The 72089-nt window shown below is 39.7% G+C and overlaps 4 protein-coding genes and 1 pseudogene across 8 annotated transcripts in view; 1 reads left to right on the forward strand and 4 right to left on the reverse strand.

Annotated features, from left to right (window-relative positions):
* Nucleotides 1–17541: 17541 nt before the first annotated feature.
* LOC137193229 (uncharacterized) lies at nucleotides 17542–19125 on the reverse strand. The gene has a single exon (XM_067604519.1). The coding sequence runs from the start codon at nucleotides 18849–18851 to the stop codon at nucleotides 17967–17969; it is 885 nt and encodes a 294-aa protein (XP_067460620.1). The 5' UTR covers nucleotides 18852–19125; the 3' UTR covers nucleotides 17542–17966.
* A 203-nt stretch (nucleotides 19126–19328) lies between these two features.
* Nucleotides 19329–24340, reverse strand: LOC137193230 (ubiquitin carboxyl-terminal hydrolase 46-like). 3 transcript variants are annotated; one of them, XM_067604522.1, is made up of 17 exons: nucleotides 24253–24340; nucleotides 23984–24042; nucleotides 23245–23317; nucleotides 23065–23114; nucleotides 22860–22941; nucleotides 22668–22747; nucleotides 22354–22557; nucleotides 21986–22063; nucleotides 21660–21791; nucleotides 21441–21564; nucleotides 21194–21345; nucleotides 20767–20866; nucleotides 20600–20676; nucleotides 20345–20453; nucleotides 20185–20245; nucleotides 19825–19982; nucleotides 19329–19663 (listed from the first exon to the last, which is right to left on the reverse strand). In XM_067604522.1, the coding sequence occupies exons 1-17, from the start codon at nucleotides 24280–24282 to the stop codon at nucleotides 19658–19660; spliced, it is 1575 nt and encodes a 524-aa protein (XP_067460623.1). In that variant the 5' UTR covers nucleotides 24283–24340; the 3' UTR covers nucleotides 19329–19657. The 3 variants fall into 3 exon arrangements, with proteins under 3 accessions (XP_067460623.1, XP_067460621.1, XP_067460622.1); XM_067604520.1 differs by having other exon boundaries at nucleotides 23065–23135; XM_067604521.1 differs by having other exon boundaries at nucleotides 19331–19663; nucleotides 23065–23117.
* A 1848-nt stretch (nucleotides 24341–26188) lies between these two features.
* Nucleotides 26189–47387, forward strand: LOC137192066 (uncharacterized; annotated as a pseudogene).
* Nucleotides 47022–52166, reverse strand: LOC137193231 (ubiquitin carboxyl-terminal hydrolase 46-like). 3 transcript variants are annotated; one of them, XM_067604526.1, is made up of 17 exons: nucleotides 52079–52166; nucleotides 51810–51868; nucleotides 51031–51103; nucleotides 50851–50900; nucleotides 50646–50727; nucleotides 50454–50533; nucleotides 50140–50343; nucleotides 49772–49849; nucleotides 49446–49577; nucleotides 49227–49350; nucleotides 48980–49131; nucleotides 48553–48652; nucleotides 48443–48462; nucleotides 48154–48232; nucleotides 47994–48054; nucleotides 47634–47791; nucleotides 47022–47472 (listed from the first exon to the last, which is right to left on the reverse strand). In XM_067604526.1, exons 1-17 carry the CDS (start codon nucleotides 52106–52108, stop codon nucleotides 47467–47469), a joined length of 1488 nt encoding a protein of 495 aa, XP_067460627.1. In that variant the 5' UTR covers nucleotides 52109–52166; the 3' UTR covers nucleotides 47022–47466. The 3 variants fall into 3 exon arrangements, with proteins under 3 accessions (XP_067460627.1, XP_067460626.1, XP_067460625.1); XM_067604525.1 differs by having other exon boundaries at nucleotides 50851–50903; XM_067604524.1 differs by having other exon boundaries at nucleotides 50851–50921.
* Nucleotides 52167–71307: 19141 nt separating this feature from the next.
* The window catches only part of LOC137193233 (ubiquitin carboxyl-terminal hydrolase 37-like), a 3280-nt gene continuing 2498 nt past the window's right edge, over nucleotides 71308–72089 (reverse strand). The window contains exons 10-11 of the mRNA XM_067604528.1: nucleotides 71920–72077; nucleotides 71308–71758 (exon numbers count right to left, since the gene is read on the reverse strand). Of these exons, the coding sequence (XP_067460629.1) occupies nucleotides 71753–71758; nucleotides 71920–72077 (164 nt within the window). The 3' untranslated portion in view covers nucleotides 71308–71752. The remainder of the gene's footprint in view (nucleotides 71759–71919; nucleotides 72078–72089) is intronic.

Here is a 72089-nt window from a genome sequence, read left to right on the forward strand (position 1 = left end):
CCCCTGCTTCTCACTGTTAGCAGAGACTGCAGTCTGTTCTGTAGTTCATACATTTCACTGATAAACCTGAGAATTACACTGATCCAACCTGTTAAAGGGGATGTATTATGTACATTTCCAGGTCTATATTTATATTCTGGGTGCTCTGGAATATCTTTGCATGATTGACAGTTTTTTCTGATTGGCCACCTTCTGGTCGGCTACGTAAACAAACGGTAGAAGTAGGACTTCACTTCTTTTTCTTGTTCTTTACTCGAAATGGAAACTACTCAAATACACCTGTACATGTTTGAGCCCGGACCCGATCTGAAATGTACAAGTGGATAACATGAACAACCATGGAACAACCTTAGCAACAAGGGCTACAGAACAGACAGCTGTTTGTGGGCATGCATAACAATTGACGTCAGTCCAAGGAGGAAGTAGAGGTAGATTTGCAAACAAAGTATTCGGAGCAGGCTGAAGCCCTAGCTTTTGACTTTCACGGTGCATTTTTACATATGTTCACCTCAAGTTTTGGAACTTTGATGATGTTTAACATCCGACATCATAGCAGTATAAAAATAACAGAAAATCAGAAAAAGAATGACATGTCCCCTTTAATAAGCTCAAAATAAAGACAAACATCCTGGCATAGAGACAAAAATCACTGTGGTGTAGTGATGATGGACGCTATTGATCAGCAGTACAATGCACAATGGCAAGGGAGGAGCTTTGCACAGCTGATTAAAGTCTATGAGTAATCAGGTCAGTCTATGACTGACTATTGTCAGTCGTATTGCCAGTTGACTACTTCCTAAAGATATTAAGGGCCCTACTGGCTTTATATTCTTCAAGGAGATCAGAAATGTATTTTGTCCCGTGACTGTTATAATAACGATTTATAAACTAGCAGCACCAGTGTTAAGATTTAAGAACTGGCTCAGTTCTCCTGGTTGTTGTTAGAACTCTGGCAGCATTGTTGTGAATGTGCTGAAGTTGTTTGATGGTCTTTTTTGGAAGACCAGACAAGACCACTACAAGAGTCCACCCTGCTGGGGATGAAGGCTGAGTTTCTCTAAATCTTGTCTTGACATGAGACCTTAATTCTTGCTATTTGCTTAGCGAGAGAGCTAAGTAAATCTGAGTGTCATCTGCATAGCTGTGATAAACAGTATTATTGTCTTGTATGATTTGACCTAGAGGAAGCACATACAGGTTGAATAGTTAAAGCCCCAGAATCAAACCCTAGGTGAGCCACTACAATTTGTGATCCCCAGTGGCAATAACATAGCCCCTATATACAGTATAGGAGTATGCATGCACGTCCAATTGAAGCAGGCAGGTGCTGGGCTAAAAGTGATTCGTTCCTTACTATTATGATTATGATTATTTTTATTATCATTATTGTTATCTTATTCTGTTTATTCATTATGTCATTATTTATTTATTTGTATGTGTTTTGTTTTGTTTTTTTTAGAGAGAGAGGTGTGGGTAAGCTGCATGCAGGTGTGTGTACGCAGATATGTATGTATGTATGTAGTGTATGTGGAGGCATGTATCCTCACCTGCAGTTATTATTATGACCCTTTGCGGGTACTTCCCTTTGGAGCTGTCATCATGTTGCTGCATGTTGCTTTCTGTTTCCTTGCAGACATGGTGTCTGGTTTTATTTCCCTTGTACACTGCTGCATTGCTGAATATAAGTCTACATTTCATTGTTTTGGAAATAAAAAATTTGATCACAAAAAAATAATGTTTTTATGCTTTACACATCTGCCTTAGAAAAAAAATGTCTATATTCGATAATAATAATGACTGGGAGCACCTGGGCTCTCCTCAGCCACCATAAGATGTCCCTCCTTGTTCTGTCTTGTTTTGTAAAATAGTTTTGTAAATAAAGTTTTGTAAATAAAATTGAATTCAGATACACAGTGCCAGTCAAGTTTGGACACAAAGGGAATGGGAAAGTGTGTCCAAATATTTGACTGGTACAACACATACGTATTTACATTATCATTTTAATAAAGTCCCCCAAGGGCTTCCATACCAGGTTTCTTCATGTCCCATGTAAACATAGTGGGATACTTACTAAGCTGTTTTTTTAGTTAAGCGTGGTATTTACTACAACTACAAATGTAAATGCTACAGTTCATCAGATTAGCATAAAGAATGATCTGATGCAATCAGCTAAAGCAATGAAGCACAAACAGTCATTTTTGCTGTTGAACACTTTTGGAGCTGCAAGTGTGCATTCTTCCCACATACTGTGTTCCCGAGGCACATGTGAGTAAAATATCCTGATGTTTTCAGCTCAACAAAAAGATCAGTGCTTGAAAACTCCTTTTAAACAGATAATATAACTTTACTTGACTTACTAGACTTAATAACTATAACGATATGCCTCGGTCATATCACACTGGACCGCATCTATTGAATAGCTGTTGAGATACAGTATATCAGGCTCAATCAAAGCAGGGAACAGACTCACATTGCCATCCATTCAGCTACACTGTTTTTTTTATCTGAATGTTATTTTCTGGCAGTGTGGAGAAGGCTCTGAAACATCATTCAGACCAAAACTCAACATTAGAAATGAGGACAGAGTTATCTGAACTGCATTTTTAACCATGCTAAAAGTGTAGCTCTGTGGATAGCAATGTACAGACTGGTGGTCTAACACTTTACATAGGTAGTGAAATATCTCAATTATTAGATGCATTGTTGTTTTTTACAGACATGGCCCCCAGAGGTTGAAACCTCATGACTCACGTGATGCCCTGACTTTTCATCTGGCATCAACATTTCAAAACATCCACTTGTCCAACACTTTGATCCATGACAGCATACTTCTAAAATGAATGACTCAATTTAGCCTCAGCTGTGCAGCGTTTTTGCGGCATTGACTCTTTTCATACATTTTAGCTGTTTTTAAATATTTAAAATAAATGCCTGTAAATTCCCAGGTTCATTTTTGAACAATAAAAACATATAAAACTGACCAGTCTTGTTAGTTTTATTTTGAGTATATGTATGCTCACAATAGCCAGATAAACTATATATGATAAAATACAACTTTTATTGTCAGTTTACACTGAAATTCACTTTGCATCCTTAGGTAGTTCCATTTTAGGGATTTACACACAGATTAAACATAAAGTTACACATATGACACTTTTCATAAGTGTACAAATACATTTAACAGTCATGACAATCATACATATCACATCATATTTAGTTATTAACTCTGTTATTGGTGACACCTCCACCTCTTCTCCTGAACCGGATGTTGAGCTCTCTCACAGATTTCTTGCTCATTTTATTGGCAAGGTGGAGACATCAGATCCCAAATCCAGCCTGCCTCCCACATTCTCTCCATTCAACATTATAATCCTGCCACTTTTACCAAATTTCAGCCAATGGTAGAGTTAGGACGTATAGTTTCCCACATGAACTCTTCCTCCTGCACCTTAGTCACCATCCCCACCAAGCTGCTCAAGGAGGTATTCCCCACTGTTAGTCCTGTTATCTTGCACATTTTTAATAATTCCCTGACCTCCGTTCTTTTAAGTTTTAAGCATGCCATTGTCCACCCTCCCACCTTTAAGCAACTACAGGCCCATCTCTAAACTGTCTTTTTTATCTAAGGTTCTGAGAGAGTAATTTCTTCTCAATTTATTTCTTTTATGAATAGCAATAGTGTTTTTAACTGCTTCCAGTCCAGTTTTACAGCATTTCACAGTACCGAGACAATTCTTGTTAAGGTAACTAATGACCTAGTTCTAGCTGCAGACAGAGGTGACTGCTCGATTTTAGTCCTTTTAGACTTAAATACCGCATTTCACACTGTCAACCACAGTATCCTCCTAAACCACCTAGAGAACTGGGTGGGCATCAAGGGCCCGGCTCTTACTTTATGACAATCATACTTCCTCAATAGAACTTTTTCTGTCGCTCTGGGTAACTCCACCTCCACGATAGCGCAGTTGAATTGTGAGGTCCCTCAAGGCTCAGTTCTTGGCCTCCTTCTGTTCTCCGTATACATGCTGCCCCTTGGCCAGCTTATTCAGAATCATGATGTGCTTTATCATTTTTATGCTGATGACACACAGTTATACTTAGCATTAAAACCCTCGGATCCTAGTCAAACTTAAATCTTGCCTCTCTGACATTAAATCCTGGATGTCCCAAAATTTTCTTAAATTTAATGACGACAAGTAAGAGGTCATTCTGTTCGGTCCCCCAAATTCCGTCAGCTCTATTGGAGTAAACCTTGCCAATCTGTCAAAGAACATTACACAGGCTGCTAGGAATCTGGAGGTAATATTTGACTCCAACCTCTGTTTTGAGAACCAAGTCAAAAATGTCAAGTTGTGTTTCTACCAGTTGAAGATCATCTCTAAAATTAGGTCATTTTTATCTTTTGCCAATCTTCAAAAAATTATACATGCTTTTATATATTCTTGGCTCAACTACCGCAACGCACTTAATTCAGGTATCAGCCAGGGCTCCCTTCACCATCTCCAGCTGGTCCAAAATTCTGATGTTTGTCTCATTACTGGGACAAAAAGGTATGAGCACATCACCCCTGTTCTTGCCTCCCTACACTGGCTCCCAGTTAGCTTTCATATTATATATATATATATATATATATATATATATATTAAACGGCCTTCCTCCCAGTTACATATCTGCATTATTGAACTGGTATGTGCCCCCTCGACCCTTAAGATCCGCAGATGGAGCCCTGTTGGTAACTCCCAGGTCACAGCTGGTGACAAAGGGTGATCGGGCTTTTGCTGTCAGAGCCCCCACTCTCTGGAACTCCTTGCCCACTGAACTCAGACACACTAGGTCTCTAGCTTCTTTTGAAACTCTTCTTAAAACTTTTTTCTTTGTGAAAGCTTTTAGAAATGTTTGATATGTTTTATTTACTGTTTTTACACCTATTAATTGATGTTATTTTTAATGTATTTTTTATAATTATTTTACTCCTGTGCATTCAGTTGTCCTATTATTACTATTATTGTGCATCTTCCATTGTTTCTCTGTACTTCTGCCTTTACCTCTGTGCTCCTGTTTGCTTTATTTTTATTCGCCTTGTTGGTTTTATTTTCTTTTGTAAAGCACTTTTTAACATTGTTAAGAAAAGTGCTACATAAATAAAGTTTATTAGAAGTTTATAAAACGCGAGATACTGTTAGCAAGTCTAAGCATGCTCTTGTTGTGAGCTATTTGAAAGGAGTGTGCCACAGGTTGGCCAATAATCTTCACTCAAATTTGGATTTGATGATATAGTTTAGTTTTAAGTTTCACAGATAGGCTGCTGAACCAGGCCATACACCAGTACAGCATGACGCTCTGTATAACTGATTATAAAACAAAAATAATCTGGCTACTGGCTCCATAGATCTGAGTCTATGAAGAAAGTAAATGCCTGCTTTATCTTCTTACAAATAAATTCTATATGTGGAGTCCATGATAGGGTGGCATCTATCATAACGCCTAAGTATTTCTATGAAGAGACTTGTTTAATTTCTACATTGTTGTCACTGGAGGCAGCTGACAATCAGGAAGGCTGAGAATAATTTCCTCTGTCTTTCTCTGCTTTTATTCTACAGTTTCCCTGAGTGAGCTTGTATATTATGTGGGTTTGCTTTTCTGTTTAGTCAGACATGCTGCTCTTAATCTTAACACCTCCCACGTCTCTGCAACAAAGCCAGCCGTACCAGATTAGTCGCCATCAGCTGCTGCTGGGAGAGAGGAAGTGGGAGTCCAGACGTGATACATGTTGACACTTGAAAAGATATGTCCAACATCAGTGTTGAAAGAAGCATGTCAAGCCTTTATTTCAGTAAAAGTAGTAATACAAAGATGGAAATAGTATTAAAAGTCAAGTCAAAGTCAAGTCAAATTTATTTATATAGCACATTTCATACAACAGGCGTAAACTCAATGTGCTTAAAAGTATTAAAAGTATTTGTCCTGGTAAACTGTCCTTTGAGTGATAAGATATTTAAACATGTTATTTTCTGCTGTTTTCTGCCTTTTTTCTGCCTACTAGAAGTAAAGAGACAACATGAAATGAAGGGGAGGGAGATGTGGCTGGATGAAAACCAGGGAAGTTGGGGTTCATGGTCAGCACCTTGATGTCTATGCCACCAGGATGCAATTAAGTCATTTAATTACTGATATGTTGACATGTAGGCAACATTTTACTTCTGAAGTCTGACCTATACATTAATTTGAAAAATGTGTAACAAAAAATATTTTTGATAAGGATCCCTTCCATTTTGTTATTACAAAATAGTGACCAAGATATATATTGAGTGTGACATTTTACAGTTTAAAAATGAACTTGTCAGTGCTCTCTGGTGCACTCTGTTTTTGTTCTCCAGCTGTAAGATAAATGTAGTGGAGTAATACGTTTAGCTCATTCATGTTTCCCAGAGGATGAAGCCTACTGACTTTGATGATTGCCTGATCTAACAGAAGTTGGATGGATTCATGGCATTCATGGTTCCCAGGCGATGAATCTTAATGACTTTACCTCTAGAGCCACTGTGAGGTTGATATTTGTGCTTTTGAGTCTCGACAATTATTGGATAGACTGCCATCATCATCTGACTTTTCATTCTGGTGCCACCACTGATGACATTCCCATCGGCCTCAGCTGTACTTTGTGTTTAGTGGTTAGCAAATGTTAGCATGCTAACACGCTAAACTAAGATGTGAACCATGGTAAACATTATACCTGCTAAATATCAGCATGTTAGCGTTGTCATTGTGAGCATGTAAGAGTGCATTTGTGCTTTACCATATGTCTAGGTAAAAGTGTGATAGACTTAGTTTGTATAATAAGGTGTTTCTGTTCATTTGTCCAGCCCCTGTCAGTAAATGCTGTGAAAGTGGTTTAACAAAGGGCCCGAAATCATTCATGAAATAGATCCAGTTTATTGTGTGCTCAGAGATGAAGCTGTGATCCAAGCACAGACTCTTTCCCTGCCGCAGACAAACACATTAAAAAATGAAATATTGGTCAAGTTTCTTATTTGAATTTTAAATGCAACAGTATATCCCTGACAAATCAGCACCCTACTTAAACTGGACCCCCTGCCTTCCTGCTAAATTGGCTTTCACTGTTACTTTTTTAAAACATAAAAAGATTCATTTATCTCAACATTTTCTGTCTCAGTGACATTTTCATCTGTGGAATAACATGGCAGCAGGTACTTAATGAAATGTCTTGTGTGCAATCAAAATAATCCTCTTGCTGGAGGATCAAAGTTGTGCCTCGTACAGCAGCGGTGGAAATCGTAGAACAAAAGGCTCAAGCAGACTTCAAAGCTGAATGTGTGTGTGTGTGTGTGTGTGTTCATGTGACCTGCTTCTACTGGTTCTTTTGGTCTGAAACAGCTCACTAAGAGTAATAACACTGTCAAAGTTTTCACTCAGGAACCACTCAGAGGCCACTGTGCATGCATGAGGACACGGCTTTGTTGACACCACTCTGCTAGCTTATTGTGCAGTGTATCACAGCGTCTTGACTTTGTACTAAACTTCTTTGAGAAATTTACAATGTCTGGGTCAGAGTCTGATCACTACACTGAGCGTGAAAGAAAATGTGATTGTTTACTGTAAAGAGAACTGTGACTCTTTGGAGCCGTTTCTAACCAAACTAAAGTAACCTTGCCCTTCTGAGACAAGGAACATGTCATCAAGTGCAGCAGTGTGACTCAGTGACGTGTTTTTAATTGTTGTTGGACAACAACGGAGGTCTATGGCACAGAAGAATAAGATATATCAGGCTTTGGATACACACAATACTTGTAAGTAGAATGAGATCATTGTTGGTTTGGCTCTGCACATGAAATTTGTTAAGAATAAGAAAAATACAGAAAATCAGCTTTATCCATTAACATGGAGTCATATGGACAAATGTCTGCCTCAAATTTCAAATGGCAATTTCACCTCACAGTGATGACAAAACTTCAGGAAGTTCTATTTTAGAAAAAGAAAAGACACTGCATGGTCAAACGACAGTATAGTTCTTTGAGTACAATTCATTCACTGTATTCTCTCATATAATGAGAAGGGCCTTCATTTACCCTTATTGTCACCCAAATTTTAGTATGAAGCCTCCTTGTTTTCTGATCTGCTTAGCCAAGTTACCCTGGTTACCCGATGCTCATGTAGTGTTGCTGCTGTCATTATTATTAAAATATGCGCTGTTATCTCCATATTTAAACAATATTGCATCTCCTCCGTCCTCCTCCCCCCTCTGTGACAGTCGGCTAGAGGGCTACGTATGTAGTAATAGAGCTGGAGTTACATCCAGGTAACTATTATTTATACTTAACTGGCATGCACATTATATAACAGGCACCAGGAGTTTAAATGGTAAATGGACTGTACTTGTATAGCGCCTTTCTAGTCTTTCAACCACTCAAAGCACTTTTACACCATGAGTCACATTCAACCATTCATATGCTGAATGGGTACCGGGGCTACCATGCAAAGTCCCAACCTGCCCATCAGAGTGAACTAACCATTCACACACATTCATACACTGAATACGGAATAATAATGCTGGAACACTTGCAAAGAAGGCTAAGATGAACTGGCACAGGGAGCAGGGATCACACAGACTAAATACACAAGGGGAGTGAGGGTAATGAGACACAGGTGGATGACATTAGGGGATGATGACGAAGACAGGAGCGGGAAACACACAAGGGCAGGAAGTGGATCTGAAACGAGAGGAGAGTTAAGTACCAAAATAAAACAGGAAATGCAGAACTAAATGGAAAACAAAAAAAAAAAAAACATAACCTAATGACAAGATGAGCCATGACATACATCTTAATTAGTGAGCTTTACAGGTGCTGGTAAATGGATTTTGTTAACTTTGGACAAAGCCAGGCAAGCTATTTTCCCCGTTTCCAGTTTTTGTGCTAAGCTAAGCTAATTAGCTGCTGGCTATAACTAATTTTTTTAGATTTCGCTTTGCATTTTTGCCTTTATTTTAAAGTGCAGAGAGGAAACATGGGAGAGAGGGGTGTGACATGCAACAAAGGTTCGAAGCCAGAATCAAACCACGGATGTTACAGTTGTGTGGTATGCACAGTAAGCTACTGAGGCGCCCTAGCACCTTCATAATAACAGACAGATATGAGTGGTGTCAGTGTCACTAACTCTCAGCAAGAGAGCAAAAAGAGTATTTCCCAAAATGTTCAACTACTCCTTTAAAAAAAAATCCATAATTCTCAGGATTGGGTCAGTAAATTTGAGTGAAATGTAAATTTATCTCATAAAGTACATGTAAAAAATGTAGATGAAACCAAAACGGTAACAGCTTTCATCATAAATCTCTATGTATGTTAATGTCTGTCGTCTTCATTTGAGGAATTAATTTCATCAAACAGTCTTTTTGAATTCATTAGTAATGTTATACATGTTATACAAGTTTCATGTGCATTCATCAAACCCTTGAACTAAAGATGGATGCTCCTTCAAGGGCAGGTTTAGGTTGTTTTTTTTTTTACATTTACATGAACAGAGTTGGGATCATCATGCGTCAGTTTTCATAAGCACAAACAGAGTCAACAGCATTTCAATCTGTAATCTTCTGCTAAGCTACAAGAACACCCACTCAAGTAATCAACCAGCCATTGTAACCAAAATCCTTGACTCTGTTACACAACAGAACCTCTAATCAGGGCAAACTGGGTGAGCACAGGGTGACTGCAAGGCTGCACATGCCACGAGAATAGGTTATTATTAAAAGAACCAAATAAAGTCCATACCCACGCTGTAGTCCACACATGGCTGTAATGCTTAAACACCAGGAAACAAAAATGTGAATGAATGAAAAAAGGATAACTTTTTTAGATGCTTACTACTAGTGGGGCAAACGAATTTGTACTTTGTCAGCCACAGTTGTAGTTAGGTGCTTCAAGTTAGCATGTTACGCTCACTGAAGCTCACCTCACTGTGGGAAAAAAGACACAGAGGTGGTTGTTACAATTCTTCCATTACAGACTAAAGAGCGCAGCATTCTGATCCACCACAGAGAGCCATGCTCACTTTATCCAAACCAGTGGTTTACAAGGGAGGTATGTGTCTGAATTAACACCATTTTAAGATATATGATCATTGTGTTGATAAGCAAATAAATGAAATATTCCAATTTTAAAATGTGAAATTAGGAATGTTGTAATGTCTACTGTCTGCCTGAAGGCCTGTTCCATGTTGCTGCCTATAAATTTGATGGTAAACATATTATGTATGAGGTAAATGTATTAAGATAACTTTCTATTGTTGTTAGGACAGAGTATGATTGGCTTCACAGTTCACTTCAGAGTTTATTTTCTAGTGACTTCTATTCACAGTTTCACAGTGACCCCAAACCCTCCATCCACCTCATCTCAACCTGTCTCTGGTGCTGAAAGGACCACAAGTGCTCTGTCTGCCTCATCTATAACTCTTTCTGCTGCTGAAGAGGTGTCCAGCTCCTCATTTACCTCCATCGAATCTGACTGCTGCTGTTTTTGAAATGATTTCTTGTTGATGTTATAAGCATAATTGTATTTATTCTTCCCTTTACTTATTTAACTTACTTGTTATTTTCTTTATGAAATTCAAGTCCAATTGAAAAGCAAGTGGTTTTGCAGTGCTGGGGAGTGATGGGTGTTCGGGGCAGCAGCAGGTGGGGGATCCAATCTAAAATCTCACCACCAACAAAGTCAGGGCCGGCCCTGCCTTGTGGACGGCCCTCATCCTTGCAGATTTCCCAGGCCTGCACCAGTTTAGTGCAGTGACGTCTGGACATTTGGATTCAGCCACATGAATGAATGGAGCGCCATCTTTGGATTTCTGAATCCAGTTCTCCTTAATAAATCCATAGTTGGCATCCCCACTGTGTCACCGGACTACCTCCTTTCAAATGAATGAGGTGTTGAGTTTTTCACACAGGCTGTCTGAACAAAGCTGAAGACCTGTTTAAATAAAAACAGTGTATTGTGTGATTGGCTGTAATCACCATGCAAAATAAGGGAGCAGGTACACAGTTTGTGTCTTACCTACAAAGATGAGCAGCAGATGTTTGTGAACTCATTGTTTGTTTTAACTGATTTCACCATTCACACTAAATGTATAAGCAGTGATGATTTCCTGTCTGTTTCTAGCTTCTCTACTGTGTGTGTTATTTCATGTTTCTTGGCATCTATTGTCAGTTTGTCTCCATGTGTTGCTGTACCTCATGGGACTGTACGACTATGACTACCATTACTGGTTCAGCCTTAGCAGGTAGTGTACAGTGGGTTTATCAGAGCGTGTTTGCTGAAAACAGCTGCCTGCTGCTGCTAGAAATGAGGTCAATGAGAGCGCTGAGTAATTTTGCCCTAAAACCAAATCTATGAGGATACAAAGCTCAGATGGTGAGAATATGAGTGACCAGTTGTACTTTACATGTAGACAAAAGAAAACCCCTTTTATTCATTGATTTATTTATTATTTACAACTCATTTTAAGACAGAGTGAACAAAGTGACAGATAAGGAGAGAAAGATACGAGAGCTTTAAGACTTTCATGCTTGTCATGAAAATTGAACAGTAAATGTTATTGAAACCTCTCTCTCTCTCTGAGTCACCTCATCCCTCTTTTTCTCTTCCTCCATCCCCATCTTTGTCCTCATTATCCTCCTTTTTCAGTCACCTCTCCCAACCTCTGTCTGTCTGTCTGTCTGTCCTCTCTCCCCTTCTACAGTATATCCCTCTAAATCTCTACCTTTCTGCTTCCTGCTTTGATCTCATCTGTTCCGACTTATTCCCACTTTCCTCTACACACGCTGTCTTTGCTTTCTAAGCACATTATGCACTTTGTTTCCCTCAGTAGTAGGTGAGCAAGATTAAGCTGAGTTAGTTCCTTGCTCTCCTCTCTTCATGCTCTTCCTGCTGTCAGACTTCATTTCCTCCATGTGTTCTGCAGAATGTACTGTACATCCATCTTTTCCTGTCTTCTTTGTAAACCCACTTACACTATGTTTTATTATGAGTTCATTTTTGCCTCTCTCTTATTAATATTTTTGATTATAAATAGCACCTTTACTTCTGCCCACCAGTCTGATTCTTCAACATCCTCTTTACAGTTTTCCAGTAGTAGATAACATCTTCTGTCCTTCACATTGGGTAAACGGCACCACATGCCTTCTAATCATGATGTTTGAATCTTTGTCCTCCAGCAAACTCGCCTCCTCTCCTCCCTCAGTGTCAATGCTGTTTGGAGTATTGCTTCTCGTGTGAGGAAGTTTTTTTCCAGATGGCAAAACACTTTTGATTGGAATGTCTTTATTGACTGATCAGCTGATCTGACGGGACAGTAAAAGGAACAGCTGGGCTGGACTGTCCTGAGAAAACAGCTTTACTGCAATATTAGAATTGTGTTTTATTATTTACCAACACAAACATCCTCCACATCACTGCAAAAACACAAGCAGAAACAAACAAACAATATAGACAATAGGGCTGTAGTCTGCTGGTCGACTGGTCGATTAGTTGGTCGATATGCTCTCGTCTGACTAAATTCTCATTGGTCGAATAATCTCCGTGTTATTTTCATAAGGAGAAAAGTGCTACATCAATAGCTTTCCAGGATTAATCCATTATGTCCTGCGGCGGGAGGAACAGACTAACAAATTACCTGTGAAAACGGGGGTGTTTTGAATACACCCCCGTTTTCACAAGTTTGAACTCGCCCAACCTAATGGAGACTTCTGGGTCTGACTGTACTCAACATTTACTGAACGTTTACTGAATCTGTGTTTCTCCATAATGACACAATGAGAACCCCCGCCAGGCCAAAAAAGTATTTTTTAATATTTGATATCCGAATGAATATCCATTCATCTGGAAATCAATAGCGTTTGGGAGTCTGTGCAGCTCTGTTCCGGTACGTGAGTCAACCTCTGTCGTTGCCTGGGAAACTACTGGTAGCGTAACGCCGTTGAGGAATACGTCATTGCGTAGTGTATTTGCGTAGCGAGTGGGAAAGAGCGAGGGGCAGAGAAGTGACGGTGGATGCAAGCGGAGCAGAGGAAAAGGTTAGTAGTAAGTTGTCAGTCTGGCAGTAAATGTACAGTACAGACTACAGTGTGTCAGTTAATAAATGCTAAAAAGTCACGTCTGTTGTCTCCCAGAATGCTGGAAAAGTCAAGGAGGTTAGCTCCAAAGTTAGCAACAATGGGTTAGCCTAGCCTGAAGACACAAAACAGAGAAATACAGAACAGAGAAATGTGTGGCTGCCGAGTTTACTGTGTCCTAATAGACAAAGCGCTTCCATAATCTGACCGTAGACTTTCAGGAACTGCCTGATACTGAATATCTTTGAACAGTGTCCCACTGTAGATTTCCAGTCTTGAATTGTTGGAGCCAGATTTGATTTCCAAAATAATATTGTATGATTATAATACTGTAGATGAATCATATAAGCTGTGAAGCTCTTACATCATCATATTTACTCATAAAATAAAAATATTATGTGTGTAGAATTTGAGTCATAAATGAATCATTAAAACACTGTAACATTCTTTATGATTTCTTCATAAACCAAAAAGCTTTTTCTAACTTTCCATTCCAAGTGCATCTTGGTTCATTGAGGAAACGTATACAGCTACAGTCCTGCTGTTGTTATTACTGCCATAATATCAGCTGAGCCTGGACAGGACATCCCTTATACTTTACCTGTGCTCTCTCACAAACTAATGAGGCTTTATAGCTGATTTCTCCCTCACGTCCATTCTGTTCTGTTGGTAATAAACAGATTTTAATCAGTCTCATTCTATAGGCCTGACAGCTGTAGATCCATAATCAGTATCAGAGTAGCAGTTATCAGGTGTTTTCCTTTTAAAACTATTACTTATTTTACACGTTTGACAGTTGAGACGATGCACCTGGTGAGTAACTGTTGTCTCCTCAAAATGAGGCTGGAGTGAGTGAGGACGTCTGCTTTGGTGAATTAAACTCCTCCATCCTCACATGTGATGCATCAATCACAATCATAATTCAGTATAAATATGAATTGAATTGATTTGACATGATGGTTAGTTGTCTGTCTCCTCTACAAGAGTCTAACACTTTGTGGACAGGAAGGAAAAAATGTCAACAAATATAAACCAGCAATTACATTTCCTTCAAAACATATTAGGCAAAACAATTCAACAGTATGAACATCTATTTAAGATCTGTCTTCTCTTTCTTTGTTTCTATACTTATTGAACGTAACACTCAGTGTTTGCTGTTGTGGACAATGATGAGACTTCTTCAATCTTTATTTATATAGCGCCATATCACAACAGAAGTCATCTCAAGGCACTTTTCACATAGAGCAGGTCAAGACCGTACTCTTTAATTTACAGAGACCCAACAGTTCCCCCATGAGCAGCACTTGGCGACAGCGGTAAGGAAAAACTCCCCTTTAACGGGTAGAAACCTCAAGCAGACCCCGGCTCTTGGTGGGCGGCCATCTGCTTTGACCGGTTGGGTTGAGAGAGAGAAAGAGAGAGGGAAAGGGGGAGGGGGGACAGAAGAAAAACAATGACAACAACAAACAACAACAAGCACAAGCAGCAACAGCCAGGGAAGGATGCCATCAGGACTGTGAAGGACCGCGAAGGTTCGGCCCGGGAGTCAGGTTTTTCTGTGAGATGAGAAAGCACAAAAAACTCCGGGGAAGAAGAAAAGTTAGTGACATGCATTGATGTTACATGAATGCATACAGATGGAGAGGAGGAGGAGGAGAGAGGAGCTCAGTGCATCATGGGAAGTCCCCCAGTAGTCTAGGCCTATAGCAGCATAACTAAGGGCTGATCCAAGGCGAGCCTGGTCGGCCCTAACTATAAGCTTTATCAAAAAGGAAAGTTTTAAGCCTACTCTTAAACATAGAGAGGGTGTCTGCGCCCCGGACTGAATCCGGTAGATGGTTCCATAGAAGAGGAGCCTGATAGCTGAAGGCTCTGCCTCCCATTCTACTTTTAAAGACTGTAGGGACCACCAGTAAGCCTGCATACTGGGAGTGCAGTGTTCTAGTGGGATAATACGGTATTATGAGCTCTTCAAGATATGATGGTGCCTGACCATTAAGGGCTTTGTAAGTTAGGAGAAGGATTTTAAATTCTATTCTAGATTTTACAGGAAGCCAATGTAGTGAAGCTAAAATGGGAGAAATGTGATCTCTTTTTCTAGTTTTAGTCAATACACGTGCAGCTGCGTTCTGGACCAGCTGGAGAGTCTTTAGAGACTTGTTAGGGCAGCCTGATAATAAGGAATTGCAATAATCCAGCCTAGAAGTAACAAATGCGTGAACTAGTTTTTCTGCATCTTTTAGGGACAGGATGTGCCTGATTTTTGTGATATTACGTAAGTGAAAAAAGGCAGTCCTTGAAATTTGATTTATGTGGGAGTTAAAGGACATATCCTGATCAAAGATAACTCCCAGATTCCTTACGGTGGTGCTGGAGGCCAGGGTAATGCCATCCAGAGCAGCTTTATCATTAGATAATTTGTTTCTAAGGTGTTTAGGGCCAAGCACAATAACTTCAGTTTTATCTGAATTTAGTAGTAGAAAATTGCAGGTCATCCAGGTCTTTATGTCGTTAAGGCATGTTTGGAGTTTGTTTAACTGATTGGGTTCATCTGGCTTCATTGATAAATATAATTGGGTATCGTCTGCGTAACAATGAAAATTTATGGAGTGTTTCCTAATAATATTACCTAAAGGAAGCATATATAAGGTGAATAGAATTGGTCCAAGTACAGAACCTTGTGGAACTCCGTGTCTAACTTTTGCCTTCACGGAGGATTCATCATTCACATGTACAAACTGAAATCGGTCTGATAAATAGGACTTAAACCAGGTTAATGCAGTTCCTTTAATGCCAATTAAATGTTCCAGTCTCTGCAAAAGGATTTGATGGTCAATTGTGTCAAATGCAGCACTAAGATCTAACAGGACAAGTATAGAGACAAATCCTTTGTCCGATGCAGTTAGGAGGTCATTTGTGACTTTCACCAGTGCTGTCTCTGTGCTATTATGCGCTCTAAATCCTGACTGAAAATCCTCAAATAAACTATTGTTATGTAGAAAGTCACATAACTGATTAGAGACTGCTTTCTCAAGGATCTTGGATAGAAATGGAAGGTTAGATATAGGTCTATAATTGGCTAAAACACCTGAATCAAGAGTAGGCTTTTTAAGAAGAGGTTTAATTACAGCTACTTTAAAGGACTGTGGTACATAGCCTGTTACTAAAGACAGATTGATCATATCTAGTAAAGAAGTGCTCACTAAGGGTAAGGCTTCCTTAAGCAGCCTAGTTGGGATGGGATCTAAGAGACAGGTTGATGGTTTAGCTGAACAAATCATTGAAGTTAGTTCAGACAAGTCTACTGGAGAAAAACAGTCCAAATATATTTCAGGATTTACTGCCGTTACCAAGGTTCCTGTGTTTGGGGAGAGAACGGTGCCTGTTGAGGGCAGGAGATGGTTAATTTTGTCTCTAATAGTTAGAATTTTATCATTAAAGAAGCTCATAAAGTCGTTACTACTGAGAGCTATAGGAATACATGGATCAGTAGAGTTATGACTCTTTGTCAGCCTGGCCAAAGTGCTGAAAAGGAACCTAGGGCAGTTTTTATTCTCTTCTATTAATGCTGAGTAATAGGCGGCTCTGGCATTACAGAGGGCCTTCCTATATGTTTTAAGACTATCTTGCCAGACTAAGCGAGAATCTTCTACTTTGGTGGAACGCCAAATCCTTTCCAATTTTCGCGATGTTTGCTTTAATTTGCGGGTTTGGGAGTTATACCATGGAGCTAACCTCTTACGTTTTATTATCTTCTTTTTAAGGGGGCGATGGAGTCGAGTGTTTGTCTTAGTGAGCCTGCAGCACTATCAATAAGATTATCAATTTGGGAGGGACTAAAGTTAACATAAGAGTCCTCTGTAGTATTGAGACATGGCAGTGAATTCAGTATTGACGGAATTGCTTCCTTAAATTTATCTACAACACTATCAGATAGACATCTAGTGAGGACATTTTTATCTAATGGTTTGTAATCCAGTAATAGGAATTCAAAAGTTATTAAAAAATGATCTGATAAAATAGGATTTTGTGGAAAAATTATTAAATGTTCAATTTCAATCCCATAAGTTAGAACAAGGTCTAGGGTGTGGTTAAGACGGTGAGTGGGATTATTTACACACTGAGAGAAGCCAATTGAGTCTAATAATGAGAGAAATGCAGTGCTGAGACTGTCACTATCAACGTCCACATGAATATTAAAATCACCTACTATAATTACTTTATCTGTACTAAGGACTAAATACGACAAAAACTCTGAGAATTCAGATAGGAATTCAGAGTACGGGCCAGGAGGACGGTACACTATAACAAAAAGAACTGGCTGTAAAGTTTTCCAGGTTGGCTGGGAGAGACTAAGAACAAGGCTTTCGAATGAGTTATAATTAAATTTAGGTCTAGGGTTGATGATTAGGCTTGAGTTGAAAATGGCTGCAACTCCTCCTCCTCGGCCAGTGTCTCGAGGAATATGAGTATTAATATGACTGGGGGGAGTGGATTCATTAAGGCTGACATATTCTTCATGACACAGCCAGGTTTCAGTGAGACAAAATAAATCAATACGATGATCTGAAATTAAATCGTTTACTAAAACTGCTTTAGATGAAAGAGATCTAATGTTCAAGAGTCCACATTTAATTATCTTATTTTGTTGTACTATTGCAGCAGTGGTTTTAATTTTTACTAGATTTTCATGAATGACTCTTCTTTTATATACTTTGGATTTAATTGATTTATGTGGTCGGGGGACAGACACAGTCTCTATGTGGTTTTGGGTGGGTAACTGCTCTAATGGAAGCGCAGAGAAGCGTGTAGGACTGCAGCGCTGCCTCCTGGTCTCAACTCTGGGTTGTCATGGTTTTGGTTTACTAATAAACTTGGCCATATTTCTGGATATCAGAGCAGCTCCATCCAAAGTGGGATGTATGCCGTCTCTCCTAATCAGACCAGGTCTTCCCCAGAAAGTCTGCCAATTATCTATGAAGCCCACATCGTTTGCTGGACACCACCTCGACAACCAGCGGTTGAATTGTGACATGCGGCTATACATGTCATCACTGGTCAGATTAGGCAGCGGTCCAGAGAAAATTACGGAGTCCGACATTGTTTTAGCAAATGTACACACCGACTCAACATTAATTTTGGTGACTTCTGATTGGCGTAATCGGGAGTCGTTGCCGCCGACATGGATGACGATCGTACCATATTTACGCTTATTCTTAGCCAGCAGTTTTAAATTTGACTCAATGTCGCCCGCTCTGGCCCCAGGAATACATTTAACTATAGCTGCTGGTGTCGCTAACTTCACGTTTCTGACTATGGAGCTGCCAATAATCAGAGTTTGTTTCTCAGCGGGTGTGTCGCTGAGTGGGGAGAACCTGTTAGAAACATGAACTGGTTGGTGGTGAACCGTGGGCTTCTGCTTAGGGCTATGCTTCCTTCGGACAGTCACCCAGCCGCCCTGGCTTCCCGGCTGCTCGGGAGCTACCGGGGGAGTGGGAGCTACGCTAGGTCGGCCCGCACCGGATACTAGGGGCTGGCTAACTATATTAGCAGCTGATTGTTTTTCCATGGTGCGGAGCCGCGCTTCCAATTCACTAAGCCTTGCCTCCAGTGCTGCAAATAGACTACACTTATTACACTTCTCACTATCACTAAAGGAGGCAGAGGAGTAACTGAACATTTGGCACACCGAGCAAGAGAGAGCAGGAGAACGAGAGGGAGAGAGAGAAGCCATCGCTAACTGCTTAGTTTGAGTTAGCTGCTAGTGCTAGCTGCAGAGCTAAAGTGACTAACAACTTGTGCGATTAGCGAGAAAAGTCGTTAAGAGAAAAGCGCTGAGAGTGCTTGTGTAAAACTAGCGAAAGTTTCAATATACAGCAGATATTAATCAACAGTAATGTGATATATATAGGAAAATCAACTGAGATGAGAGCAGCAACAACGCTATCAGTATACACAGTCGGCAACCGGAAATGATACAATACGCTTACCGTAGCACGTCAGCACGTCAGCATAGCTGATCACTGAGGTCCATTTCAAGCATAAAGACTCAATAACACTGAGAGTAAAATACACAAATAAAGAGCAGGATCAAATCCTTCTTAATTCTCAAGTTATTTATTTATTTCTTTTTATTTACAGCTGGTCGTTCCCAGAGAGCAAGCCACGTTGATTCAGAGCAACTCATCTCCATGTCTGACAGTAACAGTCCAATCTAGAGCCGCATTAGAATGATGTATGTAGGAGACGAGTTGTGTGGCGACAGTGGCGAGGAAAAACTCCCTCTAACGTGGAGAAACCTCGGGAGGAACCAGGCTCTCTGGAAGAAGCCCCTCCTCCTGAGGGCTGGGGGTCCTCCTGCTGCTTCAGACCACGATACGAGCTGCTGGTCCGACCTGAACCTCCATCTTCTCCTTCACCACCTGCAGAAAGACAAAAGAGAAGAACACACTTACCTGTGATGTCCAGTTCCCGTGGTCGCTCACCTCCACTGCATCATCTTCAGGAGAGTGCCACACAGTCCCCCATCTCCACACTGCTCTACATCTGAGAACAGAGAAAAACACTTGCAGTCATACAGAGTGGGTGGATTAGACAATCCCTGTGAACAACAACGTGTGTGTGGGCTCACTGTCTGGAGAAACAGTTCAAATCAAACAACATCAGAGTCACTTTGACTTCAGGAAGAGACACTTTTGTCATCTTACCCGTCTTTGGTAGAAAAGGATGTAGGCATCTCGCTGCCGCCGCTCACAGACAGAGGCCCCCTTTGTCTCTGTGACCTCTGAATCATTATAAATGAGCCAGCGGTCAGCGAGGTCATCCAGCTCCACATCTGGGTGCACTCCGTCACTTATGTAGTGTCCTAACAGGAGAGGAGTCACTGTTAGATCAGGTGTCTTAACTTGCACAGGTTCTGAAGGTCAACTGATCTCTACAGCTGACTTGTGTATGATTGATTTCAGTTAAAAAAATGGTTTAACAAAAATGCTCAAATAATGAGTCTGAGAAGCTGATAGATGAACCACAGAAGGTGACAGTGTGACGTCAGCGTGTCATCATCTTACCTTGTTCCCCTCCAGAGCCTAAATGGCTGATGACGCTCACCAGACTGTACCAACCATCAGCCTGAGGAGGAACACAGTCAACAACACACACATATAAAACACCAGTACACACAGACCACATGTTTACTTTGTATTTGGACTCAGGTGAGTTGTTTCTTACCTGGCTGGAGGTCACCAGCAGCTCTCTGAACAGCTCCACTGGGTATCGAAGCTTCTCCAGCTGCAGGAACGGAGTGAAGCGGAAACGTTTCAGATGAAGCATCAGCACCCTGTAGACAGGAAATAAACACAAGAAGAAGAAAAGACATGAGAACGAGGAGATGAAGGAGAAGTAAAGTGTGTGTGTGTGTGTGTGTGTGTAGTTCAGCAGGTCCTTTAAAGTCAGTGGACCACAGTTGGATGTGATGTCACTCACTTGGGAAGGTTCACAAAGGTGGACTGCTGGCCAGATGTGTTGGCACCGCAGTCACACCTGAAGTCCAAGTCTGTCTCCTGAACAACAGAGACAACATGCTGTCAGTGACATACTGCATAATAAAACAGCAAGGATGATGTCACTGAAAAGGGACAGGTGGATCTTACCTTCAGGTAATCCTGGAGCATCTGCTGGACTGAAGCTCCAGGCACCAGGTCCAGAGACAGGTTGTTGAAGTCCTCTTCTCTGGTAGTCCGGGCTCCACACCTGCACATTCAAGGGACAGAACATAAAATTACAGCTGCAGAGGTCATGATGAGGCGTCCTGTTGTAGGGATTTAGTAGCACAGCTGGAAGGTTAAAGAAGGTTCAAAATCTCTGTTGCATCCTGATTTAACATTAAGACTTAATGTGGAAACTTTTGACAATGTTTTGTATTTATGGGGAAAAGAAGGAAAATGGGAGAAAGGTGTTTTGCTGTTTCACTGAAGATATGTGATATGACATATGGCATATATACATAAAAAAGCTGTATGAAGAGACAAGTGTGTTGAGCTGTGATTGTGTGTGATGTGTTTCTCTGTCTTCTTTTACCTCTTGCAGATCCTTGTGTTCTTCATCTGGAACTCAAAGTGGTCTTCAATGGGGCACCTGTAGCTTCTTCCCACGCGGGCAGCTGCTTCCTGCAGCGCTGGCGACAAACTCCTCATCTGATCCAGGAGAGTTGTCAGCAACTCATGAGCATCCTGAACACACAGAGACACACACAGGGTTTGATGCACAGAGGAGGAACTATCAGGAGGAGGTGAAACAACAGAAACAATCAAAGCAGCTGACTCACTTTCTGGTTGAAATCCTGGAACTCCTGAGCCTGGACAGAGAGGGCGCTCTTGAACATAAAGAGGGCCTGGAGTTTGTCACGGACGTCGACGGAGCGGTGAAGCAACGCAATGTTCATGAGTCTTCTGCAGAGGGTGAAGAGAAAATAAGAGAGGAGAGCTTCTGCTGTTATTTCAGTTCAGTGTGTGTGTGTGTGTGTGTGTGTGTGTGGCTGCTGTACCTGATCAGTTCAGCCTGAGGCACTGAACCCCACACCTCCACCTGGCACATGATGTCTGTGATGAAGTCCTTCAGCGTGAACAGGCTCTGAAGGCTGGAGTTCATATAGCAGATCTGAGCTGGATTGGGAAAGCTGACACACAAACACAACTTGTCAGCACACACATCAACATCACTAACTGCAGCTGCTTTTCTCTCACTAGTTAGATTTCACTTTGCTTTGATGGATTTATGTTCTGTTACAGATCCATTTGTTAGTTTAGACATGTGACAGAGCAACAACAAACCTTCTGTTAAATATTTGTGTTTTGAAACAGATTTACTCACCCAAACCAGTCGACCTGCTGACCTCTGAGTCTCTGGGAGGTCATGACATCACCATGACGGACGTGATGTGTTTTGGCACTACAAGAAGAGAGAAACACACACATAAACATACAGTCAATGTTTTCATGTAAAAGTGATGTAACGATCACACATGTGTTGACAGAGCTGATGCTGATGCTGCAGTACTGCCACACTAAAGAGACCAGATGTTGTCTGAAGAGCTTTTCATGTGAAAAAGTGAGAAAATGTTGATTACAATCAGGAACTATCTGATCAAAGAATAAGTCAACAAATCTGATCAGACATCAGATGGCAGCTTTTGATATTTTTGTGCTTTTGAATGTGAACTATGAACATGTGAAAGTGACCTGTTGGAGGACGAGTCCTGGTTGGTCAGTGTCCGATACCCAGAGAGGAGGAAAGATGTGAGTCTGTGCAGCTCATGTTTTCTGTTGGCTGCTTTCTTCTCTGTCTTCGTCACAGCTTCCTCCTCTTCCTCGGTGAGAGCATCAAACTCCACCACCTCATCAACCTCATCAGCAGTGAGAGTCCCATCTGTAGCTTTGACAGGGCTGCAACATGGAGGGAGAGACGGGCTGTAATTCTGTAGCAGACTTTGTTTTTGCTTGACTTTCTTTCTTCCTGACAAACACTGTCAGTGATGTGAAAAGAGTCTCGTTACCTCCTCTGAGGTTTCTGAGGGATTCTCTGCTCTCCGTCGTCTCCCTGGTCGTCGGCAGCCGGAGCGACTCGTCGATTTCTCTGTTGGAGGAAACAAAGACTCTCACAGTTCAGTAACACAGAGACACACTTTTGAATCCTTTACTAGTCCAGACTGGTGACTGTGTGATTGATGTGAAGCAGTGAAACTTACTCTGCAGCAGTCGAAGACTCGGCACCTCCAGCGAGTCTTCTTCTCTGGTTGTTGGTTGGCTGGAGCGTCTGAGGAGGTGACTCTGCTGACAAACACAGCTGGTTAATCTACTGCTGACTTAGTTTGAACTGTGGATAAATCATTTCCTGACTCTTAGTACAGACACTGTCAGCTCTGCTAGTGGGAGGAGGAATGATGTTTTTACCTCTGTTGGTGGCCGGAGCGCTGTCCCCTTTCCTCTCTTTCCCTTTCGCTCTTCTGACGTGACAACAAAAACTATCATAAGAATAAAGTACGTCTGACATCTTTTGTGGCTAAATACCAAATAGAGAGTTTACAAACTGCTCAAATCAGGTGAATGTGAAGCACTTCCTGTCAAACATACCACAGGTCGACCGAACAGTCTGTGCAGCCAAGGAGTCCTTCCTGGTGGCTTCTCCACAGAGGACTTCTGACTGCTGATAAAACACAAACACACTGACTTTTCACCATCAACTCATGTTTACAATCATTTGACAGCATTGATTGAATGGACTGATCACTCTCCATAGTCAATACAGCAAATAACAGAATAGTGTCATTTGACTCATTTATTCAACTTTGAGTCATTTATGAAGCAAAAATCTCAAACATTTCCTGGTTCCAGCTTCATAAATGTGAGGATTTGCTGCCTTTCTCTGGTTTATGTCCTTGTTTACTGAATATCTTTTGACATTTGTAGATGTCAACTTGGAACTTATAATGAAGATAATTGTTAGTAGCAGGTGTAAACCAGAGCTGGTTTTAAGTGCAAGTCAAGTCTTTGTAAGCAAATGACAAGTTAGTGTGTGACGCAGGGGACCATTACAAATATAGAAAAAGTAGAAACCCTGTAACACTTGTAATAAATCCTGATGATTCAACTCTGTGCTCACTCTGGAGGCTGTAGTTAGTGTTGATGTGTTGGAGTACATCATGATGGAAGTTTCTGACTCCATACATTTAAGAGAAGTTGACTAAATATCAGAAACACCTTTCAATATACTGTAGTCCACTACAACATCACTACAGTCTGCATCTCATGGTACAGGTGTTTCTATTTTTCTGCTCACTCAGTTCACTGTGTGCAGGTGAACTTTTCTTACCTTGCACTAGAGATGGAGCACAGCTGGCTCTCATCTTCCACAACTGACACTTGATTTTTCTGTTCAGGATAAAGAAAAATGTAGCAAATTAATTGTTAATTGAAAGAAAAATCATGTGTCTTCATAGCAGATATAAGCTGTGTTCACAGACCCTGCTATCTATAAAACTCTTGTTGAAGAAAGTCAGAGAAATAGCACTATTTCTGACTTCCAAGTTGACATAAACAAGGTGGAAAGTACAGAAACTGTGTAACATTTGTAAAACTAACCTTTCGTAGACAGCGAGGCATTTTAAACATGGTTGCAGATCTTTCCGTAGATACAACGTGAGTAAAATGTTAACCAGCTGCTCTGTACTGTGTCAGGATCTTAAGTCAAAATCTGCTGAGCTGAATCAGAATGTCCTTTGTTGCATCATGACATGACAGTTCTAGAATGTCAGTCTCTATGACACAGACACTGCTGTCCATCCAATACTGTACATTATAGAATACAGACAGTCTACATGATTAAAATCATATATAGTCATTGCTACTAACAGTAGATACAGTATTTTAGTCTTGACTGCCTCACAAAGCATAAGCAAAGTGTCAACAAATGTTCAACAAGCAGACAAACCTGAATTTATAAATGAATATATATGTAAATGAACTTAATAGAATGTATTTACTGTCAATTATTATCATAGATCACTAATAATATCTGATCCTGAGCTGATGGCTGAGATCAGTCACTGTTGGTTAGTGTGTTCTTTAAAAGGCTGGCACTGTTTTATGTTCTCTTTACTGTCAACAAATCCCATTAAAAGACCAAAACCAATAGTGTGTTCATCCATCTCTCCATACTTTCTGTCTCAGAAAGTCTCCTACTGAAGATTCAAGTCTTTGAAAACAGCTCACAAATTACAGTTTCAAACAAGGTTCAGTAAAGTCCTCTCAGCTGGGCACTGTAGTCTTTAGATAGACAGACGGATAAAAAGTCACTATTTTCTACAGTGGATTCATATATATTTTCATTCATCTGTTTACACTGGTGCAGTGTTTCTTAAACTTTGGGTCCCAACCCAGGTTGGTGGCAGTGCTCCTATTGTGCTTCTCACACTAGTATCAGCTTCTAACATTTCTATTTTTATGATGTTATTTCCTCTTGTCTCTCTCCCTGGTGCCTGATGTTTTGAGATCAAGATACAGGTCCTACATGCTAATGTTTAAGCCTAAAACAAAGTCACATCACTTACTACATCATGGATATATTTTCTTGTATGTGAGTGTGGATGATGCAACAGTGTGGCTCATTGATGTATTTTGAATAGTTTTTGGGCAACAATGGAGCTTTCTATACATTTCTATGGCACAGAGGAATCAGATTTATAAGTCTTTAGATTTCATGGGATTTGTTGACAATAAAAAATATAGAATATTCTCAAATACTCACCTCCAAAGTTTGTATCTCACTTCATCATGAAGGTGGCAGCAGTTTGGATTCCCTGCAGTTCCAGTGGACTGTAATGACCCTGATTCACAGCAAAAATACATGAATAAATAATCCTTTTCTTTGAAGCTTCATTACTAGTTATTAAGGGCTTACAGTCAGGTATAGAATGTTGAACAGTGAAAAGTAAAACACATTTTAGAAATGTATTTAAAAATTTGAGGATTTTTTTTTATATAAAGCAACATCCCAAATTTTATTTGTGTCAGTGTTTTCTGGTGGAGGCTTGATGCCCAAACACACTAAAAACATCATTTGATACACGTCATTATCTGCAAGAATCAGATTTAAAATGCCAACACAGATTTATTGTTGTTCTTTGTATTTACTGCTGCTTTACTTGGATGTAATGAATGAATGAAAAGGAGAAATGCAGAGGAGGAAAATGAAACTGAAACTAAGAGCGTACAGTAAATCATCTGTTGAGTCTTTGATGGTTATTGATTTGTGCTGTAAAACATAATTGCCGTGAAATAATCAGAATATAATGTTTTATTTCTCTCATTCAGCAGCTTTGTTCTCACTACCGATCGCTCTCCTTGCTCGACCACTGCCTCTCTCTCTCTCTCTCTCTCTCTCTCTCTTTATTGGCATGGCTGCATACAATACTACATTGCCAAAGCACATTTACACAAACTATACAATCATAGCAAACAAATAAATAAACAATAAACAAAATAAAAAACAATAAACAATAACAATACAAGAGGGGCTATGGAAGGTAGGTAAGAGTAACATCAGATATAAACATACAACAAATGAATGATTGATGAATAAGCATGAATGATTCTCCATGTGGGTCAGGGCTCTGACAGAGCTGTGGAGCTCATGACAGGCTGCTACATATCTTGCTGCCAGTCTACAACAGTCCTCCCTCTCTCCCAGCAGGACTGGAAGTCTCTCCCACTCACTTAGATAAAGGAACTCTGGGAATATTTTGATTATTTTTGCAAAATATTGGTCTGTAATACTTTGATATTGGTTGCAGTGAGTTAAGAAGTGCTGCTCTCTGTTTCACAGTAAGAAGACAACCTCTCCTCTCTGGGCAGCAGGTCTGTCTGTGTCGGCCTTCTTCCACTGCCACGTTGTGTTCACTCAGTCTGTGCTTACTCAGTGTTTTTCTCAGTTTTCTGTCAGACACTGTGGTCAGGTAGGTTGCCACAGTGTATTCTCTGTTTAGGGTTACGTATGTTTCTATTTTGTTCTGGGATTTTGTTAGTTCTGTCCAGTAATCTCTGTCTTTTTCTTTTTCTTATCAGTGGTGGCTGGTGACTCAAAACATTGGGGAGGACAGGAGGAAAACCAACATGGAATCTTACAACAAACTGCATCAAACTATATTATTGTCCCACCTGATGAAATCAGAGGGGTGGGGTCCATTTTATATGCCAATAAAACAATTTGCTTTCAAAAACAAAAACCCCTGAGTGGTGAAAAGGCTGCTTCTTTAAAGACATTTAGCATATACATGTTGTTTCTAAAGCAAAGAAGTGCTCATTTTAGCCGTGGAGTGGTTCAGATCTGTCATTTTACCAACAAAGTGAAATTCAAATTTATAGTAGTCTATCATTCTTTGGTGACAACAACAAACAACATATCACATGATTTACACGTGTTTCTTGTGTATTTTCTTAATATACAGAAATATATAAAGTAGCACAAAGCTTATAATGTGATACAGGAACAGATCAGTGCTGAACACTAAAAACATTCACAGATCTAAAAGTGTAGGTTCACATCAGAAAGTGTGTGTGAACGACATACAAAATATAGTCTACAAAGCTGACATGTTAACACTAGGAGTGCAACGGATCACAAAACTCACGGTTCGGATCGTATCACGGATTTGAGTCACGGATCGGATCATTTTTAGGATCAGCGAAAAAAAGGGGGGAGACTAATAAAACTTTGTTTTCTATTTATTCTGTAACACACTTACAGCCAGAAACAGCAAGGAACTTTTGCCCATGATCTTGAATGAAAACAATATTTAAGATGTCCACTGTTTCAATAAAATGAAATATATAAAATACTCAATGCTGATACCTTCCTCTTTTAAACACGGTAGTGAATGAAACAGCTTCTGTCCACATCATCAAGACTTGATGATAACTTAGAAACATGAACACACGTCTTGTCCTGCAGCTTGTTGAACGAGCCACCAAACAAACATTCACCGCTAACGTCAGTTAGCAGCTAGATGCTAATTAGCTGCTCAGCTGCAGCACATTAAACAGGTAAACATAACTGCAAATGTCACTTCAACCCGTTAGATGCTGGTTTGATCGTTGCTCTTCAAATTCTCTGTTAGCGACACGCTGTCTGTCCATGACTTGTACTTACAGCAGTTTGTTTACTTTGTCTTAAATGAGACATTAAATTTTGCAATTAATCCGCAGTTCATATATCTGCCGAACAGTGGGAGGGGGGGGTCACGGATCAACTACGATCCATTACACCACTCAATATACGACTCATCTTAAAAACGAACTAAAGAAACTGTCAGAAGCAAGCAGCCAGACCTCCTGCACACTAACATTAATCATGCAACATCAACAGGTGACTGAACAACAACTCAATTAAAAACCAATGAATGAGTGAGTCCAGACAGCTCACTGTAACTTCAACAAGCAAACTAACGTTACCCACAACACATTATGATCTCTGCTGCATTCTTGTTGAGGAGATAAATTCACAAAACAGCCACAGAGACATTTAACCATCAGAGATGAAATTAGCGACCAAAGAGACAGAGAGAGAGAGAAGCTGTATCTGACTCACGTTATCTGACGTCTTCTTTCTTTCATGGAGATGAAGTATTCATGTCATAACGTCCATTTGTGGCTGTTGGTCATCTTGTTTGTTAGTTAACAGAACTTTATGGCTGCTGCTTAACCAGTCTGATATAATTATCAACAATGACAAACAAGCTAACTCCCCTGGTTGCTTCTCTCTCCAGCCTCCCCAGCGGTGTCCTGCTGCTGCTGCTGTGCTGCCCAGTCCAGATAATTTCTCCCGTTAGATTAACAACAGTTGTTAACAGTCCTTCCATGGATGTATAAAGAGTCCTTCAGGCTGTTACAACAAGCCAGCTGTTGCATTGGCTAACGCAAGGAGCTATCTACTGCTGCTACTCTGCCTTACAGTGGAGAGAATTGAAGATGAAATCTGGAAACTATCATTGGACCAACTCGATGTCAATATTGCATTCTGGTTGTTGATTGGTTAGGGAGGACGTCCTCCCTTGAAGCGTCATTTTACGTGTCGAGGCCAATCATAGATGAATGAGTGAGTCCAGACAGCTCACTGTAACTTCAACAACTTTGTGGCTGTTGGTCATCTTGTTTGTTAGTTAACAGAACTTTATGGCTGCTAGTTAACCAGTCTGATATCATTATCAACAATGACAAACAAGCTAACTCTCCTGGTTGTTTCTCCGGTTGCTTCTCTCTCCAGCCTCCCCGGCAGCGTCCTGCTGCTGCGCTGCACAGCCCAGATAATTTCTCCCGTTAGATTAACAACAGTCGTTAACAGTCCTTCCATGGATGTATAAAGAGTCCTTCAGGCTGTTACAACAAGCCAGCTGTTGCATTGGCTAACGCAAGGAGCTATCTACTGCTGCTACTCTGCCTTACAGTGGAGAGAATTGAAGATGAAATCTGGAAACTATCATTGGACCAACTCGATGTCAATATTGCATTCTGGTTGTTGATTGGTTAGGGAGGACGTCCTCCCTTGAAGCGTCATTTTACGTGTCGAGGCCAATCATAGATGAATGAGTGAGTCCAGACAGCTCACTGTAACTTCAACAACTTTGTGGCTGTTGGTCATCTTGTTTGTTAGTTAACAGAACTTTATGGCTGCTAGTTAACCAGTCTGATATCATTATCAACAATGACAAACAAGCTAACTCTCCTGGTTGTTTCTCCGGTTGCTTCTCTCTCCAGCCTCCCCGGCAGCGTCCTGCTGCTGCGCTGCACAGCCCAGATAATTTCTCCCGTTAGATTAACAACAGTCGTTAACAGTCCTTCCATGGATGTATAAAGAGTCCTTCAGGCTGTTACAACAAGCCAGCTGTTGCATTGGCTAACGCAAGGAGCTATCTACTGCTGCTACTCTGCCTTACAGTGGAGAGAATTGAAGATGAAATCTGGAAACTATCATTGGACCAACTCGATGTCAATATTGCATTCTGGTTGTTGATTGCTTAGGGAGGACGTCCTCCGTTGGAGCGTCATTTTACGTGTCTTGGCCAATCACAGATTAGCATGAAAAAAAATGAAATACATTACATCCAGTGTAACAGATTCCGCCCAGAGGAGGTCAGCAGCCACCCGTCCTCCTCTGTCCCCCACTCCCTCTCACTATCCCTCACTGCCCCCCACCACCACTTCACACACACTGCTCTTTCTCCTCCCGCCCTGCAGGTGTCGCTGTAAACAGAATTTCAATAATGCATTTTTTCCAAAGGACAAAAAATATTTTATGAATAATACTGAGATTTGTAATGGTTTATTTCAACCAAATATTCTTTTTTATATTTTGATCTCCCTCTTGCCTCTCAAAAAATAGAGGAGGATCAATCTCCTCTGCCTCTATGGACCAGCCTCCACTGATTGCAACCTTGATGGACCCCGCCGCACTGTTTGAAAAATTCAGGTCTTTTTTTGTCCAATTTTTACAGCACACTCATTTTCTGAGTACTTGCATTTAATTAAGTCATATACTTTGCCTCCAATGCCATTTCAGAGCAACTGGTAGAAAAGAACATTGTGCCAAATCAAATCAAAAGCTTTCCTGAAATCAACAAAGCAAGCATACATTTTTCCTTTATGTTTTTGATGTACATGTTTTTGGATTAGAGTATGGAGAGTAAATATGTGATCTGTTGTTCTATGTTTGGGTATAAAGCCAATTTGGGATTTACTTAGTATGTTGCTTTCGATCAGGTAGGACAGTATTCTTGAATGCTACAAAATAGTTTCCACAAATTAGAATTTACACAGACACCTCTATAATTATTGGGATTTAGATTGTAAATCTTTTTAGAACAGCCATTTAAGTTTGCTACTACTGTGTTTCAACATTTCTGTCCTGATACAATCAAAACCACAAGCCTTTCCATTTTTAAGATCAGCCAGTTTCTCCTGTAGCTCTTTTATTGTGATTGGACTGTCCAGAGCATTTTTCAGATTTCAATTAGTCAATTGTGGACATCTGATGTGTGTTTAAACCAGTGTGTTCTGGATTTTGATATAAATTTGAGAAATAGTTTTTCCAACTATTGCCATTCTGTATTGCAATGGTATCTTCATATTTGGTTGAATTCATTTTTTTCCACAATGTATAATCCCAGGGCTTTGCACATTAGTGAAATGTCTTTTCCACTCTTATTCACTATACTATCATAGCTATGTCTTTGTATTGTAACAGGGGGGTGGTATAGAGGAGATATATCTAAATGATTATTGTTATCTGTATCAATAAAATCAATCTCCTTGCCAGTTCTGGCATTAAAATCCCCACATAACAACACTGAGCCGAGCGACTGGAAGTAAAGTATTTCCTTCTGCTGAGTGCTTGTAAAATTGTAGGTGTTTGTAATTATTATTTTTTCATTGAAGATCGAAATGTATGTTTATTTTACATTATGTGTGTATGCAGTGCTGAAGAACAGTATTTATACATCAGTATGTATATTCAGTATCAGTATGTTTACTAAATTCTGTAAAAGCCACAATAATCTGCTGTTCAGGTCAGTAAAGACAGCTGTATGGACAAGGCCAAATAAATATGGTTAACAGCATTTTATATAACCATTGTGTGCAACTCTGCTATCCAAACATCAGCCATGATCAATGTTTTGTATAGTTAATTTAATAGCAGATGATATCAAATAATGACATCATGTGGATTTAATACTCTCTATTTTATCAGAAAGCACAAGACTACTGAGGTTTATTCTCATTTAGTATTTATGCACTGTATTATTGTTATGTTCTTATTTTTACACTTATTTTGTCACTTTATTTGAAAAACTTTGATTGCAGGTTATTTCAAAAAGCAGCAGGAGGTATCAGTTTGAAATGTTTAAAGGACATTACCCAGGTGGTACTGCTGCTTTAAAGTCAGCATATTTTTCAGTAGATGAAAAAGCTCCAACGTCAACAATTACTTGTGTATATGTAATGAACTGCTATCAACTATTACATGTAACTTTTGCTATTATATCAATAAACTGTTTTCAGCAACAAGCAGTCAGTGGTGTTTCTAAATGCTTTTTATATTTACATCATATATACTTTATATATTTATATAATTGAGTAAACTAGTGTTGTCATGTAATTACACACTACCAAAGGTGTGAGTCCACATGTCTAATATGAGCTGATCAGAGGGCAGACGCCAGAGAGAGTTGAGGAAGTAGAGAGGAGAGTGGTGCACTACTGATCCATATCTAATAATGAAAAGACAAACATCAAACAACAAATGCACATTGTTAATGATAATGCTAACTGTTATGAATAGAAAGGTCAAACAATGAATAGTAACCCATCAGATAATGAATACAGAGGTAGATTAGTCATTAAATATAGAAAATGAACCTCCACACAAACTAGATTCATCTCCATCCTGTTTTATGTGTGTAGCTTTCACCACTAGATGTCACAATTTGATTATTTGATGTGGGCCTTCATTATTTATTGCTGCCACATTCACTGTTTGATGTGGTGATTTGTTATTTGATGTGTACTGTGTGCCCGGCCTGTCAATCAAAGCGGCCATCAAAGGCTCCACTCAATGCCTACAGAGCAGGAGTCCTGCAGGGGAGACTCTTGACCGACCGATGAAAATGAGGAAATAAAGTCTTTAGTGAAAGTCAAATGTATGCTGTCAACCAGATGACATGTTTCACACCTGATTGACAGCAGATAGCAGACTGAGGTGATAGGGAGAGTTCAAGATGCAAAACACAGTGAGAACTTTAATGTCAGATTTTCACAAGCTCAAATGTTTAAGACTGAGAAATAAATATTGACTGTTCACTTCCTCATGTCACCACCAGTCATAGTTGTATTCAAAGACAGTCAGTTAAAAAACATTCTGTAATTACTATATTATATTCATATGCATTGCACTTGACTCTGTTTCTACTATTTCCCAAAATATCTTACATCTAAAAAATATGATCCTGACCAGTATCAGACATCTTTTCTTTTCCATGTATTAACACATCAGCTCTGGTGTGAATGTGTCATGCTGATAAGCAGTGACTTTCTGCGGTCAAACCAACTGAACTTGTCTGAGCTTTGTGTGAAAGGGAAGGAAGCACACGCAGGCTAAACTTAGAAGACGTTGGAGAAAAACTCTGATCTCATATTTACCTGAAATGTAACTTCTCTCTTTGTCTTTCTGCTGCATTATTATTAAAACAAAGTAGAAACATTTGTCAGACTCAGAGCAGCTGAGTGACAGAGTGTCAGTGCTGGATGTGAGGATGAGGTACACTTTGATCTGTGTGCTGGGATTATTCTGTAAGTACATTACTGACTTTCTGTGTTTGCATGTCACAGATTAAACAACATGTTGCTGAACAGTTAGAATTACAGAGTATCACTGGTTGAAGCAGTTTCTCTGAGAGCTTGAACAGAACACGCTTATGGTTTTTAACTACAGGGTTGTTTTATAGGCCAGATGTTGGTTGGTGACTTGGCTCAGTTTAGATTGAAGGACTGTTTTTTGAAGCAATTATTTTTGCACAATGCATGTAAATTATTTAAGGTATTATTATGTATGTGGGTTTTGAATGTCATGATTTTCTTATTTTATTTTACATTTCATTGTATAGAGATTTTTATTTTATCTGTTTCCTTCCTGTTTACTAACTTACTGTATATAGACTATATATAGTTTTAAATGCCTTTATTATGATTTTGACTTTCTTCAGTTTGATTATGTCTGATGAAGTTTCACTTCACTCTTCTACGGACACTCTGAAGGTGACCAATTATTTTATTTATACATGATATATAAATATTTATCATTTATTTGTCATTGACTGTATTACTCTTAATCACACTTTTTGTATCTAAAGTAGATGCAGAATTGCTTATTCCTCAGAACGATTTATATTTTGGTATTTATCATTTCTGGGCAGATTTGTATGTTTATATAGTGAGACCAGATGTTGTGCTGACCCTTGAGACAAATTGTATATTTACTAAAGAGTTTGTTAACTTCATACAGATGTGTTTTCTCTTCATGCATTCATCTGATAATCTCAACGCTCATCATTAACAGGGCAGAGTGATGACCCAGCAGAGGACACTGATGACTCTGATGTGGAGAAAGGATCATCTGCAGGTGCAGTCAATTTCAACAGTCATTACAACTTCATTCATTATTACACTGGAGGTGATTACGGGTCGACATGCAGTTCAAATGATCTCACTTACTTTGGGTAGTGACATGTGTGCTGGTTGCCACAGTGTCTTTTTTCCATCATCTTATAATTGTGATAATTGATTGTGAAAGTCAAGTGCAGGACCAGCCTGTATGAGCAATATTCCTCTTATAATTATAATATCTTATAATTGTGAAACTAATGTAGTAAACAGGTGAGTGTGGAGCTGCTTTTAAGAATTTGGGACATAAAATCATTTAGTGGGCATATTATTAATAAAACAGTAAGTGTGACTACAACTTCCTCTTAATCCAATTTAATGCTGAATTCTCACGACACACTTAAAAACCATTATATTTAACACTGATATCATATTGCTGCTAAATAACTAATGTTGTAATAGCTTTGTTTATATGAAATATATAGTCATTTACAGTAATTGAGATGATTAATGAAGACTGAGAAAATCACTTTCCAACAGATGCACCAGAGTCTGTCCTCACTGTGTCTCCATCATGGCTGAGTCCTGGAGACTCAGTAACTCTGAACTGTGAGTTCAAACATCCATCTGCAGGATGGAGGTTTTACTGGTATAAGACTGTTCCCAAACTATCAGACTACTCCTATAGCTATGAGCTGCTACGTGGTAGCACCAATGGGACTGAACACGATTCCTACATCATTCATGGGTCGACTCACACAGCAGGATATATATGTAGAGCTGGAAGAGGAGACCCCGTGTTTTACACTCAATACAGCAAACCTGCGTTTGTTTGGTCTGGAGGTCAGTTTGCTTGTTTGTTTTTGTCTCCTTCTGTCAAGAAGCAGTTGTGATGTCATTATCTGGGTATTGACAGTTTTTCAACACACTCACCAAACACAATGTTGATATTGAATTATTCTACATACTGGACAGGACTGGATTTCCTTCTTTACATCTTCAATTGATCTGAAAGCATTACAGCACCAAAAACCTGAGATATTAGGATTTTATTTGTCATGGAAACCAAACTCTGCTCCTCTTTGCAATGAGTACTTTTACTTTGGATACCTGAGCTCATCTTACAGCCAGTACTCATTACTTTTACTGATACAGCAGGCTGGACAGGTGTGGTTAAAAGAGACTTTATCTAGTGGTCAAGCAACATATAGACATACAAAACAGTCATAATCTAGTAATGAAAAACCAGAAAAGTCAGCAGGCAACAAAGCAGGTAAATGTACAAAGTACAGAAACAGCTGGAAACCTGAGAAAACTCAGACAGATGAGAGAAAAACACTGACTATACAGTACCAGTCAAAAGTTTAGACACACTTTCTCATTCAAGGGAAGGTGTATCCAAACTTTTGACTAGTACTTTATATGAAGACAATGAAGCATCATTTAGATTGAAGAACACATCCTCTGTATGTTTGAAAGGTGGCAGGTAAACATAGGTTGTTTACAGCTTCACAGTGAACAGTTGTTGTAGTTATCTTGGTAGCAAGTTTTCAAGATAGAAATGATAATCAAAAATAAAAAGTTTTTATTCTCAACAATAAAAAGTATTAGAAATACAAAAAAGAGGATTATTTGCATTGTGATCTTTTGAAATGTAATATCTCTGTACTTGGTTTGCTCCTCATTCCATGTTGTTTTTCAGATGTTCATTCAGCAGTGACTCTCAAAGTGAGTCCTGACAGAGTGCAACACTTCACCTTTGACTTTGTCTCACTGAGCTGTGAAGGAAACTTTACTGGGTGGAGAGTGAGGAGGTTTCCTGAGAACCACTACTGGTCATACTGTTCTAACTGGAGGTCAATGACTGGATCCACATGCAACACCTACACTTATCAGCAGGGTGATACAGTGTGCTGGTGTGAGTCTGGATCAGGAGAGTTCAGCAATGCAGTCAACATCACTACACAGAGTATGTTTACATTCCATTTGATTTGATTTTCATCTTATTTAAATTATTTTCAACATGCTGTCACTAACTACACTTCCTGTGTAGACAGTCAAGTTATATTCCTAACGTTTCGATAGAAAAATTATGTTATATTATTGTTTCTTTAACAAAAACCTAAAAGCTCATTAAAATATTATTCAGTGAGATTATCATAAAGAAATACCATCAAGTCAATTAGAAAATCAGATGTCTTCTGCACAACATTATAATTTAGTCGTGTTCTTGTCAAACACAGGTAATGCAAAAGAATAAACTACAAAAGAACTTGCTTTACACCAAAAACTCATCTGTGGACCAAATTAAAGCCTCTTTATATTTATTTAAACAACTGGAAATGAATATTTTACAGATCCAAGATGTTTGGTCCACAGCTTTTTTGGTGTGCAGCAAGACCTTTCTTTATTCTTGATGATAAAATGACCATGCTGATTTAGTCAGAGGTGATTTTATATCAATAACCATCCACTGTTTCATTCATATGTACCTGTTAGCAATAGACCTAACTAGCCATAGCTAGTATATTTACAGTTACAAGACATGTATGTAATGAAGCTGAAATGTTGGCTCTTTGTTCTGCTACACTGATTCTGTGAGATAAATTATGTAACGACTCAGAACCCAAAACCACGATATCAGAGACAGGAGCAGAGTCCAATGAACTTTAATCAGTCCAAAAAAACAAGCAGGGTCACAAACCAGGCAGACAACTCCAAGGGACCTAGGCAAATCTCAAGACCAGGTAACAGGCAAGCAAACAGGTAGGTATAGAAATGCTGGAAGGCTAGGTAAACACACTAGACAATCTGGCAAGGGGCATGTGAATATGGACCAGTATATATAGGGAATGACTGATGAGCCAAATGGGATCCAGGTGAGGAGATGGGTGGGGAAACTCAGGTGAGGGGAATGAGGTGATTGCAGGGCAGATGGGTGTGGCAGGATCTGCAATGACAGGAGAGTTAGAGATCAGGAGGGTGAACAATATGAATAGTCACAAAGACGGTGAATCCGTGACAAATTAGTTGGAGGAAAATAAAGGCATATGTGTGATCTATTCTCATGGTTTTATGTCACCTTGTTCTAAAGGTCAGCAGCTGCTCTTTGACTGAAACTTCATATTCTTTGACTGTTTTACAGATGCAGATATTATCCTGGTGAGCCCTGTGCATCCTGTGACTGAGGGAGATTCTCTTACTCTTGGCTGATACCAGAGGGGAGCTGAATATCTCTGCAGTGTCAAAGTCAGACGAAGGCTTCTACAAGTGTAAATACTCAGGAAAAGAATCAAGACAGAGTTGGATGTCAGTTAAGGGTGAGTAGGATTAAAACAATTCATGCATTTTCTGTCTTCTAGACTGTGTTGCTGTCTTAGAAAGAAATGTGGTCAAATACTTAGAATTAGAGAACTTAGAAACATCATTTGAAACAGCATTAGTTTAATCTGATTTCACATATTGGATCAACTTGTCTTATACTTTACATGAGGGCCGTTCAATTATTAAACATAAAATAAAAAATCTGTTATCTATAAAAATACAAATGTAAAAGAATGATGAATATTGTTTATTATCTATTACAGCAGTGTCCAGGCCTGAAAGCTCTTCATCTCTTATACCACTAATTGTTGGGCTGGTTTGTGGAATTATTCTTATTATTCTACTGCTCCTGTTGTATCGCTACAGACCATCCAAAGGTGAGACTTTTTCCTTCTGATGTTAAATGTTTTATGTTTTAATTATTCAAATACAAAGATGTCTTCTGATGTCATCATGTGGAATAGCTGAAAAATAATTTATAAAATAAATCAAACAATAAATATCTTTTTCACAGATTCACACTTTATCAGGTTGGTATAAAACTCTCTTCTCTCATTTTGAACATAACAGCAGTGCCTTCAATGTGTCTTATTAAATTCATTGTATTTACTAAATGTTTTAGGCCGATCCAGTCTGAGAGCACCAATCAGGACTCTGCTGCAAATCACATGGTCAACCTGAATGAGACTCAACATAACGTATACTGCTCTCTTCTCCACGGACAGTCTTCAAACTAATCCTGATTCATTTGTGAACTCTAACTCTAACATTTCTATTACAGTCTATAAAGACAGTAAAGGCTCTGAAACATTTAAGATTCCCTGTATTTGCATTTATACACACTATTTTAAAATCAAATGAATAAATAATCAAATTTGAGGATTTTGTTAAAAAGGTGATATTTGACTGGTATCATGCAATTAAAATGATTCATTTGATCTCAGCTTGATTTTCACTTTTTGCTCACAGGTGATGCTTCTGTCTATGAATCAATCAGAGGTTCTAAAGACAATGAAAATGGTACAGTATACACCCTAACATGGAGCAGCCTGCAGTATTATGCAGTATTACATCATTCAAAGGAAATCTATCAGGTTGTATTAAGATTTGTGAATGTGTAGATAAATCTGTAAATGTGTACACTAGGGCTGATATCTCAAATTGATTTTATTCATTTAAATTCCTGCTTTTGTACTATGTGTAAATTGTGAGATGAAGTTATTACAAAATGCACAAAAAGGTTCTTTTAGTCCAAAAGTAGATGGTAACAGAAAACTCAACGTGTCTTTTTATTAATGACTGAAAAGTCAAAGTATTTTGCTCCAAGAGCTGGAAAGTTACAACTCGGGAACACCACTCAATTGGCTGTTTTCATACATGTGACTTTTGATAGACTCTTGTCATGCATGAGATTTGCAAATATGTGTGACAATTTGTTTGAGACTTAAGGTTTTCTTCACCCTGAGCTGAGGCTCACAGGCTCACGCTGGCAGGCTGACCGTCCTTATTAAAGATCTTAAAATAATATAATGTAATGATAAAGTATGTAATTTTAATAGCTTATTCATCAACCAGTATTCAATTCTCTGCCATGTTAACATGTAGGCAAACATACAAATACTGTATTTTTCTGCTGACTCTAATGTTACAGCATATAAGCTACATTTGTTTACAGTAACAGTGTAGATTCTAGCAAAGCCCCAGCAATAAAATACAGATGAGTTCACCCATATCCATTGCAATAATGTTAGCCACAAACAGAATACAGTGGAAACAGCTTATAGTGATCACGGTTACAGTGATCAACCGCTTATATGGATCAAAAAGCTCAGGACAGAATCATTCCTAGTAGTCTGCTTACAGTGTTCATTTTGGGTCTTGACACATGAAAACATGGGAAAAAAAACAACTACAGTAACTTTTTTTTTTTACCTTACTCCCATGATACAGCTATGATATGCAATTAGCAGCTGCAACATCATTATCAGGGATTGTGGTGCACCTACACAGGGTTGTGTCTCATTCACTGGCTTTCTCGCCACCACTGCTCTCTCTCTCTCTCTTTCTCTTGTCTTTTTTTAAATGAGTCAGGAAGCCGTCAGCAAAGCCTAACTTTACTTTTAACATTATCAAACAAAGAGAAATGTCCCCCTCCTCTTACTAGTAATGTTTTAGTCCTCCATCATGGCAGGGTTACAGTTCAGAGCAGTCTGATCGCCGGCTGTGATTGGCCACCGCAGCGTTACATGTTGCATTTCTCCAAAAGTTGATTCCCAACCCCCGCAGCCCAAACGCACAACCCATCTGCTTCAGGCTGGTTACATGAGGTTGGTGTTGCGTGCACATATAAATCATGACGGGAAAATCTCTCAATGAAAAACGTAGTCTCCTTGATGCTTATGACAAACTGCCAAAAACAAGCCAACGAGATGCAGCAGCAAAACAATAAGCGTTTGAAACATCTGTACTGTATTTTGAAACAGTCAATAAAATTCAGTAAATAGTGAAGCTGCCTGTTTTATTACTTTATATTCATGTAATAAATATACAAATATCAATTAGATGGTAATCTGCATGAGAAATAAAGGGGAAAAAATCGGTTATAATAATCATCTGCTTATAGTGATCAATTTGACCTGGACAGACGTGATCACTATAAGTGGTTTTCACTGTATTTTATACATAACATTGAAGTTTACTTATGGCTGAAATTCTGGTGGGGGAAACACTGTAACAATAGTCTGCTAGCAGTTTCTAGCCAGGTTAAAACATTACAGGTCTTCAGGTCACAAATCTTGATACACTTGCAAATCTGAATACACAGTTGTAGATTCCTGTGTGTCTGCTTTGAGCACTGTGGGCATTACAATACTGTTATTCTTTTATTATCAGTGGAGACATTAACCCTGACAACCCTTCAGAACATAATCATTGTAAATTATGACATTACTGGCAAATGTTTCAAACTAATCTTCTCTCCATTTTCAGTGTTTCCCCTGTATTCATTCAGTAGCAGCACACCACCGCTGCAAAATTGTGAGCGCTGCTGCAAAAATTTCATTTCTTCCTGGAGAATCACTCCACACTAAATATGTGATTATTTTTGCCTGCAGTTTGGTTTATAACAATGTTCCACAGCTGGTGGGTACCGAGGCGTTCAATCTCACACTTTTCTTTAAAGGCAGACAAATTTGTGTTCTAGAAGATAATCTTCTTTGTTCATGAAGGCACTTACTTTCCAAGAGAAATGCAACTTCTGCTAACTGCTAACTACACGAATGATGACAAGTTACTCAGCAAAAACAATCAAAGAAATAGCAGCGGGGTGACAGGTAATCAGCCCCACTTAGCATCAGATTTATGTAATCTGCTTGTATTCCCAAAAGCTTTGGGCATGAGTATGGTTGTTTTCCTGTACTCAAAGCATTTGATGTTGTGAGAGTGAGGCTATCTTCACATAGACTAACATTGGGAAGAGACGTTCATAAATCAGCGGATACATTTTTTTAGCATCACAACCCCCGCGAAATGACTCTTCTCATTATCAGAATTTGATTCATTCGGTCCGATCACATTTCGAAAGCCCAAAAGAGCCGCACAATTGAAATGTTTTATCCCCATTCAAGTTAGTCGGAGGCCTAAACCGGAAGTAGCCAGCTCGGCCGACGAAAGCCACTAGTGCTCTTGCTCTATGGGCCCAATGAATGATCCCGGAAGATCCGGGTAATTTTATACACGGAAGTCGAACTTTCTTGGCTTCATGCGCCACTGAGCAACTTTCATAAGAATGAAGAACGGGGGCCACATGAAATATATTAGACATATTAAAAAGTCAACATTAAAAATATTGTATAATCAAAATATCTGTATCTATAGAAAGATGTATGTAAATATTGGCATTGATATTTGCTCTAATAAATAGTATGTATATATATGTATATATATATTCTCTCTTGTTGGGGGGACGCAGGGCGGGATCTCCTACATATATTTAATGTACTTCATTTTTTTTCATGCTAATCTATGATTGGCCTCGACACGTAAAATGACGTTCCAAGGGAGGACGTCCTCCCTAACCAATCAACAACCAGAATGCAATATTGACATCGAGTTGGTCCAATGATAGTTTCCAGATTTCATCTTCAATTCTCTCCACTGTAAAGCAGAGTAGCAGCAGTAGATAGCTCCTTGCGTTAGCCAATGCAACGGCTGGCTTGTTGTAACAGCCTGAAGGACTCTTTATACATCCATGGAAGGACTGTTAACGACTGTTGTTAATCTAACAGGAGAAATTATCTGGACTGTGCAGCACAGCAGCAGGACGCTGCCGGGGAGGCTGGAGAGAGAAGCAACCGGAGAAACAACCAGGAGAGTTAGCTTGTTTGTCATTGTTGATAATGATATCAGACTGGTTAACTAGCAGCCACAAAGTTCTGTTAACTAACAAACAAGATGACCAACAGCCACAAATGGACGTTATGACATGAATACTTCATCTCCATGAAAGAAAGAAGACATCAGATAACGTGAGTTAGATACAGCTTCTCTCTCTCTGTCTCTTTGGTTGCTAATTTCATCTTTGATGGTTAAATGTCTCTGTGGCTGTTTTGTGAATTTATCTCCTCAACAAGAATGCAGCAGAGATCATATAATGTGTTGTGGGTAACGTTAGTTTGCTTGTTGAAGTTACAGTGAGCTGTCTGGACTCACTCATTCATTGGTTTTTAATTGAGTGGTTGTTCAGTCACCTGTTGATGTTGCATGATTAACGTTAGTGTGCAGGAGGTCTGGCTGCTTGCTTCTGACAGTTTTTTTAGTTGGTTTTTAAACTGAGTCGTATATTGAGTAATAAGCTTAAAGTAACTAGAATAACAAGTGTCAACTAGTGGTGTAACGTAATGGATCGTAGTTGATCCGTGATCCGTAGGATCGCCCCCTAGGTTCGGCAGGCATATGAACTGCGGATTAATTGCAAAATTTAATGTCTCATTTAAGACAAAGTAAACAAACTGCTGTAAGTACAAGTCATGGACAGACAGCGTGTCGCTAACAGAGAATTTGAAGAGCAACGATCAAACCAGCATCTAACGGGTTGAAGTGACATTTGCAGTTATGTTTACCTGTTTAATGTGCTGCAGCTGAGCAGCTAATTAGCATCTAGCTGCTAACTGACGTTAGCGGTGAATGTTTGTCTGGTGGCTCGTTCAACAAGCTGCAGGACAAGACGTGTGTTCATGTTTCTAAGTTATCATCAAGTTTTGATGATGTGGACAGAGGCTGTTTCATTCACTACAGTGTTTAAAAGAGGAAGGTATCAGCATTGAGTATTTTATATATTTTATTAGTCTCCCCCCTTTTTCCGCTGATCCTAAAAATGATCCGATCCGTGACTCATATCCGTGATACGATCGGAACCGTGAGTTTTGTGATCCGTTGCACTCCTAGTGTTAACATGTCAGCTTTGTAGACTTTATTTTGTATGTCGTTCACACACACTTTCTGATGTGAACCTACACTTTTAGATCTGTGAATGTTTTAGTGTTCAGCACTGATCTGTTCCTGTATCACATTATAAGCTTTGTGCTACTTTATATATTTCTGTATACTAAGAAAATACACAAGAAACACGTGTGAATCATGTGATTTGTTGTCTCTTTTTGATGAGAACATAAATCTGTTGTCACAATAGAACAATACTATAAATTTGAATTTCACTTTGTTGGTAAAATGACAGATCTGAACCACTCCACGGCTAAAATGAGCACTTCTTTGTTTAGAAACAACATGTATATGCTAAATGTCTTTAAAGAAGCAGCCTTTTCACCACTCAGGGGTTTTTGTTTTTGAAAGCAAATTGTTTTATTGGCATATAAAATGGACCCCGCCACTGATATATATATGTATATATGTATATCTGTGTGTGTATATGTGTATGTATATATATATATATATGTGTGTGTGTGTGTGTGTGTATGAAATAATTACATGTAAAGTTTTGCTTTACATTTTATTTTCTCTTTCTCTAAACAAACAATCACACAATCAAAATTTGCTCATTTAAGTACTAGTCTCGGGCGCGAACATACGGCATCCCGACGTACAACCAATCATCATGTGTGACATCATCTGTGAACACAGGACCCCGCCTATCTGGCAGGCTGAGCCAATCTGGTGCCTACAACGGCCCGCCCACAAGACTGACACAGACCAATGACTGTCCTGATAGAATTAAAATAAAGAAGTAAAAACAAGGATAATATCTTGTGATTAAATGTTGAATAATGTAGCAGTTATAGTTAAAAAAATAATAACAAATGAGAAAAAACAAAACAGCTTCCAATTGAAATACATTAGTTTGAAAGTCATGCTGAGTGTCAGGAAAAAAGTAGAAAATTCGTGTCCATGCATATGAATCTATATATTAAATTCTGTTACTATTACTGCAACCTTTAATCAACCTTTTTTTTGTGAGATTAATTTGCACGTCAATATATTTTTTCAAACTGTTGTTTTTGTCATGAGTACTTTAAGACAGAACACGAATATTATGCAGCAAACAAGCAAGTGAAGGTCTAAGACGCATTTAAATAAAACAAAGTGTATTGTGTGATTAGCTGTAATCACCATGCAAAATAAGGGAGCAGGTACACAGAAGATGTTTGTGAACTCACTGTTTGTTTTAACTGATTCTGACATCCACACTAAATTTATGCAATTTAAGCAATGATGATTTCCTGTCTGTTTCTAGCTTCTCTACTGTGTGTGTTACTTCATGTTTCTTGGCATCTATTGTCAGTTTGTCTCCATGTGTTGCTGTACCTCATGGGACTGTACGACTATGACTACCATTACTGGTTCAGCCTTAGCAGGTAGTGTACAGTGGGTTTATCAGAGCGTGTTTGCTGAAAACAGCTGCCTGCTGCTGCTAGAAATGAGGTCAATGAGAGCGCTGAGTAATTTTGCCCTAAAACCAAATCTATGAGGATACAAAGCTCAGATGGTGAGAATATGAGTGGCCAGTTGTACTTTACATGTAGACAAAAGAAAACCCCTTTTATTCATTGATTTATTTATTATTTACAACTCATTTTAAGACAGAGTGAACAAAGTGACAGATAAGGAGAGAAAGATACGAGAGCTTTAAGACTTTCATGCTTGTCATGAAAACTGAACAGTAAATGTTATTGAAACCTCTCTCTCTCTCTGAGTCACCTCATCCCTCTTTTTCTCTTCCTCCATCCCCATCTTTGTCCTCATTATCCCCCTTTTTCAGTCACCTCTCCCAACCTCTGTCTGTCTGTCTGTCTGTCCTCTCTCCCCTTCTACAGTATATCCCTCTAAATCTCTACCTTTCTGCTTCCTGCTTTGATCTCATCTGTTCCGACTTATTCCCACTTTCCTCTACACACGCTGTCTTTGCTTTCTAAGCACATTATGCACTTTGTTTCCCTCAGTAGTAGGTGAGCAAGATTAAGCTGAGTTAGTTCCTTGCTCTCCTCCCTTCATGCTCTTCCTGCTGTCAGACTTCATTTCCTCCATGTGTTCTGCAGAATGTACTGTACATCCATCTTTTCCTGTCTTCTTTGTAAACCCACTTACACTGTTTTATTATGAGTTTATTTTTGCCTCTCTCTTATTAATATTTTTGAATATAAATAGCACCTTTACTTCTGCCCACCAGTCTGATTCTTCAACATCCTCTTTACAGTTTTCCAGTAGTAGATAACATCTTCTGTCCTTCACATTGGGTAAACGGCACCACATGCCTTCTAATCATGATGTTTGAATCTTTGTCCTCCAGCAAACTCGCCTCCTCTCCTCCCTCAGTGTCAATGCTGTTTGGAGTATTGCTTCTTGTGTGAGGAAGTTTTTTTCCAGATGGCAAAACACTTTTGATTGGAATGTCTTTATTGACTGATCAGCTGATCTGACGGGACAGTAAAAGGAACAGCTGGGCTGGACTGTCCTGTGAAAACAGCTTTACTGCAATGTTAGTATTGTGTTTTATTATTTACCAACACAAACATCCTCCACATCACTGCAAAAACACAAGCAGAAACAAACAAACAATATAGACAATAGGGCTGTAGTCTGCTGGTCGACTGGTCGATTAGTTGGTCGATATGCTCTCGTCTGACTAAATTCTCATTGGTCGAATAATCTCCGTGTTATTTTCATAAGGAGAAAAGTGCTACATCAATAGCTTTCCAGGATTAATCCATTATGTCCTGCGGCGGGAGGAACAGACTAACAAATTACCTGTGAAAACGGGGGTGTTTTGAATACACCCCCGTTTTCACAAGTTTGAACTCGCCCAACCTAATGGAGACTGCTGGGTCTGACTGTACTCAACATTTACTGAACGTTTACTGAGTCTGTGTTTCTCCATAATGACACAACGAGAACCAGGCCAAAAAAGTATTTTTTAATATTTGATATTATCTGTCGTTGCCTGGGAAACTACTGGTAGCGTAACGCCGTTGAGGAATACGTCATTGCGTAGTGTATTTGCGTAGCGAGTGGGAAAGAGCGAGGGGCAGAGAAGTGACGGTGGATGCAAGCGGAGCAGAGGAAAAGGTTAGTAGTAAGTTGTCAGTCTGGCAGTAAATGTACAGTACAGACTACAGTGTGTCAGTTAATAAATGCTAAAAAGTCACGTCTGTTGTCTCCCAGAATGCTGGAAAAGTCAAGGAGGTTAGCTCCAAAGTTAGCAACAATGGGTTAGCCTAGCCTGAAGACACAAAACAGAGAAATACAGAACAGAGAAATGTGTGGCTGCCGAGTTTACTGTGTCCTAATAGACAAAGCGCTTCCATAATCTGACCGTAGACTTTCAGGAACTGCCTGATACTGAATATCTTTGAACAGTGTCCCACTGTAGATTTCCAGTCTTGAATTGTTGGAGCCAGATTTGATTTCCAAAATAATATTGTATGATTATAATACTGTAGATGAATCATATAAGCTGTGAAGCTCTTACATCATCATATTTACTCATAAAATAAAAATATTATGTGTGTAGAATTTGAGTCATAAATGAATCATTAAAACACTGTAACATTCTTTATGATTTCTTCATAAACCAAAAAGCTTTTTCTAACTTTCCATTCCAAGTGCATCTTGGTTCATTGAGGAAACGTATACAGCTACAGTCCTGCTGTTGTTATTACTGCCATAATATCAGCTGAGCCTGGACAGGACATCACTTATACTTTACCTGTGCTCTCTCACAAACTAATGAGGCTTTATAGCTGGTTTCTCCCTCACGTCCATTCTGTTCTGTTGGTAATAAACAGATTTTAATCAGTCTCATTCTATAGGCCTGACAGCTGTAGATCCATAATCAGTATCAGAGTAGCAGTTATCAGGTGTTTTCCTTTTAAAACTATGACTTATTTTACACGTTTGACAGTTGAGACGATGCACCTGGTGAGTAACTGTTGTCTCCTCAAAATGAGGCTGGAGTGAGCCAGGACGTCTGCTTTGGTGAATTAAACTCCTCCATCCTCACATGTGATGCATCTCTGTCTTTGGGCAATAATTCAGTATAAATATGAATTGAATTGATTTGACATGATGGTTAGTTGTCTGTCTCCTCTACAAGAGTCTAACACTTTGTGGACAGGAAGGAAAAAATGTCAACAAATATAAACCAGCAATTACATTTCCTTCAAAACATATTAGGCAAAACAATTCAACAGTATGAACATCTATTTAAGATCTGTCTTCTCTTTCTTTGTTTCTATACTTATTGAACGTAACACTCAGTGTTTGCTGTTGTGGACAATGATGAGACTTCTTGATCACTGAGGTCCATTTCAAGCATAAAGACTCAATAACACTGAGAGTAAAATACACAAATAAAGAGCAGGATCAAATCCTTCTTAATTCTCAAGTTATTTATTTATTTCTTTTTATTTACAGGTGGTCGTTCCCAGAGAGCAAGCCACGTTGATTCAGAGCAACTCATCTCCATGTCTGACAGTAACAGTCCAATCCAGAGCCGCATTAGAATGATGTATGTAGGAGACGAGTTGTGTGGCGACAGTGGCGAGGAAAAACTCCCTCTAACGTGGAGAAACCTCGGGAGGAACCAGGCTCTCTGGAAGAAGCCCCTCCTCCTGAGGGCTGGGGGTCTTCCTACTGCTTCAGACCACGATACGAGCTGCTGGTCCGACCTGAACCTCCATCTTCTCCTTCACCACCTGCAGAAAGACAAAAGAGAGGAACACACTTACCTGTGATGTCCAGTTCCCGTGGTCGCTCACCTCCACTGCATCATCTTCAGGAGAGTGCCACACAGTCCCCCATCTCCACACTGCTCTACATCTGAGAACAGAGAAAAACACTTGCAGTCATACAGAGTGGGTGGATTAGACAATCCCTGTGAACAACAACGTGTGTGTGGGCTCACTGTCTGGAGAAACAGTTCAAATCAAACAACATCAGAGTCACTTTGACTTCAGGAAGAGACACTTTTGTCATCTTACCCGTCTTTGGTAGAAAAGGATGTAGGCATCTCGCTGCCGCCGCTCACAGACAGAGGCCCCCTTTGTCTCTGTGACCTCTGAATCATTATAAATGAGCCAGCGGTCAGCGAGGTCATCCAGCTCCACATCTGGGTGCACTCCGTCACTTATGTAGTGTCCTAACAGGAGAGGAGTCACTGTTAGATCAGGTGTCTTAACTTGCACAGGTTATGAAGGTCAACTGATCTCTACAGCTGACTTGTGTATGATTCATTTCAGTTCAAAAAATGGTTTAACAAAAATGTTCAAATAATGAGTCTGAGAAGCTGATAGATGAACCACAGAAGGTGACAGTGTGACGTCAGCGTGTCATCATCTTACCTTGTTCCCCTCCAGAGCCTAAATGGCTGATGACGCTCACCAGACTGTACCAACCATCAGCCTGAGGAGGAACACAGTCAACAACACACACATATAAAACACCAGTACACACAGACCACATGTTTACTTTGTATTTGGACTCAGGTGAGTTGTTTCTTACCTGGCTGGAGGTCACCAGCAGCTCTCTGAACAGCTCCACTGGGTATCGAAGCTTCTCCAGCTGCAGGAACGGAGTGAAGCTGAAACGTTTCACATGAAGCATCAGCACCCTGTAGACAGGAAGTAAACACAAGAAGAAGAAAAGACATGAGAACCAGGAGATGAAGGAGAAGTAAAGTGTGTGTGTGTGTGTAGTTCAGCAGGTCCTTTAAGGTCAGTGGACCACAGTTGGATGTGATGTCACTCACTTGGTGGACTGCTGGCCAGATGTGTTGCCACCGCAGTCACACCTGAAGTCCAAGTCTGTCTCCTGAACAACAGAGACAACATGCTGTCAGTGACATACTGCATAATAAAACAGCAAGGATGATGTCACTGAAGGAGGACAGGTGGATCTTACCTTCAGGTAATCCTGGAGCATCTGCTGGACTGAAGCTCCAGGCACCAGGTCCAGAGACAGGTTGTTGAAGTCCTCTTCTCTGGTAGTCCGGGCTCCACACCTGCACATTCAAGGGACAGAACATAAAATTACAGCTGCAGAGGTCATGATGAGGCGTCCTGTTGTAGGGATTTAGTAGCACAGCTGGAAGGTTAAAGAAGGTTCAAAATCTCTGTGGCATCCTGATTTAACATTAAGACTTAATGTGGAAACTTTTGACAATGTTTTGTATTTATGGGGAAAAGAAGGAAAATGGGAGAAAGGTGTTTTGCTGTTTCACTGAAGATATGTGATATGACATATGGCATATATACATAAAAAAGCTGTATGAAGAGACAAGTGTGTTGAGCTGTGATTGTGTGTGATGTGTTTCTCTGTGTTCTTTTACCTCTTGCAGATCCTTGTGTTCTTCATCTGGAACTCAAAGTGGTCTTCAACGGGGCACCTGTAGCTTCTTCCCACGCGGGCAGCTGCTTCCTGCAGCGCTGGCGACAAACTCCTCATCTGATCCAGGAGAGTTGTCAGCAACTCATGAGCATCCTGAACACACAGAGACACACACAGGGTTTGATGCACAGAGGAGGAACTATCAGGAGGAGGTGAAACAACAGAAACAATCAAAGCAGCTGACTCACTTTCTGGTTGAAATCCTGGAACTCCTGAGCCTGGACAGAGAGGGCGCTCTTGAACATAAAGAGGGCCTGGAGTTTGTCACGGACGTCGACGGAGCGGTGAAGCAACGCGATGTTCATGAGTCTTCTGCAGAGGGTGAAGAAAAAATAAGAGAGGAGAGCTTCTGCTGTTATTTCAGTTCAGTGTGTGTGTGTGTGTGTGTGTGTGTGTGGCTGCTGTACCTGATCAGTTCAGCTTGAGACACTGAACCCCACACCTCCACCTGGCACATGATGTCTGTGATGAAGTCCTTCAGCGTGAACAGGCTCTGAAGGCTGGAGTTCATATAGCAGATCTGAGCTGGATTGGGAAAGCTGACACACAAACACAACTTGTCAGCACACACATCAACATCACTAACTGCAGCTGCTTTTCTCTCACTAGTTAGATTTCACTTTGCTTTGATGGATTTATGTTCTGTTACAGATCCATTTGTTAGTTTAGACATGTGACAGAGCAACAACAAACCTTCTGTTAAATATTTGTGTTGTGAAACAGATTTACTCACCCAAACCAGTCGACCTGCTGACCTCTGAGTCTCTGGGAGGTCATGACATCACCATGACGGACGTGATGTGTTTTGGCACTACAAGAAGAGAGAAACACACACATAAACATACAGTCAATGTTTTCATGTAAAAGTGATGTAACGATCACACATGTGTTGACAGAGCTGATGCTGATGCTGCAGTACTGCCACACTAAAGAGACCAGATGTTGTCTGAAGAGCTTTTCATGTGAAAAAGTGAGAAAATGTTGATTACAATCAGGAACTATCTGATCAAAGAATAAGTCAACAAATCTGTTCAGACATCAGATGGCAGCTTTTGATATTTTTGTGCTTTTGAATGTGAACTATGAACATGTGAAAGTGACCTGTTGGAGGACGAGTCCTGGTTGGTCAGTGTCCGATACCCAGAGAGGAGGAAAGATGTGAGTCTGTGCAGCTCATGTTTTCTGTTGGCTGCTTTCTTCTCTGTCTTCGTCACAGCTTCCTCCTCTTCCTCGGTGAGAGCATCAAACTCCACCACCTCATCAACCTCATCAGCAGTGAGAGTCCCATCTGTAGCTTTGACAGGGCTGCAACATGGAGGGAGAGACGGGCTGTAATTCTGTAGCAGACTTTGTTTTTGCTTGACTTTCTTTCTTCCTGACAAACACTGTCAGTGATGTGAAAAGAGTCTCGTTACCTCCTCTGAGGTTTCTGAGGGATTCTCTGCTCTCCGTCGTCTCCCTGGTCGTCGGCAGCCGGAGCGACTCGTCGATTTCTCTGTTGGAGGAAACAAAGACTCTCACAGTTCAGTAACACAGAGACACACTTTTGAATCCTTTACTAGTCCAGACTGGTGACTGTGTGATTGATGTGAAGCAGTGAAACTTACTCTGCAGCAGTCGAAGACTCGGCACCTCCAGCGAGTCTTCTTCTCTGGTTGTTGGTTGGCTGGAGCGTCTGAGGAGGTGACTCTGCTGACAAACACAGCTGGTTAATCTACTGCTGTCTTAGTTTGAACTGTGGATAAATCATTTCCTGACTCTTAGTACAGACACTGTCAGCTCTGCTAGTGGGAGGAGGAATGATGTTTTTACCTCTGTTGGTGGCCGGAGCGCTGTCCCCTTTCCTCTCTTTCCCTTTCGCTCTTCTGACGTGACAACAAAAACTATCATAAGAATAAAGTACGTCTGACATCTTTTGTGGCTAAATACCAAATAGAGAGTTTACAAACTGCTCAAATCAGGTGAATGTGAAGCACTTCCTGTCAAACATACCACAGGTCGACCGAACAGTCTGTGCAGCCAAGGAGTCCTTCCTGGTGGCTTCTCCACAGAGGACTTCTGACTGCTGATAAAACACAAACACACTTTGACTTTTCACCATCAACTCATGTTTACAATCATTTGACAGCATTGATTGAATGGACTGATCACTCTCCATAGTCAATACAGCAAATAACAGAATAGTGTCATTTGACTCATTTATTCAACTTTGAGTCATTTATGAAGCAAAAATCTCAAACATTTCCTGGTTCCAGCTTCATAAATGTGAGGATTTGCTGCCTTTCTCTGGTTTATGTCCTTGTTTACTGAATATCTTTTGACATTTGTAGATGTCAACTTGGAACTTGTAGACTAGAATGAATAGATTCATAGAAAAAATCATTCATAATGAAGATAATTGTTAGTAGCAGGTGTAAACCAGAGCTGGTTTTAAGTGCAAGTCAAGTCTTTGTAAGCAAATGACAAGTTAGTGTGTGACGCAGGGGACCATTACAAATATAGAAAAAGTAGAAACCCTGTAACACTTGTAATAAATCCTGATGATTCAACTCTGTGCTCACTCTGGAGGCTGTAGTTAGTGTTGATGTGTTGGAGTACATCATGATGGAAGTTTCTGACTCCATACATTTAAGAGAAGTTGACTAAATATCAGAAACACCTTTCAATATACTGTAGTCCACTACAACATCACTACAGTCTGCATCTCATGGTACAGGTGTTTCTATTTTTCTGCTCACTCAGTTCACTGTGTGCAGGTGAACTTTTCTTACCTTGCACTAGAGATGGAGCACAGCTGGCTCTCATCTTCCACAACTGACACTTGATTTTTCTGTTCAGGATAAAGAAAAATGTAGCAAATTAATTGTTAATTGAAAGAAAAATCATGTGTCTTCATAGCAGATATAAGCTGTGTTCACAGACCCTGCTATCTATAAAACTCTTGTTGAAGAAAGTCAGAGAAATAGCACTATTTCTGACTTCCAAGTTGACATAAACAAGGTGGAAAGTACAGAAACTGTGTAACATTTGTAAAACTAACCTTTCGTAGACAGCGAGGCATTTTAAACATGGTTGCAGATCTTTCCGTAGATACAACGTGAGTAAAATGTTAACCAGCTGCTCTGTACTGTGTCAGGATCTTAAGTCAAAATCTGCTGAGCTGAATCAGAATGTCCTTTGTTGCATCATGACATGACAGTTCTAGAATGTCAGTCTCTATGACACAGACACTGCTGTCCATCCAATACTGTACATTATAGAATACAGACAGTCTACATGATTAAAATCATATATAGTCATTGCTACTAACAGTAGATACAGTATTTTAGTCTTGACTGCCTCACAAAGCATAAGCAAAGTGTCAACAAATGTTCAACAAGCAGACAAACCTGAATTTATAAATGAATATATATGTAAATGAACTTAATAGAATGTATTTACTGTCAATTATTATCATAGATCACTAATAATATCTGATCCTGAGCTGATGGCTGAGATCAGTCACTGTTGGTTAGTGTGTTCTTTAAAAGGCTGGCACTGTTTTATGTTCTCTTTACTGTCAACAAATCCCATTAAAAGACCAAAACCAATAGTGTGTTCATCCATCTCTCCATACTTTCTGTCTCAGAAAGTCTCCTACTGAAGATTCAAGTCTTTGAAAACAGCTCACAAATTACAGTTTCAAACAAGGTTCAGTAAAGTCCTCTCAGCTGGGCACTGTAGTCTTTAGATAGACAGACGGATAAAAAGTCACTATTTTCTACAGTGGATTCATATATATTTTCATTCATCTGTTTACACTGGTGCAGTGTTTCTTAAACTTTGGGTCCCAACCCAGGTTGGTGGCAGTGCTCCTATTGTGCTTCTCACACTAGTATCAGCTTCTAACATTTCTATTTTTATGATGTTATTTCCTCTTGTCTCTCTCCCTGGTGCCTGATGTTTTGAGATCAAGATACAGGTCCTACATGCTAATGTTTAAGCCTAAAACAAAGTCACATCACTTACTACATCATGGATATATTTTCTTGTATGTGAGTGTGGATGATGCAACAGTGTGGCTCATTGATGTATTTTGAATAGTTTTTGGGCAACAATGGAGCTTTCTATACATTTCTATGGCACAGAGGAATCAGATTTATAAGTCTTTAGATTTCATGGGATTTGTTGACAATAAAAAATATAGAATATTCTCAAATACTCACCTCCAAAGTTTGTATCTCACTTCATCATGAAGGTGGCAGCAGTTTGGATTCCCTGCAGTTCCAGTGGACTGTAATGACCCTGATTCACAGCAAAAATACATGAATAAATAATCCTTTTCTTTGAAGCTTCATTACTAGTTATTAAGGGCTTACAGTCAGGTATAGAATGTTGAACAGTGAAAAATAAAACATATTTTAGAAATGTATTTGAAAATTTGAGGATTTTTTTTTATATAAAGCAACATCCCAAATTTTATTTGTGTCAGTGTTTTCTGGTGGAGGCTTGATGCCCAAACACACTAAAAACATCATTTGATACACGTCATTATCTGCAAGAATCAGATTTAAAATGCCAACACAGATTTATTGTTGTTCTTTGTATTTACTGCTGCTTTACTTGGATGTAATGAATGAATGAAAAGGAGAAATGCAGAGGAGGAAAATGAAACTGAAACTAAGAGCGTACAGTAAATCATCTGTTGAGTCTTTGATGGTTATTGATTTGTGCTGTAAAACATAATTGCCGTGAAATAATCAGAATATAACGTTTGATTTCTCTCATTCAGCAGCTTTGTTCTCACTATCGCTCGCTCTCCTTGCTTGACCACTGCCTCTCTCTCTCTCTCTCTCTCTCTCTCTCTTTATTGGCATGGCTGCATACAATACTACATTGCCAAAGCACATTTACACAAACTACACAATCATAGCAAACAAATAAATAAACAATAAACAAAATAAAAAACAATAAACAATAACAATACAAGAGGGGCTATGGAAGGTAGGTAAGAGTAACATCAGATATAAACATACAACAAATGAATGATTGATGAATAAGCATGAATGATTCTCCATGTGGGTCAGGGCTCTGACAGAGCTGTGGAGCTCATGACAGGCTGCTACATATCTTGCTGCCAGTCTACAACAGTCCTCCCTCTCTCCCAGCAGGACTGGAAGTCTCTCCCACTCACTTAGATAAAGGAACTCTGGGAATATTTTGATTATTTTTGCAAAATATTGGTCTGTAATACTTTGATATTGGTTGCAGTGAGTTAAGAAGTGCTGCTCTCTGTTTCACAGTAAGAAGACAACCTCTCCTCTCTGGGCAGCAGGTCTGTCTGTGTCGGCCTTCTTCCACTGCCACGTTGTGTTCACTCAGTCTGTGCTTACTCAGTGTTTTTCTCAGTTTTCTGTCAGACACTGTGGTCAGGTAGGTTGCCACAGTGTATTCTCTGTTTAGGGTTACGTATGTTTCTATTTTGTTCTGGGATTTTGTTAGTTCTGTCCAGTAATCTCTGTCTTTTTCTTTTTCTTATCAGTGGTGGCTGGTGACTCAAAACATTGGGGAGGACAGGAGGAAAACCAACATGGAATCTTACAACAAACTGCATCAAACTATATTATTGTCCCACCTGATGAAATCAGAGGGGTGGGGGCAATTTTATATGCCAATAAAACAATTTGCTTTCAAAAACAAAAACCCCTGAGTGGTGAAAAGGCTGCTTCTTTAAAGACATTTAGCATATACATGTTGTTTCTAAAGCAAAGAAGTGCTCATTTTAGCCGTGGAGTGGTTCAGATCTGTCATTTTACCAACAAAGTGAAGTTCAAATTTATAGTAGTCTATCATTCTTTGGTGACAACAACAGACAACAAATCACATGATTTACACGTGTTTCTTGTGTATTTTCTTAATATACAGAAATATATAAAGTAGCACAAAGGTTATAATGTGATACAGGAACAGATCAGTGCTGAACACTAAAACATTCACAGATCTAAAAGTGTAGGTTCACATCAGAAAGTGTGTGTGAACGACATACAAAATATAGTCTACAAAGCTGACATGTTCACACTAGGAGTGCAACGGATCACAAAACTCACGGTTCCGATCGTATCACGGATTTGAGTCACGGATCGGATCATTTTTAGGATCAGCGAAAAAAAGGGGGAGACAAATAAAACTTCGTTTTCTATTTATTCTGTAACACACTTACAGCCAGAAACAGCAAGGAACTTTTGCCCATGGTCTTAAATGAAAACAATATTTAAGATGTCCAATGTTTAATTAAAATGAAATATATAAAATACTCAATGCTGATACCTTCCTCTTTTAAACACGGTAGTGAATGAAACAGCCTCTGTCCACATCATCAAGACTTGATGATAACTTAGAAACATGAACACACGTCTTGTCCTGCAGCTTGTTGAACGAGCCACCAAACAAACATTCACCGCTAACGTCAGTTAGCAGCTAGATGCTAATTAGCTGCTCAGCTGCAGCACATTAAACAGGTAAACATAACTGCAAATGTCACTTCAACCCGTTAGATGCTGGTTTGATCGTTGCTCTTCAAATTCTCTGTTAGCGACACGCTGTCTGTCCATGACTTGTACTTACAGCAGTTTGTTTACTTTGTCTTAAATGAGACATTAAATTTTGCAATTAATCCGCAGTTCATATGCCTGCCGAACCTAGGGGGCGATCCTACGGATCACAGATCAACTACGATCCGTTACACCACTAGTTAACACTTGTTATTCTAGTTACTTTAAGCTTATTACTCAATATACGACTCAGCTTAAAAACGAACTAAAGAAACTGTCAGAAGCAAGCAGCCAGACCTCCTGCACACTAACGTTAATCATGCAACATCAACAGGTGACTGAACAACCACTCAATTAAAAACCAATGAATGAGTGAGTCCAGACACCTAACTGTAACTTCAACAAGCAAACTACCCACAGCACATTATATGATCTCTGCTGCATTCTTTTTAAGGAGATAAATTCACAAAACAGCCACAGAGACATTTAACCATCAGAGATGAAATTAGCGACCAAAGAGACAGAGAGAGAGAAGCTGTATCTGACTCACGTTATCTGACGTCTTCTTTCTTTCATGGAGATGAAGTATTCATGTCATAACGTCCATTTGTGGCTGTTGGTCATCTTGTTTGTTAGTTAACAGAACTTTATGGCTGCTGCTTAACCAGTCTGATATCATTATCAACAATGACAAACAAGCTAACTCCCCTGGTTGCTTCTCTCTCCAGCCTCCCCAGCGGTGTCCTGCTGCTGCTGCTGTGCTGCCCAGTCCAGATAATTTCTCCCGTTAGCTTAACAACAGTCGTTAACAGTCCTTCCATGGATGTATAAAGAGTCCTTCAGGCTGTTACAACAAGCCAGCTGTTGCATTGGCTAAGGCAAGGAGCTATCTACTGCTGCTACTCTGCCTTACAGTGGAGAGAATTGAAGATGAAATCTGGAAACTATCATTGGACCAACTCGATGTCAATATTGCATTCTGGTTGTTGATTGGTTAGGGAGGACGTCCTCCCTTGGAGCGTCATTTTACGTGTCTAGGCCAATTATAGATGAATGAGTGAGTCCAGACAGCTCACTGTAACTTCAACAAGCAAACTAACGTTACCCACAACACATTATGATCTCTGCTGCATTTTTGTTAAGGAGATAAATTCACAAAAAAAAGCCACACAGGGACATTTAACCGTCAGAGATGAAATTAGCAACCAAAGAGACAGAGAGAGAGAGAGAAGCTGTATCTGACTCACGTTATCTGACGTCTTCTTTCTTTCATGGAGATGAAGTATTCATGTCATAACGTCCATTTGTGGCTGTTGGTCATCTTGTTTGTTAGTTAACAGAACTTTGTGGCTGCTGCTTAACCAGTCTGATATCATTATCAACAATGACAAACAAGCTAACTCTCCTGGTTGTTTCTCCGGTTGCTTCTCTCTCCAGCCTCCCCGGCAGCGTCCTGCTGCTGTGCTGCACAGTCCAGATAATTTCTCCCGTTAGCTTAACAACAGTCGTTAACAGTCCTTCCATGGATGTATAAAGAGTCCTTCAGGCTGTTACAACAAGCCAGCTGTTGCATTGGCTAACGCAAGGAGCTATCTACTGCTGCTACTCTGCCTTACAGTGGAGAGAATTGAAGATGAAATCTGGAAACTATCATTGGACCAACTCGATGTCAATATTGCATTCTGGTTGTTGATTGGTTAGGGAGGACGTCCTCCCTTGGAGCGTCATTTTACGTGTCTTGGCCAATCACAGATTAGCATGAAAAAAATGAAATACATTAAATCCAGTGTAACAGATTCCGCCCAGAGGAGGTCAGCAGCCACCCGTCCTCCTCTGTCCCCCACTCCCTCTCACTATCCCTCACTGCCCCCCACCACCACTTCACCCACACTGCTCTTTCTCCTCCCGCCCTGCAGGTGTCGCTGTAAACAGAATTTCAATAATGGATTTTTTCCAAAGGACAAAAAATATTTTATGAATAATACTGAGATTTGTAATAGTTTATTTCAACCAAATATTCTTTTTTATATTTTGATCTCCCTCTTGCCTCTCAAAAAATAGAGGAGGATCAATCTCCTCTGCCTCTATGGACCAGCCTCCACTGATTACAACCTTGATGGACCCCGCTGCACTGTTTGAAAAATTCAGTTCTTTTTTTGTCCAATTTTTACAGCACTCATTTTCTGAGTACTTGCATTTAATTAAGTCATATACTTTGCCTCCAATGCCATTTCAGAGCAACTGGTAGAAAAGACCATTGTGCCAAATCAAATCAAAAGCTTTCCTGAAATCCACAAAGCAAGCGTACATTTTTCCTTTATGTTTTTGGTGTACATGTTTTTGGATTAGAGTATGGAGAGTAAATATGTGATCTGTTGTTCTATGTTTGGGTATAAAGCCAATTTGGGATTTACTTAGTATGTTGCTTTCGATCAGGTAGGACAGTATTCTTGAATGCTACAAAATAGTTTCCACAAATTAGAATTTACACAGACACCTCTATAATTATTGGGATTTAGATTGTAAATCTTTTTAGAACAGCCATTTAAGTTTGCTACTACTGTGTTTCAACATTTCTGTCCTGATACAATCAAAACCACAAGCCTTTCCATTTTTAAGATCAGCCAGTTTCTCCTGTAGCTCTTTTATTGTGATTGGACTGTCCAGAGCATTTTTCAGATTTCAATTAGTCAATTGTGGACATCTGATGTGTGTTTAAACCGGTGTGTTCTGGATTTTGATATAAATTTGAGAAATAGTTTTTCCAACTATTGCCATTCTGTATTGCAATGGTATCTTTATATTTGGTTGAATTCATTTTTTTCCACAATGTATAATCCCAGGGCTTTGCACATTAGTGAAATGTCTTTTCCACTCTTATTCACTATACTATCATAGCTATGTCTTTGTATTGTAACAGGGGGGTGGTATAGAGGAGATATATCTAAATGATTATTGTTATCTGTATCAATAAAATCAATCTCCTTGCCAGTTCTGGCATTAAAATCCCCACATAACAACACTGAGCCGAGTGACTGGAAGTAAAGTATTTCCTTCTGCTGAGTGCTTGTAAAATTGTAGGTGTTTGTAATTATTATTTTTTCATTGAATAATGAAATGTATGTTTATTTTACATTATGTGTGTATGCAGTGCTGAAGAACAGTATTTATACATCAGTATGTATATTCAGTATCAGTATGTTTACTAAATTCTGTAAAAGCCACAATAATCTGCTGTTCAGGTCAGTAAAGACAGCTGTATGGACAAGGCCAAATAAATATGGTTAACAGCATTTTATATAACCATTGTGTGCAACTCTGCTATCCAAACATCAGCCATGATCAATGTTTTGTATAGTTAATTTAATAGCAGATGATATCAAATAATGACATCATGTGGATTTAATACTCTCTATTTTATCAGAAAGCACAAGACTACTGAGGTTTATTCTCATTTAGTATTTATGCACTGTATTATTGTTATGTTCTTATTTTTACACTTATTTTGTCACTTTATTTGAAAAACTTTGATTGCAGGTTATTTCAAAAAGCAGCAGGAGGTATCAGTTTGAAATGTTTAAAGGACATTACCCAGGTGGTACTGCTGCTTTAAAGTCAGCATATTTTTCAGTAGATGAAAAAGCTCCAACGTCAACAATTACTTTTGTATATGTAATGAACTGCTATCAACTATTACATGTAACTTTTGCTGTTATTATACTGGAATGTTTTTCTGTCTTTATACAAATGAATTTACCGGTGCTGAATGTGCTTTATTTTTGTTAGGCATCAATAAACTGTTTTTCAGCAACAAGCAGTCAGTGGTGTTTCTAAATGCTTTTTATATTTACATCATATATACTTTATATATTTATATAATTGAGTAAACTAGTGTTGTCATGTAATTACACACTACCAAAGGTGTGAGTCCACATGTCTAATATGAGCTGATCAGAGGGCAGACGCCAGAGAGAGTTGAGGAAGTAGAGAGGAGAGTGGTGCACTACTGATCCATATCTAATAATGAAAAGACAAACATCAAACAACAAATGCACATTGCAATTAATGCCAACTGTTATGAATAGAAAGGTCAAACAATGAATAGTAACCCATCAGATAATGAATACAGAGGTAGATTAGTTATTAAATTAAATCTGCAAGTAGCGATGAACGGGCCCTCGCGCCTTTGCGCACGTCGGGCCGCGGCGCAGTCGAAGGGCTTCTGTCACGGGCATGTAGATGTCTTCAGACCCGGGCTGTTTTCAGACAGTGAAGAAGGAGATAAACATCACTTCCTTTGTCCACTATTTTGCCTGCTGCTGGGGCTGCTTTGCTGCCATTTCGTGGGGGGCGCTATTCAGCTAGTTTGCATCACTGACTGAATATTGTCATGAGGACGTGTTCAGGCTGGGACTCTTATCAAACATGTAAAGTTTGGGGCAGACTGGAGTGTTTGCACTAAAGTTATAGCAATTTCATAGTCATGGGATTTATGAGGATATTTCACAAGAAGAGTATTCTGAAATCCTTCTCTCCAGCTGAGAGGGAGAAGGAGGGAAGAAAGTGGGGGGATGGGTGTCACGGTTAAATGCAGCAGATTTTTGAAGGATACATCAGAAAGGTCTATGTACATACAGTGCATTTATACAAACTATATATGAAGTTTGGGGTCAATATCATTTATTTTACAATAATTGTAGGTCTTATATGTACAATCAGTAGTGGGGATGACCTATGAGGGGAAGGGAAAAAATGGAGTGAGGGTGACCATTATAAACAAACTGAAAATAAACATTATTAACCATTAGAAGAAAATTAATAAAACAAAGAAAATATAAACTACAAAACAGTCTAACATTAAATCTTACACATATGTATATATCATTGGAGTCAGGCAAACTTTACATCTGACTCCCTTTGATGTTTTTGCGGGTGTAATTTGACAATAACCATCATCGTAAACGGCAAGCTAGTGCCAACTCATCCCAGTTTAGGACACCAAGCTAGTGTAAATACCGCTGACAAACTACAAACTACACGCTAGAATACATAACAGTACATCAAATAGAAAAACTGTATAAATGCTTAAATGACATTTACCCACCCATTATTACAATGCAGAAGATGGGAGTGGGTATCTGGCATGGAGACTGAAATTTGTTCAAAAGGAAGCATCAAAGGGACAAAGCAGAGTTAGCTTGCTGCTAACTCTGTAAGGAATGCACAAAAGAGTGACTTGGGCCCTCTGACCTGCATGACTGGAGCACCAACTACCCAGCAAGGCCTGCATCCTTCAGCCTTGGAACCAAACTCTTCTCAGCCTGACTCATCCACGGCTTTGCCAGCTAAGAAACAGCACACCTACAGAGCCCAAGAACGTCTGCTGCAGGGAGATACCACAGGTAGTGTGAATGCTTGATGAATGAAATTGTAATAATGCAGTCATTATCTTTTCTTCATTCCATCCCAGATAGCAATATTGCTGTGGCCCAGATCCAGCCCACAACAGACACTTTCGACACTTTCATCCGGCCCACATACCACATGGACTGATGGCACTTGGGCAGTCCACCCCTGATTCCCAGATCTGGGCCACAAGCAAGCCGTATGTCAACCAAGAACAAACCAGATAAAGCACAACTGGCCCGCACCCAGAATACACATACCTGAGAGCACTGCATCTTTACCAAAAAAGGCCCACATTTGATTTGGGATATTTGGGTCATATTTGCTATTTTACATGTGGGCCATTTCAGGCTCACATCCATTTTGTGCGGGCCAGAAGAAGGGGCCACTTCCGTATGCTATCTGGGATGTCATTTACCTTTTCAAATTTACAAGAAGACTACAGCACCTTTAGAACCACAATTATGATTGTTATTATTATTACTCATTTACAAATGAGTAAGGAAGAAAATACAATAAATTACTGTTTCCTCTATCTTACATTGCTTCATGTTTGTCACTTGTTAACTTGTTACACATCAGTGTTTCCCATGTATTCATTCAGTAGCAGCACACCACCGCTGCAAAATTGTGAGCGCTGCTGCAAAAATTTCATTTCTTCCTGGAGAATCACTCCACACTAAATATGTGATTATTTTTGCCTGCGTTTTGGTTTATGACAATGTTCCACAGCTGGTGGGCACCGAGGTGTTCAATCTCACACTTTTCTTCAAAGGCAGACAAATTTGTGTTCTAGAAGATAATCTTCTTTGTTCATGAAGGCACTTACTTTCCAAGAGAAATGCAACTTCTGCTAACTGCTAACTACACAAATGATGACAAGTTACTCAGCAAAAACAGTCAAAGAAATAGCAGCGGGGTGACAGGTAATCAGCCCCACTTAGCATCAGATTTATGTAATCTGCTTGTATTCTCAAAAGCTTTGGGCATGAGTATTGTTGTTTCCCTGTACTCAAAGCATTTGATGTTGTGAGAGTGAGGCTATCTTCACATAGTGGTTTCTGGAGTCAAACGCACTTAAAATCACCCTTTTAAAGCTCGCATCAAGCCACTGACTTCAAATGATTAGAATAACAATAAATAACAGCAACAACCAAGTATTTTATGTCATTCATTCATATGAATTAATAAGTAATCAATTTCTAAATTACTCAGTGCCACAGAAACCACTTTTTTCTGCAGCCAGCAGATGGGGCTGCCCTAAATGACCCTTCGTCACTGCTCCTATAGGCGAAAGTGCATTTTTGTAGCTTTCATTGTCTTTTCTTCAAAAGGAAAATCCAGTATTTTTTTGGGACTTGGTCCAATATTGAGCAAAAGTGTTTTAGCCAGCACCTGTGGAACAATTAGTCAGTTGATTGATGCAAAAAAGTCAACTCATGGCCATCTTCTCATCCAGTGACCTTTTTGAAAATGCTTGTACAGACTGCTTTGTTTTCCCTGTTTTGGTCTGCAGGAAGTGAGTGTTTGTCAGTGATTTGTGTTGTTGTGCCGCTCTCAGTGTGAATGCACAGATAAAGCACTGACAATAAATCTCCTTATAACTCTCCTTAGAGTGATTTTATCAGTGTCATGAAATATCCCCCACTAGTTATCAGCATTTAGTGAAAAATGGTGAGTGTTAGAGAGAAACAGAGGAAGAAAAACACTGCACACAGATATGCTCCTCTCTGTTATCCAGATGCACTGAAGAACAACTTGGAGTTTGAGTGAAGAGACATCAAAGCCACAAAAGTAGGCAGAGATGGACACATTTTATCTCCAACATCTTCTGAAGTTCATCTGTCTCTGAGGTTTGTCTTAGTAAGAGCTGGATTACACCTCCAGAGGGTCCCAAAACTAAACTGCTGAAGAACTGGAGAAATGAAGAAATGAAGTAATTTCATCAGTTCTCCCAATGTCTGAGGTAAATGGTTCAAAGAAATCACTGCAGCCAGAAGACAGTTTGTCCTGAACATGATTTTTGGATATTACATTTATTTGATAAAAGAAATAAAACCAAATCAAAATATTTTTGTGATGAAGCCATTTCATCAATTTCATCTGCACTGTGCACCATGTTTCAAGCCAACAAAATGAATCCAAAGCATACGCTGTGTCCCAGTTCCACACAACTTACTAACTGCAGTATGCTGAGATCACTGTACTACTTTTTAAAGTATAGCATACAGTTTTTTTAAGTTTGCCTACAAGAAATCAATAGACTTAACAGTTTTACACAAACTGTATAAAACTCTCCAAAGGGGAAAATTTTCAGCGCAAAACCGACTCAAACAGGGCAGAATGTGTATCCTGTATCTAGCTAGCTAGCCTAGCTAATATCCTGAATCTGTCTATATAAAGCAAAGAATCTCTGTCTGTATGTATGTTTGTCCTTTGCATATCTCAAGAACTGTTCATCTGATCTACTTCACACTTGGCGGGTGTATTGTTGGGAAAACAAGGGAGTGCACTGTTGAAATTTGGTGCAATTTGGACACACGACACGTTTAACATTAATAAGCTTGGAATAAACAAGTGAACAGCGAGCCGCTCTGCTCTGCAGCAGCGAGGTGGAGCTTCTGGGCTCGGCTACTGCATGTTGTGGTCAGAGCTGTACAACCCTGCCATGAGAGAGAGGAGGGGGCAACATCTCAAAAGAGAGAGAGGGCGAGAGAATTGCATGCATCAGTGAGTGACAGAGACAGTGCTGGTGAGGAGAGACAGTGGTGGAAAGCTTTCTCTGAGAGAGAGAAAGCCTGTGAATGACAAAAATAAAAAAAAAATTTCTGATTATTTCACAGCGGTTACGTTCTAAAGCACAAACAAACAACCATCAAACACTCAACAAGTGATGCACTGTGGAGACAGATGCTCATTTGGTGCAATTTGGACACGTGACACGTTTAATATTAACAAACTTTGAATAAACAAGCGAACAGCAAGCCACTCAGCTCCGTGTCTGAGTGCAGCGGGGGCTGTTTGATATAAACATCGTCACAACACAGTTGGGCGGGGCTTCTAGGCTCTGTGTTGCTGAGCAGGACAAAGGCACACGCACTGCTCAGTTAAACTGCCCAAGAGAGAAGAATGAGCACACACAGGAGAAAGAAACAGAGGTGGAGGCAGTAAAAGCCAATGGAAGCACAGCAGAATCGAATTGAAATGAAAAAGAATTGATTGGCAGCAGAATCAACCAATGGAAGGTCATAAACTGCTTCTACGGTTCAACCTCAGTTTCGTCTCACTGGTGAAGTTACTGTCTGGATTTAAACCATTTCATTTATTAAGTCCATGTTGTTTTAATTGATACAATTGTAAGAAATAATAAGCAATAATAATAAGCAATCGGCCTGTTCTGAACAGGTACGTTTTGAACAGGCACTGCACTAGTTGGTAACAAAGCCCTGAAATGAGCTGCACCTGCAGTATTTGGTTCCACCAGCAAGTGAGTCCTTTGGTGCCCTGGATACAAGGTCATCAGTCATATTGTACAATGCCACAGTAGTAGCAGTGCATTGTCTTGTATTGCTAATTTGTACAGCTTGTTTTAAAGCTTCCACTGTGATCGCTAGCAGAAGATTGTCAATGAAAAACCAGACCTCATATGTTATTGAGGTAGAAAATTGATGAAAACACACCAAAGTCATTTTTACCTGGTACTACACAGGATGGGTTGAATGGTACAAGGCCAAACATTTCAGTAACATGAGAACCAGAGGAGATAAAATGAGAAAACACTGAAGTGAAATTTATTGTTCTCTCTCGTTTTCAAATCTGTCGTGTCTCTCTCCCTGGCTTTGCACATAAAGGTGGCAGGGCGGCTCTGAAGGGACCTGTGTGTCTGCAGGCAGTGCAGGGTTGTTGTTGCCATTAGCCAGGTGCTTTCACATGTGGCCAGCTGACTCATAGCTGCCAGATGAGTGAGTCAGGGGGAGGGAGAAAAAAAGATTCAAGACTGTGCTCATAGAGAACCAGAGAGTGCCCCCACTAACACACTAACACACTGTTAGCTTAGCCTGTTAGCATCTGCTCCCGCCAATGATACTGAGAAAAATACATAAAACAGCTTGCAAGCTTATTAAATCTTTATCTACGGAGCTATGTGGAAGTTAATCAGGGATTCTTTCTTAGAAATGGAACAAAACCTGTTGATGCATCATCGCAGACAGGCTGGAAATAAAGCTGCTAACATTAGCTAGCCTAATACACTTAACAGCTCATAAAATCTTCATAAAAACTCTGATTTTAATCCTGTTGCTTTGGTTGTTAAACTATCACGTTCAGTGGGTCTGTCAGTCAAACTTTCAAGTTTTCTTTCAGAAAAGGACAGCAATCTTAAATCTCAACATTTGAGATTTAATATTTGAGGTGAATGAAGTTCTGCACACAACAAGTCAGCGGGTCCTCCGATGCAGGTACCAGATCGGCTCAGCCTGCCAGATCAGCTTGGGGTCCTAGCTGTATTTTCTGCAGAGTACTGATGATGTACTTCCTTGTGGTCTTTGTTTGTTAGCTAACGTTAGCCACATTAGCTAATGTGAACTGGCTAACTAATCCAATTTAAGAATATTGTCCTTTACAAAATGCCATGAGTTATGTTTGTTTGTGTGGAGTTGGTGCGTGTCTTAGTATGGAGAATTCATCAATTTTTTCGGGTTCTATCATGCATGCTACAGCTAAGTGGTGGCCTGCCAAAACGTTCTGAGCGGAACCAAGCCCCCAGGAACAGCGCCGGGCTGTGAGGCCAATTTGACATAGTGGCCGAACCGTGTAATTACAACATCACGTGACACTATTGGGCCCAAAAAGACTTTTTCCCATAGACTTACATTGTGAAGAGATGTTCATAAATCAGCGGATAAACTTTTTTAGCATCACAACCCCCGCAAAATGACTCTTCTCATTATCAGAATTTGATTCATTCGGTCCGATCACATTTCGAAAGCCCAAAAGAGCTGCACGATTGAAATGTTTTATCCCCATTCAAGTTAGCCGGAGGGCTAAACCGGAAGTAGCCGGCTCGGCCGACGAAAGCCACTAGTGCTCTTGCTCTATGGGCCCAATCATCCCGGAAGATCCGGGTAATTTTATACATGGAAGTCGAACTTTCTTGGCTTCATGCGCCACTGAGCAACTTTCATAGGAATGAACGGGGCCACATGAAATATATTAGACATATTAAAAAGTCAACATTAAAAATATTGTATAATCAAAATATCTGCATCTATAGAAAGATGTATGTAAATATTGGCATTGATATTTGCTCTAATAAATAGTATGTATATATATGTATATATATATTCTCTCTTGTTGGGGGGGACGCAGGGCGGGATCTCCTACATATATTTAATGTACTTCATTTTTTTTCATGCTAATCTATGATTGGCCTCGACACGTAAAATGACGCTCCAAGGGAGGACGTCCTCCCTAACCAATCAACAACCAGAATGCAATATTGACATCGAGTTGGTCCAATGATAGTTTCCAGATTTCATCTTCAATTCTCTCCACTGTAAGGCAGAGTAGCAGCAGTAGATAGCTCCTTGCGTTAGCCAATGCAACGGCTGGCTTGTTGTAACAGCCTGAAGGACTCTTTATACATCCATGGAAGGACTGTTAACGACTGTTGTTAATCTAACGGGAGAAATTATCTGGACTGTGCAGCACAGCAGCAGGACGCTGCCGGGGAGGCTGGAGAGAGAAGCAACCGGAGAAACAACCAGGAGAGTTAGTTAGTAATAAGCTTAAAGTAACTAGAACAACAAGTGTTAACTAGTGGTGTAACGGATCGTAGTTGATCCGTGATCCGTAGGATCGCCCCCTAGGTTCGGCAGGCATATGAACTGCGGATTAATTGCAAAATTTAATGTCTCATTTAAGACAAAGTAAACAAACTGCTGTAAGTACAAATCATGGACAGACAGCGTGTCGCTAATAGAGAATTTGAAGAGCAACGATCAAACCAGCATCTAACGGGTTGAAGTGACATTTGCAGTTATGTTTACCTGTTTAATGTGCTGCAGCTGAGCAGCTAATTAGCATCTAGCTGCTAACTGACGTTAGCGGTGAATGTTTGTTTGGTGGCTCGTTCAACAAGCTGCAGGACAAGACGTGTATTCATGTTTCTAAGTTATCATCAAGTCTTGATGATGTGGACAGAGGCTGTTTCATTCAATACCGTATATATATATATATATATATATATATATATATATATATATATATGTGTGTGTGTGTGTGTGTGTGTGTGTGTATATATATATATATATATATATATATATATATATATATATATATATACATATACACACACACACACACACACATATATATACATATACATACACACACACATATATATATATATATACACACACAAACATTATATAATAATTACATGTAAAGTTTTGCTTTACATTTTATTTTCTCTTTCTCTACACAAACAATCACACAATCAAAATTTGCTCATTTAAGTACTAGTCTCGGGCGCGAACATACGGCATCCCGACGTACAACCAATCATCATGTGTGACATCATCTGTGAACACAAGACCCCGCCTATCTGGCAGGCTGAGCCAATCTGGTGCCTACAACGGCCCGCCCACAAGACTGACACAGACCAATGACTGTCCTGATAGAATTAAAATAAAGAAGTAAAAACAAGGATAATATCTTGTGATTAAATGTTGAATAATGTAGCAGTTATAGTTAAAAAAATAATAACAAATGAGAAAAAACAAAACAGCTTCCAATTGAAATACATTAGTTTGAAAGTCATGCTGAGTGTCAGGAAAAAAGTAGAAAATTCGTGTCCATGCATATGAATCTATATATTAAATTCTGTTACTATTACTGCAACCTTTACACAACCTTTTTTTGTGAGATTAATTTGCACGTCAATATATTTTTTTGAACTGTTGTTTTTGTCATGAGTACTTTAAGACAGAACGCGAATATTATGCAGCAAACAAGCAAGTGAAGGTCTAAGACGCATTTAAATAAAACAAAGTGTATTGTGTGATTAGCTGTAATCACCATGCAAAATAAGGGAGCAGGTACACAGAAGATGTTTGTGAACCCACTGTTTGTTTTAACTGATTCTGACATCCACACTAAATTTATGCAATTTAAGCAATGATGATTTCCTGTCTGTTTCTAGCTTCTCTACTGTGTGTGTTACTTCATGTTTCTTGGCATCTATTGTCAGTTTGTCTCCATGTGTTGCTGTACCTCATGGGACTGTACGACTATGACTACCATTACTGGTTCAGCCTTAGCAGGTAGTGTACAGTGGGTTTATCAGAGCGTGTTTGCTGAAAACAGCTGCCTGCTGCTGCTAGAAATGAGGTCAATGAGAGCGCTGAGTAATTTTGCCCTAAAACCAAATCTATGAGGATACAAAGCTCAGATGGTGAGAATATGAGTGGCCAGTTGTACTTTACATGTAGACAAAAGAAAACCCCTTTTATTCATTGATTTATTTATTATTTACAACTCATTTTAAGACAGAGTGAACAAAGTGACAGATAAGGAGAGAAAGATACGAGAGCTTTAAGACTTTCATGCTTGTCATGAAAACTGAACAGTAAATGTTATTGAAACCTCTCTCTCTCTCTGAGTCACCTCATCCCTCTTTTTCTCTTCCTCCATCCCCATCTTTGTCCTCATTATCCCCCTTTTTCAGTCACCTCTCCCAACCTCTGTCTGTCTGTCTGTCTGTCCTCTCTCCCCTTCTACAGTATATCCCTCTAAATCTCTACCTTTCTGCTTCCTGCTTTGATCTCATCTGTTCCGACTTATTCCCACTTTCCTCTACACACGCTGTCTTTGCTTTCTAAGCACATTATGCACTTTGTTTCCCTCAGTAGTAGGTGAGCAAGATTAAGCTGAGTTAGTTCCTTGCTCTCCTCCCTTCATGCTCTTCCTGCTGTCAGACTTCATTTCCTCCATGTGTTCTGCAGAATGTACTGTACATCCATCTTTTCCTGTCTTCTTTGTAAACCCACTTACACTATGTTTTATTATGAGTTTATTTTTGCCTCTCTCTTATTAATATTTTTGAATATAAATAGCACCTTTACTTCTGCCCACCAGTCTGATTCTTCAACATCCTCTTTACAGTTTTCCAGTAGTAGATAACATCTTCTGTCCTTCACATTGGGTAAACGGCACCACATGCCTTCTAATCATGATGTTTGAATCTTTGTCCTCCAGCAAACTCGCCTCCTCTCCTCCCTCAGTGTCAATGCTGTTTGGAGTATTGCTTCTTGTGTGAGGAAGTTTTTTTCCAGATGGCAAAACACTTTTGATTGGAATGTCTTTATTGACTGATCAGCTGATCTGACGGGACAGTAAAAGGAACAGCTGGGCTGGACTGTCCTGTGAAAACAGCTTTACTGCAATGTTAGTATTGTGTTTTATTATTTACCAACACAAACATCCTCCACATCACTGCAAAAACACAAGCAGAAACAAACAAACAATATAGACAATAGGGCTGTAGTCTGCTGGTCGACTGGTCGATTAGTTGGTCGATATGCTCTCGTCTGACTAAATTCTCATTGGTCGAATAATCTCCGTGTTATTTTCATAAGGAGAAAAGTGCTACATCAATAGCTTTCCAGGATTAATCCATTATGTCCTGCGGCGGGAGGAACAGACTAACAAATTACCTGTGAAAACGGGGGTGTTTTGAATACACCCCCGTTTTCACAAGTTTGAACTCGCCCAACCTAATGGAGACTGCTGGGTCTGACTGTACTCAACATTTACTGAACGTTTACTGAGTCTGTGTTTCTCCATAATGACACAACGAGAACCAGGCCAAAAAAGTATTTTTTAATATTTGATATTATCTGTCGTTGCCTGGGAAACTACTGGTAGCGTAACGCCGTTGAGGAATACGTCATTGCGTAGTGTATTTGCGTAGCGAGTGGGAAAGAGCGAGGGGCAGAGAAGTGACGGTGGATGCAAGCGGAGCAGAGGAAAAGGTTAGTAGTAAGTTGTCAGTCTGGCAGTAAATGTACAGTACAGACTACAGTGTGTCAGTTAATAAATGCTAAAAAGTCACGTCTGTTGTCTCCCAGAATGCTGGAAAAGTCAAGGAGGTTAGCTCCAAAGTTAGCAACAATGGGTTAGCCTAGCCTGAAGACACAAAACAGAGAAATACAGAACAGAGAAATGTGTGGCTGCCGAGTTTACTGTGTCCTAATAGACAAAGCGCTTCCATAATCTGACCGTAGACTTTCAGGAACTGCCTGATACTGAATATCTTTGAACAGTGTCCCACTGTAGACTTCCAGTCTTGAATTGTTGGAGCCAGATTTGATTTCCAAAATAATATTGTATGATTATAATACTGTAGATGAATCATATAAGCTGTGAAGCTCTTACATCATCATATTTACTCATAAAATAAAAATATTATGTGTGTAGAATTTGAGTCATAAATGAATCATTAAAACACTGTAACATTCTTTATGATTTCTTCATAAACCAAAAAGCTTTTTCTAACTTTCCATTCCAAGTGCATCTTGGTTCATTGAGGAAACGTATACAGCTACAGTCCTGCTGTTGTTATTACTGCCATAATATCAGCTGAGCCTGGACAGGACATCACTTATACTTTACCTGTGCTCTCTCACAAACTAATGAGGCTTTATAGCTGGTTTCTCCCTCACGTCCATTCTGTTCTGTTGGTAATAAACAGATTTTAATCAGTCTCATTCTATAGGCCTGACAGCTGTAGATCCATAATCAGTATCAGAGTAGCAGTTATCAGGTGTTTTCCTTTTAAAACTATGACTTATTTTACACGTTTGACAGTTGAGACGATGCACCTGGTGAGTAACTGTTGTCTCCTCAAAATGAGGCTGGAGTGAGCCAGGACGTCTGCTTTGGTGAATTAAACTCCTCCATCCTCACATGTGATGCATCTCTGTCTTTGGGCAATAATTCAGTATAAATATGAATTGAATTGATTTGACATGATGGTTAGTTGTCTGTCTCCTCTACAAGAGTCTAACACTTTGTGGACAGGAAGGAAAAAATGTCAACAAATATAAACCAGCAATTACATTTCCTTCAAAACATATTAGGCAAAACAATTCAACAGTATGAACATCTATTTAAGATCTGTCTTCTCTTTCTTTGTTTCTATACTTATTGAACGTAACACTCAGTGTTTGCTGTTGTGGACAATGATGAGACTTCTTGATCACTGAGGTCCATTTCAAGCATAAAGACTCAATAACACTGAGAGTAAAATACACAAATAAAGAGCAGGATCAAATCCTTCTTAATTCTCAAGTTATTTATTTATTTCTTTTTATTTACAGGTGGTCGTTCCCAGAGAGCAAGCCACGTTGATTCAGAGCAACTCATCTCCATGTCTGACAGTAACAGTCCAATCCAGAGCCGCATTAGAATGATGTATGTAGGAGACGAGTTGTGTGGCGACAGTGGCGAGGAAAAACTCCCTCTAACGTGGAGAAACCTCGGGAGGAACCAGGCTCTCTGGAAGAAGCCCCTCCTCCTGAGGGCTGGGGGTCCTCCTGCTGCTTCAGACCACGATACGAGCTGCTGGTCCGACCTGAACCTCCATCTTCTCCTTCACCACCTGCAGAAAGACAAAAGAGAAGAACACACTTACCTGTGATGTCCAGTTCCCGTGGTCGCTCACCTCCACTGCATCATCTTCAGGAGAGTGCCACACAGTCCCCCATCTCCACACTGCTCTACATCTGAGAACAGAGAAAAACACTTGCAGTCATACAGAGTGGGTGGATTAGACAATCCCTGTGAACAACAACGTGTGTGTGGGCTCACTGTCTGGAGAAACAGTTCAAATCAAACAACATCAGAGTCACTTTGACTTCAAGAAGAGACACTTTTGTCATCTTACCCGTCTTTGGTAGAAAAGGATGTAGGCATCTCGCTGCCGCCGCTCACAGACAGAGGCCCCCTTTGTCTCTGTGACCTCTGAATCGTTATAAATGAGCCAGCGGTCAGCGAGGTCATCCAGCTCCACATCTGGGTGCACTCCGTCACTTATGTAGTGTCCTAACAGGAGAG

This window comes from Thunnus thynnus, chromosome 11, assembly GCF_963924715.1.
Source record: "Thunnus thynnus chromosome 11, fThuThy2.1, whole genome shotgun sequence".
In the NCBI taxonomy this organism is placed as follows: domain Eukaryota; kingdom Metazoa; phylum Chordata; class Actinopteri; order Scombriformes; family Scombridae; genus Thunnus; species Thunnus thynnus.

Excerpts from the sequence above, each read along its gene's own strand:
- LOC137193229 (XM_067604519.1), bottom strand. The coding sequence starts at position 18,851 with ATGGCTTCTCTCTCTCCCTCTCGTTCTCCTGCTCTCTCTTGCTCGGTG.
- LOC137193230 (XM_067604520.1), bottom strand. The coding sequence starts at position 24,282 with ATGTTTAAAATGCCTCGCTGTCTACGAAAG. Across the intron at positions 20,677-20,766 it reads TGCTCCAGGATTACCTGAAG|GAGACAGACTTGGACTTCAG; the intron begins GTAAGATCCACC and ends TCTGTTGTTCAG. Across the intron at positions 20,454-20,599 it reads ACCTTTGTGAACCTTCCCAA|GGTGCTGATGCTTCATCTGA; the intron begins GTGAGTGACATC and ends TCCTGTCTACAG.
- LOC137193231 (XM_067604524.1), bottom strand. The coding sequence starts at position 52,108 with ATGTTTAAAATGCCTCGCTGTCTACGAAAG. Across the intron at positions 51,869-52,078 it reads TGCCTCGCTGTCTACGAAAG|AAAAATCAAGTGTCAGTTGT; the intron begins GTTAGTTTTACA and ends TATCCTGAACAG. Across the intron at positions 48,653-48,979 it reads AACACAAGGATCTGCAAGAG|GTGTGGAGCCCGGACTACCA; the intron begins GTAAAAGAACAC and ends TTGAATGTGCAG.